Source organism: Spermophilus citellus, assembly GCF_964194105.1.
Source record: "Spermophilus citellus genome assembly, chromosome: 4".
Lineage (NCBI taxonomy): Eukaryota > Metazoa > Chordata > Mammalia > Rodentia > Sciuridae > Spermophilus > Spermophilus citellus.
Genome location: NC_138185.1, coordinates 154,613,755 through 154,685,843, shown reverse-complemented (window position 1 = coordinate 154,685,843; position 72,089 = coordinate 154,613,755).

Sequence of the window (72,089 nt, the reverse complement as noted above, 5' to 3'; positions counted from 1 at the left end):
TAGTCAGATACGCATCTTTTCACCTGTTCCCCATGAGCATGTGAAAGGGACCCATTTTTAAAATTCTTCCACAGGAAATAAAAATAAATTCTTAAATAATCTCAACAACTCAGTGTACTAGCACAAAACAAACAACTTTAATTAAAAAAACTACATTTCTAATTTTAAATAAAAATTGGCACAAGTAAAACGCATGCTAATTTCTCAGTTGAGTACACATGATTCAACTTTATATGGACAAAGCCTTGGTCCAATTTCTTTGGTGTTAATGTCAGTACCACCCGAGGAGCACTCTCTCTGGGAATATTTGGGTGGGCTACCCAGCCTTTGTGCATTTTGTTGTTCATTTTTACTTTTTTGTAAAGCAAAAGTTGACCAAATAACTTCTGGAAATACTTTTGGTTCATAAAGAAATCACTTCTGCTCATGATAAGTTAGATGATGAGGCAAACCACTAAGAGGAAGTTAGTGCTACCTAAACAATGTATTGTCTCACCTCTGTTTTATAACAGAACTTCTATTCCTGCAAATTTCATTCAACATAAATCTAAAGTTGTGAATGTATATAACGTGTGTGTGTGTGTGTGTGTGTGTGTGTGTGTGTGTGGAGAGAGAGAGAGAGAGAGAGAGAGAGAGAGAGAGAGAGAGAGAGAGAGAGAGAGAAACTGACTTACCTCTTTTATGTCTAGGTTGTTTCTGAGTTTTGTTTTTCACAAGGCAGAGAAACCAATTTACCTACATGTTTATATAATACAATAGTTTAGGGTATTGTATTACAGCAAAGTCAACACAGAACATCTGTCCACCAGAAGTTCTGGGAAAAACTGTCCCATAACCTAATAAGAGAAAAAAAGGAAAATGCAATGCCCTTCACTATGGAAACTTGATTTAATATACACAATTGAACTTGGGCTTTGGGAGAAAATTGTCAGTTGTTGGTATTCTAGAATCCCAGAACACACAGCACATATTTAAAACAAAGCAAAACACAACAATAAAAAATCTTTACCACTCCAAGTATTTTTTTTAATAAAAATTATACATATCTCCAAAGGGTACAACACATTTTGATACACATAGTGGAATGATTACTATGGTCTATTTGCTTCCCCTGCTCTTTCTTTTCCTTTCTTCTCCTCCTCCTCCTCCTCCTCCTCCTTCTTCTTCTTCTTTTGATGAGAATGACTAAAATCTTACCTAATTTCCAGTTCTAAGAAAATTGTCAAGAAATGTGAGCTGAGCTTTTTTTGTCCACAGTATTGCTATTTCAAATTTTGGAAAATTGGAATCAGCATAAATATTCTACTTTGGAGACTGACTATGTGCATTATGGTATATTGATGCAATAAACTACTGTGATATTTTTAAGAATTATGTGAAGTATTTGCCAAAGTGCCGCAGTCTGGCTGGGCACAAAATCACAAGCCACTCACAGCCTTGTAGATTCAAACAGCAATTCTTTATTCCCAAACTCACACCGGCACTCTACACACGTTCTGGGGAAATCCAAGTTCTGGGCAAAATCCACGTACTCCACCAGGCTCTGAATCCCAAATACTCTCTGAATCCCACGAGAACTCAATGGGAACTCAAGGAGCGGGCGAGCCTGAGGCAGCAGGATACGCCCTATTCCCAGCACGGTACACCTTAAACCTGGAACCGCCCTAAACCCAAGGAGCACCCTAAACCCTGATCCGACCTAAACCCGGATCCGCCCTGGTCCTTGAGCAAGGTCACCTTACATGCAATGTCACTGCAAATGACCTGGGTCATGCCATGCGTCATACCTACTTGGCAATGGCTCTCAGCACCAAAGGAAAACCATATTTGGACAGTAGTTAAGAAGTAAAAATAGATTTTATTCAGAACTACTGCAATAGGGGTAAAGACCTCACTATAGACATGGGCTTAATTAATTTCAAATAGCATGGGTCAAAGAGCAGGGTGATGGTATGTGGGCACCAAATTACAAAGAGGGAAATCAGGTGTAAAGGAGATTCTGGCTGAACAGGGCTCCTCGAGTTCTTGCTGAAGACAGGCTTGGTGATCAGACATCATCTGAGGGATTGTGGAGGATGAGGACCTGATAGGTACAGTAAGTACCATGGCTGATCAGATGTGGAGAATGAAGGATTCCTGTTAAACTCACTTAGCAGGATTCTTACTAAAATGACTTCTAAAAGGAAGCACACAGATGCATCTAGTAGAAGGTTCAAGTGATTGACTAGTCAAGCAAAGAATCTTTGTCATACATATGACATAAAAAGATTCTAATGACACATCACTCTGATTTAGAACAATGAAATAGTTTCTCAGAACCTCTTCACTATAATTGAAAATCAATAAAAATTTAAGTTGAAATGTCTCAAGAAGTCCCATTGAGAACATTTAAAGAAAAATAGATTATCCTCAAAATGATGAAATGAAATCCTCAGTTTCTCATGAACATATTTTGTTCATGTGGCCAAGACACATGAACATATTTTAGACAGATTCTAAAAGAATATTGCTTATTGGATAAATTTATGAGTGAAAAATTTTTATACTGCTGAGGTACTTTTAAAGATTTAATTTGGAGAATGCCTGATACAAGGAGAAAATTACTTCCCAGACCATGTCCTTTGACATAATTTTAAAGCCAAATAATTTGTACAAGTCATAGAACTACTCTTTAATGAAATGTTTGTCAAAATTAGACACAATCTCTCACTCACATTTTCAAAAATAGTATTTTACAGCTAAAGTTAAGTCCACAGCTTAATGTTTTCTCCAAGATCTGTAAGTATTGTCAGATATAATGCTCTTCGTAAGCTTATGCTATTTAGCCCAGTTTTGCAGATGGAAAAGTGAAGGAATTAAGCTTCTTAAGAACTTCGCTGATGATCACACAGCTTATAAGTAACAATGCAGATTCAAATCATGTAACCTGGCAGTAGTATGCACACTCAATCAATGGCACGCTGAAAGCAGCTCTGATCCATGGCTCTCAAACTAGAAACACATTGTTTTGAATTAATTTGAGACATGCAAATGATTTATCCTTATTTTTACAATATGATATTATCATTTTAGAGCCTTTATGCAAGTTATGGCAGATGGATTCTACAAGATGCTGTGATTCACTTTGTAATTCCCTTTTGCGCTCTGAAAAAACTAGCTGATTTTTTTACTTCTTTCCAAATTTTACCATTACATTAGAAGACTGTTTACTAGTTAAGAAGTAAAAATAGATTTTATTTATTTGGTGCTTTAGAAGCACCAAAGACTCAATATAACTCATTAATTAGAAAAGACATATAAGCAAAAATGTGATGTTTGATATGTAGGAGGTATAAGATATAAGTATGGTATCGGAGGTCGGGTGTGGTGGGGCACACCTATAATCCCAGTAGTTCAGGAGGTCAAGGCAGGAAAATTGTGAGTTCAAAGCCAGCCTCAGCAAAAGTGAGGCGCTAAGCAACTCAATGAGACCCTGTCTCTAAATAAAATACAAAAATAAGGCTGGGAATGTAGCTCAGTGGTTGAATGCCCCTGAGTTCAATCCCTGGTCCCCCTTCCCCCCGCCTCCCCCCACCCCCCCCAAAAAAGAACTATATTAGAACATTGAGTTATAGAGAAAAGCTAAGTTAAAAATAAAAGCAGAACCACTGAACACCTATTAGGAAAGTAAGAATCCACAACACTGATAACACCAAATAACTGGAGAGGAAGTTAAGGAAGAGGAACTCTCATTCATTGCTGATAGGAATGCAAAGTGGTACAGTCATTCTGGAGGTCAATTGGACAGTTTCTTAACAACACCATGCCAAATTCAGTCATTACCCTCTTTGATATTTACCCAAAGAATTTAAATACTTATTTCTACACAAAACCTGCATATAGATGTTTGTAGCAGCTTTGTTCATAATTTCACAATGTGGCAACAACAAGATGTCCTTCAATAAGTGAATGGATAAATAAACTATGGTATATCCTGATAATGCAGTACTATCCAATGCTAAAAAAAAGATCTATTAAGCCATAAGAATTATAAAATTTATGGACAGTATATGCAAAGTACTTCAGGAAAATATTTAGACAATATTTAATGTCCTAAGTGGAAAAAAAGTATAATACTTAACTATTGTGGATAAAATGATTATGGAAGTTGTAAGAGAATTTCTAAAATTTCAAAAGATAACACATGTCTTATTTCCTGTGGGGGATATTCCTAATAATACAAGTCATACATCTACAAATTAAAACAAGATAAATAAAAGCAAAATTTGAGGTTTTATAATTGTATTTATTAGTGTACAACTCTAAGGAAAAATAGTCCCATTCAGTTGTATTAAATCCAAAACCCACATTTAATTGGGTCAAATTTGACATTTTCCTTAGAATCAAATAGAATTGAAATGTTTACAAAGGTGAATGATAATGGAGAGCCTTGTTTGTTTTAGCGATGCTCACCCTTTTATAAAGTGTATGTGGGTTGGATTTGTGATATGTATGGCTGTAATACAACAATCAAAATTTTAACAAAGTTCAAGTGTTTCAAGTTTTTAGTGAAATTGGGCCAAATACAGCTGAATGAAAGCTATATTTGTGAAAACTGAAATTATGAGGGAGATGATGAAAATTTTTGAAATTAAAAAAAGAAACATATTTTATTACAGAGTTACAGTACAAAAACAAAAAGAGAATGACAGGGTGGGGAATTTCTGGAAAGTCTAAAATACATAGAATTCTCTTGGTGGAGAAACCTCAGCCAAATAACAATCTGAAACAGTAAGAGTAATGATCTATTCAAGATGTTGAGGTCTTTATTTCCTAAGCATCCCTGAGAAGCTTCAAAAACATAGAAGGAAAGATGAAAAGAGTTGGCAATGGTTGCTATGATCTAAAAGCTTTATGTTCTCTCAAAATTCATATTTGAAACCTAACCCTCTGTAATTGTTTGGATATTATGTATACCCCCACAGCTACCGTTAATTCAGGAATATTTAAAGGTAAAATGATTGAATTGTGAGAACTGTAACTTTATCAATCCATTCTAGTTTGAATGATTGGATGGTAACTATAGCAGGTGAGCATTGCTGGCAGAGGTGGGCCACAGGGCGCATGCCCTGGAAAGGTTCATCTTTCCTGTGACCTCTTACATTCTCTCACTCTCTGCTCCCCAACACTGCCATGAGATGAACAACTTTTCTTTGCTGGGCCCTTCCTCCCTCCATGATGTGCTGCTTCATCTTGGGCCCAGAGCCATGGACTCCATCGTCTATGGACTGAAATCATGAGCCTCTTTTTCCTCCTTTAAGTTGTTCTTTTTGGGTACTTTGGTCACAGTGACAAAAAAGTTAACCAAAACATATCAAAAAATGGAGTTGTTGCTGTAACTAACCTGACCGTGTGTTTCAGAAGCCCTTGGAACTGGTTTGTGTGAGGAATTTTGAAAAATTTAGAGCTACAAGCTAGAAAATCTTTGGAATGTTGTAGCAGAGCTTAATGGGTAATTCTGGTGGTGGTTCAGAAGATAAGAATGGTGATAGAAATTCAGGCTGTGCTCTTGAGGTTTCAGAGTTAATGAGGACTCTACTGGGAATTGGACTAGAAGTCACTCATGCTGTATTCTGGCAAAGAACTTGTCTACATTTTCCCCATGCCCTGAGACTTTAAATGGGACCGAATCTACAGTGATGGACTAATTAAGCTGGTGGAAGAAATTTTAGCCCAGTTTACTGTGAGAAATAGGAGCAGAAAAAAAAAAAAAGCAGAAGTAAAGAATTTTAAAGACTTGCAGTTTGGCCACAAAAGTACTTGTAAAGCTAGGAACAAGGAAGGTGTTGATGTTGAAGAGAGTATAGCTCCTAAGAGTTTTGCACAGAGAAAATAGGAACGATGCCTTGAGGACATCTTAGGAATCCGAAAGACCTCATCCAGTACAGGCTCCAGGGTGCAGAAGAAAAATTCCTTTGAGAAGAGATCACAGGAGTGTCCTGCTCACATGGAGATGGACTAAAAATTTATTTCACCATGCTGAGCCATGCAAGCACTGAGAGGCCATTGCAGCTGAGACTCCAGGGGCCCAGGTATTGGTGTCATCCATGTGATGTTGGTTCTTCAGAAATACAGGATGTTAAAGTTAAGGGGTCATGGAGGATTCCATTGAGGTTTCAAAGAAGACCTAGAAGGCCAGGCAAAGTGTAGCAGGGTGGAGCCACTGTGGGCTGAAAGGACCATGCATGATGCCGTGCAGGTGAAGCTGAAGCTGAAATGGAAACCCCATGAATTAAGGGGGGCCATTAATGTAGACTCTCTGCTGAGAAAAGATACTGACTATGTAAAGAGCCAGTCCAAAAGAAAGAATATTTGCTCTGCAACTGGCAAAGTCCATGGGGTAGAACTGATCAAGCCCTTTGGAAATAGATTCTCTCCATCTTGTATCCTAGATGCTGTATGCAGATATAGGGGACCTGTTTTCCCAGTTGGGTTTTGGTCTTTCTTTGTCCCCATCCATTCTTCCCATGCCCTTTCCTCCCTGTTTGAATAGAAATGTTTACTCTGTGCCATTGTATATTGGATATACTTGTTTTTTTAATTTTTACAGGGGCTTACAGTCTTGAGTCTCAAAAGAGACTTTGGAATTGGAATGCACTTTTGAGCAATGGTAGAACTGTAAAGACTATGGGATTCCTGGAGATGAACTAATTGTATTTTGCATTTTGAGATGCATATGAGTTTCGGGGGTCCAGAGGCAAGATGTTTGGTTTGGATATGAGTTGTTTCCCCAAAATGCTTGTTTATGCAGGAATATTCAGAGATAAAAATGATTGGATTGTGAGAGTTTTAACCTAACAATAAGGGATCACGGAGGACCCTTGCTACTTTGAATGATGGGGTAACTGTAGGGAGGTGGAGCTTGACTGGAAGAGATAGGTCACTGAAGGCATGCCCTGGAAAGGTGCATCTTTCCAGTGGCCCTGTGCCTTCTCTCACTTTCTGATTGCTGACCCTATCATGAGCTGAGCAACTTTCCTCCTCTGGGTCCTTCCCTCATGATGTGTTGTCTCACCTTGGGTCCAGAACAATGGAGATGCTCATCTATGGACTGAGATCTCTGAAACCATGAGCCCCAAATAAACTTTTTCTCTAAGTTGTTCTTGTTGGGTATTTTGGTCACAACAACAAAAAGCTAACTAAAACATCCCCAGTAAGACAGTATTATGAGGTAGAGGCTTTGGGAAGTGATCAATGCTCTTATAAAACTGGCCTGACCATCCTCAAGTTTCCACCACATAAAAACACAACAAGAAGATGCTGTCTATAAATCTTGGATTATTTTGCCTCTGGATACCATCTCTCCTGCCCTCATCTAACCTGTCATCCAAGAATGCAAATTATAGCAACTAAGATAATCAATTGTTTTCTAAGGCTGGTAATAGTAGTAGGAATTTTAGAAAAAACTGAGAAAGATTTTGGACATAATGTGTATTTTCTAAATCTTGATTTTGATAGTCTTTACCTTGATATTGCACAATTCACCAAACTATATATACAAAACGAGTCCATTCTACTTTATAAAATTATACCTCAGTAAAATTGATTTTAAGAATTCATGAAAACTAAAAATAAAATACAGAGTAGCATAATAATAAATATGTGTTAACTTCACCAAACCTCATTGTTTATGGTAAAAGTCAGAAACAAGATGACTGCATCTTGGCACCACATTGGAGTCAATAAAATAAGAAAAAGAAAAACAAGCTATAATCAGTTTTTTCTTTTTTTTTTTTTTTTTACAAAAAGAAAAGCCATTATTCACAGACAACCTAATTGTTACATAGAAAAATGTAAGAAAATAAATTACTAGAACAGGCAATAAAGTTCACTAAAAACAATACACAAAAATCAATACTGGCCCGGTATAGCGGCCCAAGCCTATAATCCCAGTGGCTCAGGAGGCTCAGGCAGGAGGATCGTGAGTTCAAAGCCAGGCTCAGCAACAGTGAGGCACTAAGAAACTCAGTGAGACCCTGTCTCTAAATAAAATACAAAATAGGGCTGGGGATTGGCTCAGTCGTTGAGTGCCCCTGAGTTCAATCCCTAGTACCAAGAAATAAAAAAATAATAATAATACTGATCCTTTTTGCCTGAAATAATCAACTAAATGATCTGTCAGAATATTTAATAATAATAGTGGTGATGATGATAATGATAGTAATGATGTCATTTATGACAGCAACAAAACCATATAAAAACCATATAAAGGACTTGAAAATAAATGTAATTAAATACGTGCATAGATATTAATGGAAAACTATACATCTTTATTAAAAAATTCAGAGGCCCTGAACAAATGGAGAATTATTTTTAGAACACAACATTATGCAATGATTCTTTCCAAATTCAAAGAAATTTAATCAAAACCTCAGCAAAGTATATCATGAAATTTGATAACTTGATCCTGAAATCTATACAAAAGAGAAGAAAAATTCATTTCAGGATTTATAACAAGGCAACTGTAATTCAAACAGAAGAGAGCAGAATCAAAAGCCCAGAAACAGATTTATGGACATATGAGCACCTAGAAGATGACACAGATAACTTAAAAATTAATGGAAAAATAATGAAATAGTCAATAAATTGTTCTGGAATGATTGGATCCCCATATAAAAAAAATGTGTAAAATTTGATCCTGCTTTACATGGACACACAGTGTATATGCGTACACACACACACAATACACTCTAGATGGACTAATGATTTAAGTGCAAAAAAAGCAAAACTATAAAACTTTTAGAAGAAAGTTTAGGAGATGTCTTAGAACATTAAATTTAGGAGAGACTGGACTAATTTGTATACTGCTAAAGAAAAATAGTAATAATGATTATGGCGGGATTAAATTTTCTCTATTTCAGCAGCTATCACAAGAAAAAGTTTGTCTATAACTGAGCATGACAGTCTCTGAGAAAAGATGAAAGGAAATAAGGCATATTTTCTGCCAAATTTTTGTGAGCTTTCCTATTTTCATATAGAATATTGGTAAAAGATAACTCTTAGAATGATTTCAGTCAAAACATATTTAGTTTCCCAGTCATCTAATGGTTGGGATATAACCTGTCCCTTCTAGGACTTTCCCCTCTCTCACCTCTTATGTGTGACCTTCTTCTTACTTGTCGTTCCACATGATTTCCTCCCCACTTCTTAGTCTTCCCTGTTTGGTCCATAGGTAAAATGAGATGTCCTGCTTTGGTAAACTATATTTAGCTTCAGTAAAAGGAATTATGTCCTGGAATTTTCACACTAAATGGCTTCTCTGAATGGATTGCAGAATTATGACTCCGAATAGTTCTACCCGGGTTTCTTACTTGCAGAAAGAATTCAATGTCTCCTTGGGTCATTTTAGAACAGTTTTTAAGAAAACCAATTTTTGTATTTACTGCCAAATACCACAACTGTGCCTGAAAATCTTTTGGAAAAGTCATTAACAAAGAAATTGCCTAAGAGTTTAACACAAATTAGCCAATCTCACTGGTCTGGGTGTTTTCACACCCAGTAGCAGAATGGTTCTGAGAAAGATGACACTACTCAATCTGTTCTTTAACATATTAGGCCAGCTTGTTTACAAAACAATCGATGTAATAGGTTCTTGTTTCTGCATGTGTAGGTAGTCCACTAACAGTTATGACCATAAATTACAATTACTATTCTGTAACCAAGGAGTTAGGCACAGATTCCAAAAAGGCAAATCCTAAAACTCCAGAAAGTCTCAAAATGCCGCAGTCTGGCTGGGCACAGAATCACGAGCCACTCAAGCAGGAACAAAACTTTATTTTTGAAAAAGCCGCCAATACCCCCCCACACACACACACACACACAACCAGGAAGAAGCCGGTCCACTCACGCGGTGGTGTTCTACCGGAACCCTGGGAACACAAGTTCCTCCCCCGGAATTCCCTCCTACTGTACTTCCCCAACCAATGGGAACTCTCCAGGAGTCCCGTAGCAGGCCAAGGTGAACAGCAGGAGTCCAATATCCATATGAATGCAAATCTTAACATAATCATATCATCTCAATGGCTAGCTGGCCTCACCTTACAACCAAAAGTGCCATGCATCACATTACTTGGCTGTGGCTCTTAGCATCAAAATATCATTCCTTCCTGGTAAAAGATATGTATATAAGCAAGTAATAGTATACCTTCTGCACATTGGTGTTAATCTCCTCTTCATAATTTGGAATGAGTGTCAGAAGAATTCAAATCACCAAAAAAAAAAAAAAAAAGATATTGACATGATAAAACAAAACAAAATTTCCAGATATGGATTGTTAATTTCCTCTTGTTTCTTAACCTACATTCACACAACTATACAAAAGAGATCAATTCCAAAAAGTCAAAAAAGCTAAAATATGACTCCTCTTTACTGCTGACTATAATTATTCCTTATTTATGAGAAATAATGAATTGTGCATTTTGGGGATATGGAAAAATGGAGGGTCTCAATTGGCCACATGACTCAATTATTTATTCAGTCTCCTTAGAAAAAAGTTATTACAGAGTTACAATTGGCATATTCCAGTAAATATTTTTAAAGAGTACATGTTCACATTTTAGCAATAAAATAGATTGCTAGACTATTCACACTCTACCAACTACTAGCTGGACCCATTCTGCATTCAGATTCTTTGTCAGCAAAATGGAGATAATAACAGCTTCTTGATAGGGTTGTTATTAAAATATAATCTAACATATTTTAATGCCCACAATGAAATCTAGCAAATAGGAAATACCAAAAACAATTTTTTTCAGTAATATCCAAAGAGGAGTAGTGTTTGTGGAAGAAGTAACAGCAGTAGTAGGAGCAGGAGGAGGAAGGGTCTCCTCCTAATTCCTGTACCCATTTGCCTTCAAAGCACCTGAGAGAAAGGAATAAAATAGTTGTCAGTAAGATAAAGGAGACTCATTTTGACAAGGCAGATTCTAACATTAAGAAAGGTGAAATGGGGCTGGGGATGTGGCTCAAGTGGTAATGCGCTCACCTGGCATGCATGGGGCACTGGGTTCGATCCTCATCATCACATAAAAATAAAGATGTTGTGTCCACTGAAAACTAAAAATTAATATTAAAAAATTCTCTATCTCTCACTCTCTCAAAAAAAATAAAGGGGTGAAATGCTTGTGTGTTCAGCATGACTCTCAGACAATGTTTTAAGGCAGGGGTTTCTAACTTTAAAGCAGCAGAGCCGTTACTTGAATCTGATTTAGCACATCTCAGGAGCACTTGGGTGAGCTTTCCTTCTGAGTGGTATTTTTAGAATGAAAACATTTTGTATGTGACGTACAAAACTATAAGAAATAGTTGCAAGAAAAAGCACATTTTTAAAACCAATGTGCTTTAAATAACCAAAATGCACCCATAATCAATTGCACAACGGAATATGTTGCAGCCACAGTTGGTGCACATTTCAGTATAAAATAATAAAATTAATCATATACTTGTAAATAATTCAGAATAACGACAAAACAGTATGGTGTTAGTTGAAGGACTCTTTCAATTTCTACCAGAATAGTAGTATGCTTTTATTTTCCATTTCCATGTTTAAATTAGCAATAAATACTGTGACAAAGCAAACAGACACCTGAGTTAAATCTCCATAGTCTTTCTTAGGCCTCTCTGGCTTCAATAAAACACTGGGAAAAAAAGGAACAAAAACTTTCAGGACCCATTAGTAGAACATTCAAAATGAATTTATCTCATATGGCCATGTTTACAAGAGGGTCTTCATTGATGTATTGGGGTAAGATACTACACTGGGAAGGTTTTATTTTTTTTATTTTTTATTTTTTAAAGAGAGAGTGAGAGAGAGGAGAGAGAGAGAAAGAGAGAGAGAGAGAGAGAATTTTTAATATTTATTTTTTAGTTCTCGGTGGACACAACATCTTTGTTGGTATGTGGTGCTGAGGATCGAACCCGGGCCGCACGCATGCCAGGCGAGTGCGCTACCGCTTGAGCCACATCCCCAGCCCCACTGGGAAGGTTTTAAACTCCACATTAACACTTCAACATTTGGCAACTTCAGTATTCATATCACCAAGCCAAGGCTGCTTCCACTATTCCTATCTCCGAAGAATAGCTCTAGTGAAGCTGTTTCAAGGGTGATCTTACCACCAGATTGAAGGTTTTGAGATGATTCAGAACTAGATGACAGCTGCACTTTGTGCCTGTCCAAATAAACTTATCACCACAGTCATGTGGAACCTCAGGCATGGCTAGCTCTAAACACAGACATCTCTGGCTGACACCCCACCCCTTCAGCCCTGAGCCTCAAATCATTCTGTACCCCAAATTTTCCAAGCTGCCTCATTTTTGCTGTGACCTCATCCAGTTTGACCTTCCTGTCCTATCAGTGTGACCTTCCTGTTCTATCAGTTTGACCTTCCTGTTCTATCAGTTCCCCACTGACCCTTCTCCTGGTGGCGAGGTGGCTTCCTCCTATGATCAACGAATCTCTTCATTAGCCCCGACACAACTCACTGACACGGGACATGACTGGGAGTATCTATGCCTTTGTTGTATTCCCCACCACTCTTCTCCACTTGCTGAAATGCTATTCAGTCTCCCTGACACCATCTGTGAACCCTTTTCTGCTCTCCTCTCATTAGACTAAGGCTCTCTGCTCTTGTTGCATGGCCTTTGTTATATATTATAAGCAAGCCCCTAGAGGGGGTGTGGACTTTCTCTTGGTCATGTTTTATAGCTTCTTCAAACCCCTGACATTGCTTTTCACCTTCAATGAATACTTCTTGGATGCAACTAACTAAGTTCCATAGAAGTTGTATTATTGACAAGTTTTATATTTTTCCTCTCTAGATTAAAGGACTCAGAGGCAATATAAAATATCACAAAAGCTATGGGCTTTAGTGTTTTTTAAGCACTGGGTTTGAAGACCTGTCTCAGTCATTAGTTTGTGACCTTTCATTATCTAGTTTCTGACTTGGTTTCTGAACCTCAGTTTATCTGTAATGCAGGTTTCATGCCCCTCCACACACTGTTATCATTTTAGATTTAAGTTCCCGAGGAGAACTATATAGGACGATGAGAAGAAACATGAATGGCGGAAACAAGATGACTCCTCAATAAACAGCTTTCATGATTAGCAACAGTTGTTTGGGGGCAGAAAGGATCTTCTTGGCTTATTTTATGGTGAATTATCCATAGTTTTTACTTAAAAAAGGAAAAGAAAAAAGGGAAACCAGAAATGTTTGTTATGTGAGTGAAAAATATGGTAATGAGCAGAGACTTAGAGCCCAAGTCTTGGCCAGAAATTGTTCCAGGAAGTCAGTGTGTGAGACACACCGCTGGGTCATGTGCTCTGTTCTTGAATGCTCAGAAACCAAATTAGCTTTTCCTCTGCTAATCTGTCCTTTGCTGCAATGAAATCAGAATGAAAAAGCTCTTTGGAAAGTATGGACCAAGAGGGTGGTCCTAGAACACTCAGGGAAACACTCGGGAACCATGTTCCAGGTTCTTATGAGCAGGAACAACAAAGCTTGGACCAACCTCTGAGGCTGTGACACAGTGTTGCAGAAGGAGGCCATGGTGCCTTCCTATTCAAATAACTGCCCTAGTGCCAAATCACCCGGTGGAGTGAGGCTGGCAGGGTTACCCCCAGTGTAAGGCTGAGATACACTCAAGGGTAAAATGAGTCAGCTTTTTGCAAACGGAAGTTCCCAGATATTTGGGGGCTAAGCAAAAAGTTGGAACTCTAAGGAAGAAAAATTTCAAGTTTATGCTTTTTACCAAACAATAGTAGCAAGAAGAAGAAGGAGAAAAGGAAGTTTTGTTGAGTATTTGCTGTGACCTTAAGTTACTTTAAGAAATTTGTCCAAGGTCATGGAGTTATTGTGGCCTTAGTGAAGTTGAGACTCAAACCAGTCTCTAGTTTACCCCCAACTCATGGTGTTATCCATTCATGTATTAAATAAGTATTGGTTGAGACTGTATTCATTATATGTTAATAACTATTCTGAGAGTGAGGACATAACAACAGCTAAAACTGATGAAAATTCCTGCCCTCACGGAGCTTACATTTGAGTAATGAAAAATGAATAAGTAAGAAAAATAGAATGTAAGATGATAAAGAATACCCTGGAAGAGAGTAGAGCCAGGAAGTGAGATGGGAGGTGTGGGGTTGGGGACAACCATTTAAATTGGGGTGATCAGAGCCAAACCGCTATGACTCAGCACTAACGATCCCGCCGAAACAACTGGTCGACCCTTCTGATCCTACGGAAGTAAATGCCAACTGAGCCTGCATAGGCAGTGGCCACAGGATTGAAACGGGGCTTGGGAGAGACAGACAGGACCCACCCATTGCATTGGTCACCTGGCAAAGGGAACGAACTGTCACCATTTGCATGGGATACCACATGGCAGAGAACTGACGTCACCAAAACGCGGCGGAGGAGATAAATTCATTGAAACCAACGGCAGCAGGTGTGTAATCCCCTAGCCATCCCTCTCCACACAGCGGGGAAACCTTAAGGGCCCCTCCCCCCTCCCAGCTCTCCCGTGAGCGCGATAGACAGATCAAGGGAATCAGGAGTGGTGCGGGACTTGCGGCGTGGAACTCCTGGCTAGCGCTCCCGCAAGTGCTGACAACTGAGGTCCCTTGCACCAGCTACCAGGGGCGTGGCTACTGGAGGGCAAGCAAATTCGCTGGGGGTTCTCAGCCCCAAGCTCTACAAACTTAGGGTCCGAGGGAATGGCAAACAGGGAGAGTGTGCCCAGTCATTCATGAAAACAGGGCTCCCAGGAGCAGCAGTCCTGGCATGTAGCCAGTATTGTGGTGAGCGGCACAGGTGAGCGGGGCCTGGCTTGAGGAAAAGAGGGGAATTGTCTAGATACAAGAGAAGGCCTTAGGCACCCAGGATTGGAGACCCACCCAGTCTGGGAGGAAGAGCTGCTGCACAGTGATTGGTTCCTGCCTATTGAGAGGAGAAGCTTGGCCCAGTGGGCACAGCTCCACCTACTGGAAGAGAAGTTAATCAAACTCTAAGACTGCATTTATTAATTTTTTTATTTTCTTTTTTTTAACTGGAACTGGAAGGTGAGCCTCAGGGTTATACACAATTACATATAAGAGGAAAGGAGGGGTAGGAGAAAAATTATATAAGTGGAAGAAACGATTTATAGTAGAGGGGATGGAGAGAGAGAAGGGGAGGGGAGGGGAGGGGAGGGGAGGGGGGATAGTGGAGAATGGGATAGACAGCAGAATACATCAGTCACTAGAAAGGCAATTTGTAAATCAATGGTAATGTAACTGATGTGACACAGCAATCTGTATACGGGGTAAAAAGGGGAGTTCATAACCCACTTGAATCAATCTGTGAAATATGGTATATTAAGAACTATGTAATGTTTTGAACAACCAACAATAAAATAAAAATAAAAAAATAAAATAAAATTAATTTGGGTTTTTTTTTCATTTTCATTTTTTGTTGTTGTTTTGTAAATATTTTTTTAAATTTTTTATTACTTTATTTTATTTTTTATTTTTATTTTTTTAACTTTAATTTTCATTTTTTATTATTATTTGTCTTTTCATTTCTTTTCAATTCTCTTCTTCCCCCTTCCTTGAATTCTATCTGCTTGCTCTCATTCTCTTTAGTGACTTCTTCCCTTCCCTTCTAATACCTTTTCTCCCAAGCTTCAAATAAATTAATAGGAGTAAACAGTAACTCAGCAGTCAAACAGAACAAGAAGTAACATGAGCAGCTTCAAAAAGCAAGGAAGAAAAGGAGTACAAACAATGCAGGACAGCCTAAATATTCAGGAGGATCTAGAGCCATCAGAAAAATGGTCATATAAGGAACTCAAGGAATACCTTAGACAGATGGAATGGAACCTTAAAGAGGATATGAGACAGCAAATTCAAACAGTGAAAGAATACATTGAAAATGATTTACATAAACAGATAAAAGAAGAAGTTAAGCATCTTTATCAGGAGATAGAGATTATAAAAAAAATCAAACAATAACTCTAGAAATGAAAGAAACTATAAACCAAATTAAAAACTCAAATGAGAGTATCACTAATAGAGTGGAGCAAGTAGAAGCCAGAACCTCAGATAATGAAGACAAAATATATCATCTTGAAAAGAATCTAGCCAACACAGAAAGGCTGGTTAAAAATCACGAGAAAAACATCCAAGAGATATGGGATAACATAAAAAAAAAAAAACAAATTTAAGAGTCATTGGGATAGAGGAAGGCACAGAGATTCAAACCAAGGGAATGAGTAACCTGCTGAATGAAATAATTACAGAAAACTTTCCAGAAATAAAAAAAGGAAACAAATATACAAATTGTAGATGCATACAGGACACCGAGCACACAAAATCACACTAGACCAACGCCAAGACACATTGTTATGAAGATATCCAATATACAAAACAAAGAGAAAATATTAAAAGCTACAAGAGAAAGGAGGCAGATTACATTCAGGGGTAAACCAATAAGGTTAACAATGGATTTTTCATAACAGACACTGAAAGCAAGAAGATCCTGGAACAACGTATTTCAAACACTGAAAGACAATGGATGCCAACCAAGAATTCTGTATCCAGCAAAATTAAGCTTCAGGTACAACAACGAAATAAAAATCTTTCATGATAAACAAAAACTAAAAGAATTTGCAGCCAGAAAACCAGCATTGCAAAGCATTTTGAGCAAAACACTACACGAGGAAGAAATGAAAAACAATAACCAAAACCATCAGTGGGAAGTGCCTCGGTAAAGACAGAGGACGAGAGGAAAGCTAATCATGGAGAAACAATCTAAATTAGAAAAAAAAAGATAAATAATCAAACATGGCTGGAAGTACAAACCATATATCAATAGTAACTCTAAACGTTAATAGCTTAAACTCTCCAATAAAGCGACATAGGCTGGTATCATGGATTAAAAAAACAAATCCAACAATATGCTGCCTCCAGGAGACACATCTGATTGGAAAAGACATACACAGGCTGAAGGTGAAAGGATGGGAAAAAAATATACCATGCACACGGTCCTCGTAAGCAAGCAGGGGTGGCCATCCTCATATCGAATAAAATCGACTTCAAGACTAAGTTAATCAAAAGGGATAAGGGAAGGACATTATATACTGTTAAAAGGAACCATCCACCAACAAGACATAACAATTATCAATATTTATGCACCAAATAATGGTGCTGCGACATTCATAAAACAAATTCTCCTCAAGTTCAAGAATCAAATAGCCCACAACACAATAATTATAGGTGACTTCAACACACCTCTCTCACCATTGGACAGATCCTCCAAACAAAAGTTGAATAAAGAAATTATAGAACTCAATATCACAATCAATAACCTAGACTTAACTGACTTATATAGAATATATCAACCATCATCAAATGGATATACTTTTTTCTCAACAGCACATGGATCCTTCTCAAAAATAGACCATATATTATGCCATAGGGCAACCCTCAGTAAATATAAAGGGGTGGAGATAATACCTTGCATTTTATCTGATCATAATGGAATGAAACTGGAAATCAATGATAAAAGAAGAAAGGAAAAATCCTACATCACATGGAAAATGAACAATATGTTACTGAATGATCAATGGGTTACAGAAGACATAAAGGAGGAAATCAAAAAATTCTTAGAGATAAATGAAAATACAGACACAACATATCAGAATCTATGGGACACAATGAAAGCAGTTTTAAGAGGAAAATTCATCGCCTGGTGGTCATTCCTCAAAAAAAGAAAAAAAAAACAAATAAATGAGCTCACACTTCATCTCAAAGTCCTAGAAAAGGAAGAGCAAAACAACAGCAAATGTAGCAGAAGGCAAGAAATAATTAAAATCAGAGCAGAAATCAATGAAATTGAAACAAAAGAAACTATTGAAAAAATTAACAAAACTAAAAGTTGGTTCTTCGAAAAAATAAATAAGATCGACAGACCCTTAGCCATGCTAAGAAAGAGAAGAAGAGAGAGAACTCAAATTACTAACATATGGGATGAAAAAGGCAATATCACAACAGATGCTCCAGAAATACAGAAGACAATTAGAAATTATTTTGAAAACCTATATTCCAATAAAATAGAAGATAGTGAAGACATCGATAAATTTCTTAAGTCATATGATTTGCCCAGACTGAGTCAGGAGGATACACACAATTTGAACAGACCAATATCAATGGATGAAATAGAAGAAGTCATCAAAAGACTACCAACCAAGAAAAGCCCAGGACCGGATGGGTATACAGCGGAGTTTTACAAAACCTTTAAAGAAGAATTAATACCAATACTTTTCAAGTTATTTCAGGAAATAGAAAAAGAGGGAGCCCTTCCAAATTCATTCTATGAGGCCAACATAACCCTGATTCCAAAACCAGACAAAGACACCTCAAAGAAAGAAAACTACAGACCAATATCTCTGATGAACCTAGATGCAAAAATCCTCAATAAAATTCTGGCGAATTGGATACAAAGGCACATCAAAAAAATTGTGCACCATGATCAAGTGGGATTCATCCGTGGGATGCAAGGATGGTTCAATATATGGAAATCAATAAATGTTATTTACCATATCAATAGACTCAAAGATAAGAACCATATGATCATCTCGATAGACGCAGAGAAAGCATTCGACAAAGTACAGCATCCCTTTATGTTCAAAGCATTAGAAAAACTAGGGATAACAGGAACTTACCTCGACATTGTCAAAGCTATCTATGCTAAGCCTCAGGCTAACATCATTCTGAATGGAGAAAAATTGAAGGCATTCCCTCTAAAATCTGGAACAAGACAGGGATGCCCTCTATCACCACTTCTATTCAATATAGTTCTCGCAACACTGGCCAGAGCAATTAGACAGATGAAAGAAATTAAAGGCATAAAAATAGGAAAAGAAGAACTTAAATTATCACTATTTGCGGATTACATGATTCTATACCTAGAAGACCCAAAAGAGTCTACAAAAAAACTACTAGAACTAATAAATGAATTCAGCAAAGTGGCAGGATATAAAATCAACATGTATAAATCAAAGGCATTTCTGTATATCAGCGACAAAACTTCTGGAACGGAAATGAGGAAAAACACTCCATTCACAATATCCTCAAAAAAAATAAAATACTTGGGAATCAACCTAACCAAAGAGGTGAAAGATTTATACATTGAAAACTACAGAACCCTAAAGAGAGAAGTAGAAGAAGATCTTAGAAGATGGAAAAATATACCCTGTTCATGGATAGGCAGAACTAACATTATCAAAATGACAATATTACCAAAAGTTCTCTATAGGTTTAACGCAATGCCAATCAAAATCCCAACGGCATTTCTTGTAGAAATAGATAAAGCAATCATGAAATTCATATGGAAAAATAAAAGACCCAGAATAGCAAAAGCAATTCTAAGCAGGAAGTGTGAATCAGGCGGTATAGTGATACCAGATTTCAAACTATATTACAGAGCAATAGTAACAAAAACAGCATGGTACTGGTACCAAAACAGGCGGGTGGACCAATGGTACAGAATAGAGGACACAGAGACTAATCCACAAAGTTACAACTATCTTATATTTGATAAAGGCGCTAAAAGCATGCAATGGAGGAAGGATAGCATCTTCAACATATGGTGTTGGGAAAACTGGAAATCCACATGCAACAAAATGAAACTGAATCCCCTCCTCTCTCTATGCACAAAAGTTAATTCAAAATGGATCAAGGAGCTTGATATCAAATCAGAGACTCTGCGTCTGATAGAAGAAAAAGTTGGCTCCGATCTACATATTGTGGGGTCGGGCTCCAAATTCCTTAATAGGACACCCATAGCACAAGAGTTAATAACAAGAATCAACAAATGGGACCTACTTAAACTAAAAAGTTTTTTCTCAGCAAGAGAAACAATAAGAGAGGTAAATAGGGAGCCTACATCCTGGGAACAAATTTTTACTCCTCACACTTCAGATAGAGCCCTAATATCCAGAGTATACAAAGAACTCAAAAAAATAGACAATAAGATAACAAATAACCCAATCAACAAATGGGCCAAGGACCTGAACAGACACTTCTCAGAGGAGGATATACAATCAATCAACAAGTACATGAAAAAATGCTCACCATCTCTAGCAGTTAGAGAAATGCAAATCAAAACCACCCTAAGATACCATCTGACTCCAGTGAGATTGGCAGCCATTATGAAGTCAAACAACAACACGTGCTGGCAAGGATGTGGGGAAAAGTGTACTCTTGTACATTGCTGGTGGAACTGTCAATTGGTGAGGCCAATTTGGAAAGCAGTTTGCAGATTCCTGGGAAAGACGGGAATGGAACCACCATTTGACCCAGCTATTACCCTTTCGGACTATTCCCTGAAGACCTTATAAGAGCATGCTACAGGGATACTGCCACATCGATGTTCATAGCAGCAAAATTCACAATAGCTAGACTGTGGAACCAACCCAGATGCCCTTCAATAGATGAATGGATAAAAAAATGTGGCATTTATACACCATGGAATATTACGCAGCACTAAAAAATGACAAAATCATGGAATTTGCAGGGAAATGGATGGCACTAGAGCAGATTATGCTTAGTGAAGCTAGCCAATCCCTAAAGAACAAATACCAAATGTCTTCTTTGATATAATGAGAGCAACTATGAACAGAGCAGGGAGAAAGAGTAGGAAGAAAAGATTAACATTAAACAGAGAAATGAGATGGGAGGGAAAGGGAGAGAAAAGGGAAATTGCATGGAAATGAAGGGAGACCCTCATTGCTATACAAAATTACATATAAGAGGTTGTGAGGGGAATGGGAAAATAAACATTGAGAGTAATAAATTTCAGTAGATGGGGTAGAGAGAGAAGATGGGAGGGGAGGGGAGGGGGTATATTAGAGGATAGAAAAGGTAGCAGAATACAACAGTTACTAATAGGGCATCATGTAAAATTGTGGATGTGTAACCGACGTGATTCTACAATCTGCATTTGGGGTAAAAATTTGGAGTTCATAACCCACTTGAATCTAATGTATGAAATATGATATGTCAAGAGCTTTTTAATGTTGTGAACAACCAATAAAAAAAAAGAAAAAAATTTGAACTAGAAAAAAAATAAAAATAAATAAATTGGGGTGATCAGAAAATACCACACCCTTAAGATAAAAGTTAAACAAAGGACAAGGATAAAGGAGGGAGCTATGGGAATCTGGTGGTGAGTTTTCCAAGCAGTGGAAACAGAAGATGTAAAGGCCTTGAGGCTGAAATGCTCTTTCATTTGTTTTATACTGTGTAAGGGACAGGAGAGAAACTATAGTAACCAGAGAAGATTTAGCCAGGGAAGAGAGCATACTCCCCCAAATCAGAGTGCAATTGCAAAAGAGAGAACACAGATGCTGTGTGTCAAAAACATTGTAAGGCTAGTAAGGCCAGGAGCAGTAGTGTATGCCTGTAATCTCAGCAGTTGGCAGGGAGTGGGGTGGAGGCTGAGGCAGGAGGATCACGAGTTCAAAGCCAGCCTCAGTAAAAGTGAGTCTTGCTAAGAAACTCAGTGAGATCCTATCTAAACAAAATACAAAATAGGGCTGGGGATGTGACTCTGTCGCTCCGTGCTCCTGAGTTCAATCCCTGGTACCAAAAAAAAAAAAAAAAAAAAAAAAAAAAGCATTGTAAGGTGCACACGGGATCTGGAAAGAAAATTCATAAGGGAAATACACGCACAGAGGACATCTGTGGTTTACCTCCAAGGAGCTGAATTGGAAAAGTGCTTTAAAACAATGGCATATCCACACAAAGAAATGTAAAGGTAATGATAAAGTAGATCTGCATATTGACTGGGGAAGAGGTCTGTGATCCAGGACTGAAACACTGTATTGTGAAGTTCATCTTATGGATGTAGTTAAATAAATGTGCTGATTTATTTATGCTCCTGTGTACAAAGTTCCTCAGAAGGGGTGCTCATAAATAATATTAAAATCAATGGAAACCTTTTTATAATTATGGAATTGAATAAAAATATGGAGCGTTCAAACATGATTCCACTGTCAATTAAGATCATTGCATAGATAAATATTTAGCATGAAAATACATGCCATGTATATTACAAATTGATAAAACTGATTTAAATACTTATATTAGAATTATTCCTTTTTTTTTTTAAGATTCTAGAAGGTAAGCTCCATGAAAAGAACTTATCCCCTCTATCTATAGGTATTGAGGACTTGGCACATATTCCATAAATACCTATTAAGCCTTGAAATATGAATAAAAGCATTCATCCACACACAAAAGCGCCAAACCAGAAGTATTTTCCCCACTATATTAATGGGATGTTTTTTTAATTTTTTCTTCATATTTATCTGTATTTCCTAGCCTGGAAAACTAACATGTTGGATAATAAACATATAGCACAGTATTTATTTAAAGGATAAGTTTTTGGAAAATATCCACTCTCAGGACTACCTATAATTCATCATTACCCAACTCAGGACTCAAACTGAGCTAAGGGTGCATTCATTCAGCAGGACCATCAACTTTCGTGCAGTAGAAAGGGCAGCTTTTGCAAGTGTCTGATAAGGAGAGATGGAACAAATTAAAGTACAAAATACAGCAGAGTTTCTAAGCCACAAGAGTTTTCAAGGGGGCTCTTGGATCCTAGCAGGAGCATAGGGAGAAAATGACCATCATCATTTGGGAATTTGACATGATCTCTTACTCTTGGTTTATTTTTAGATGCTGTGCTTGCAAATTGGATAGCTGTCCTTGGTGGACTAAACAGTTAGAGATTCCCCAGGCACGGGTGTGATCTGCACACGATTTAATCAATTATGCATTTTCTATTGAAAAACGATGCCTTTATTAAAATAGCAAAAACCAATTGTGTACTCATCAGTCTGCCTAAGCAGGAAGAAGGAAAAGATTGCATTTCCTCTGGGGCCGGGAAGAAAGAACGGTTGGAGTCTGGCCAAGGTTAGTTAGCATGCTTTTTCCCAGAAGATTGAAAAAATAAAAGTCTGGAGACATCCGCCTTCAATAAATGATAAGGAAAACATTTCTTAAATTTCAGACTCACATAAGAAACTTAAGATGTTTGTAAGTACCATAACCCAAAGGGCTGTAACTAAATTCATATATGAATTTATATCTATGCTTTCTGGAACGATTTTTTACCATGTTTTTTAAGTATGTGCATTTAATTGAAATTGTCATATCAGTATATTTGATCATTCTTATTCTTCTAATATTCTTTTAGCTAAATTAATTCTTATTCTTTTTGATTTTATGTGATACATATATGTCATATTTTTAAAATTTTTATGCATACATTTTCTGGTAATATTATTATTCCCAGAAGATTGAAAAAATAAAAGCCTGGAGACATCCACCTTCAATAAATGATAGGGAAACCATTTTCCATAAATAAAATACTATTTATTTTCTTTATTTTTTTAATTTTTATGGCCTTACCCATTAAATTATATTTTTTCTCTATTTTCTATTATCTTATTTTAAAAAAATATTGTCTCTTACCACACCGATTTGCAAAATGTTTTCTTAGATAATTTCATCCTCTAAAAATGTAATCACAGCATCCCACTTTACCAGCATGACGTACAGTTACATCTTCTTTAAATGTGCTGTGATACTGAGAAGTCTCCGGAAAACATGATGTGCTAGGAAGTTGGTCCCCAATCCTTATCCCACTTCATCTAAGGTGAAGCTGCTTTACCTGAAGGACTAGATTGAGTATTATCTGCCACATCACTCAGAACAACTTGCACACCCAATGCTTATTATTCACCAAAGAGCTATTCCCCTATCCCTACCTTCTTGTTGGTAATTCTGTTTATTAGGGACAAATCAGAAGCATATTGGGACTTCAGAATCAGGTTTTCCTCTGTGGTTTCCCAAGGGATGGGGAAACTACAATTCCATGTAAGTCCAAGGTGATCAGGTCCACATGGGGTGCCTGAAACTGTTGTAGTCATCATGTGACAAAAAGCAGAGATACTGTCGACACGCTGAAGGTAGTCAGAGGAAAGACTGCAACGTGCTTGGGGTCATCACCACCTATATTGTGGAAAACAAATCTGAAAGCACCTGCTTCTGGACTTTTTATGGGACGTAATAAATATCCTTATTACTGAAGCTGATTTTTAGCTTGATAATTTGCCACTCATTGCCAAAGACATTCTAATTGGAACACACTGTCACTATGGGAAGGTCCATAATCGTAGGGGTCATCCCACTGACCCCACACTTTTCCACACTTACAGTTACTTAGTTTTACAGAACTTAATTGCATTTCATGGCTACTTATTTAAGCCATTATAATTCTCCCCAACGAGTTTTAAAAACTATGAATCACTGATAAGAATCACATTTTCGTTCCTCACCTCTCAGCGAATGTGTGGGCTCCTTATGCAAATTTGCCGACAAATTCCTAAGCAATTGTCAAGTTCATCATATCAAATTTTCTTATACAGCAAAATATGAAGATTTTCCTCACTATACAGCAGCTACACAATAATTTTCTTTTTTTTCACATACAAGAAAACTCATCCTTTTATTTATTCTTTTTTAAATTTTTTTTTATTGGTTGTTCACAACATTACAAAGCTCTTGACATATCATATTTCATACATTAGATTGAAGTGGGTTATGAACCCCCAATTTTACCCCAAATGCAGATTGCAGAATCACCTCGGTTACACATCCACAATTTTACATAATGCCCTATTAGTACTTGTTGTATTCTGCTACCTTTCCTATCCCCTACTATCCCCCTCCCCTCCCCTCCCATCTTCTCTCTGTACCCCATCACTGTAATTCATTTCTCTCCTTGTTTATTTTCCCATTCCCCTCACAACCTCTTATATGTAATTTTGTATAGCCATGAGGGTCTCCCTTCATTTCCATGCAATTTCCCTTTTCTCTCCCTTTCCCTCCCATCTCATGTCTCTGTTTAATGTTAATCTTTTCTTCCTACTCTTCCTCCCTGCTCTGTTCATAGTTGCTCTCATTATATCAAAGAAGACATTTGGTATTTTTTTTTTTAGGGATTGGCTAGCTTCACTAAGCATAATCTGCTCTAGTGCCATCCATTTCCCTGCAAATTCTATGATTTTGTCATTTTTATTACTGCATAGTACTCCATTGTGTATAGATGCCACATTTTTTTATCCATTCATCTATTGAAGGGCATCTGGGTTGGTTCCACAGTCTAGCTATTGTGAATTTTGCTGCTATGAACATCGATGTGGCAGTATCCCTGTAGCATGCTCTTTTAAGGTCTTCAGGGAATAGTCCGAGAAGGGCAATAGCAGGGTCAAATGGTGGTTCCATTCCCATCTTTCCCAGGAATCTCCAAACTGCTTTCCAAATTGGCCGCACCAATTTGCAGTCCCACCAGCAATGTACAAGTGTACCCTTTTCCCCACATCCTCGCCAGCACTTGTTGTTGTTTGACTTCCTAATGACTGCCAATCTTACTGGAGTGAGATGGTATCTTAGGGTGGTTTTGATTTGCATTTCTCTGACTGCTAGAGATGGTGAGCATTTTTTCATGTACTTGTTGATTGATTGTATATCCTCCTCTGAGAAGTGTCTGTTCAGGTCCTTGGCCCATTTGTTGATTGGGTTATTTGTTATCTTATTGTCTAATTTTTTGAGTTCTTTGTATACTCTGGATATTAGGGCTCTATCTGAAGTGTGAGGAGTAAAAAGTTGTTCCCAGGATGTAGGCTTCCTATTTACCTCTCTTATTGTTTCTCTTGCTGAGAAAAAACTTTTTAGTTTAAGTAAGTCCCATTTGTTGATTCTTGTTATTAACTCTTGTGCTATGGGTGTCCTATTAAGGAATTTGGAGCCCGACCCCACAATATGTAGATCGGAGCCAACTTTTTCTTCTATCAGACGCAGAGTCTCTGATTTGATATCAAGCTCCTTGATCCATTTTGAGTTAACTTTTGTGCATGGCGAGAGAAAGGGATTCAGTTTCATTTTGTTGCATATGGATTTCCAGTTTTCCCAACACCATATTTTGAAGAAGCTATCCTTCCTCCATTGCATGCTTTCAGCCCCTTTATCAAATATAAGATAGTTGTAATTTTGTGGATTGGTTTCTCTGTCCTCTATTCTATACCATTGGTCCACCCGCCTGTTTTGGTACCAGTACCATGCTGTTTTTGTCACTATTGCTCTGTAATATAGTTTGAAATCTGGTATCGCTATACCGCCTGATTCACACTTCCTGCTTAGAATTGCTTTTGCTATTCTGGGTCTTTTATTTTTCCATATGAATTTCATGATTGCTTTATCTATTTCTACAAGAAATGCCGTTGGGATTTTGATTGGCATTGCGTTAAACCTATAGAGAACTTTTGGTAATATTGTCATTTTGATAATGTTAGTTCTGCCTATCCATGAACAGGGTATATTTTTCCATCTTCTAAGATCTTCTTCTACTTCTCTCTTTAGGGTTCTTTCATTGTATAAATCTTTCACCTCTTTTGTTAGGTTGATTCCCAAGTATTTTATTTTTTTTTGAGGATATTGTGAATGGAGTGTTTTTCCTCATTTCTGTTCCAGAAGTTTTGTCGCTGATATACAGAAATGCCTTTGATTTATGCGTGTTGATTTTATATCCTGCCACTTTGCTGAATTCATTTATCAACTCTAATAGTTTCTTTGTAGACCCTTTTGGGTCTTCTAGGTAGAGAATCATGTCATCTGCAAATAGTGATAATTTAAGTTCTTCTTTTCCTATTTTTATGCCTTTAATTTCTTTCATCTGTCTAATTGCTCTGGCCAGTGTTTCGAGAACTATATTGAATAGAAGTGGTGATAGAGGGCATCCCTGTCTTGTTCCAGATTTTAGAGGGAATGCCTTTAACTTTTGTCCATTCAGAATGATGGTAGCCTGAGGCTTAGCATAGATAGCTTTTACAATGTCGAGGTAAGTTCCTGTTATCCCTAGTTTTTCTAATGTTTTGAACATAAAGGGATGCTGTACTTTGTCGAATGCTTTCTCTGCGTCTATCGAGATGATCATATGGTTCTTATCTTTAAGTCTATTGATGTGGTGAATAACATTTATTGATTTCCGTATGTTGAACCATCCTTGCATCCCAGGGATGAATCCTACTTGATCATGGTGCACATTTTTTTTGATGTGTTTTTGTATTCGATTTGCCAGAATTTTATTGAGGATTTTTGCATCTAGGTTCATTAGAGATATTGGTCTGTAGTTTTCTTTCTTTGAGGTGTCTTTGTCTGGTTTTGGAATCAGGGTTATGTTGGCCTCATAGAATGAATTTGGAAGAGCTCCCTCTTTTTCTATTTCCTGAAATAACTTGAAAAGTATTGGTATTAATTCTTCTTTAAAGGTTTTGTAAAACTCCGCTGTATACCCATCCGGTCCTGGGCTTTTCTTGGTTGGTAGTCTTTTGATGGCTTCTTCAATTTCATCCATTGATATTAGTCTGTTCAAATTGTGTGTATCCTCCTGACTCAGTCTGGGCAAATCATATGACTTAAGAAATTTATCGATGTCTTCACTATCTTCTATTTTATTGGAATATAGGTTTTCAAAATAATTTCTAATTGTCTTCTGTATTTCTGGAGCATCTGTTGTGATATTGCCTTTTTCATCCTGTATGTTAGTAATTTGAGTTCTCTCTCTTCTTCTCTTCGCTAGCATGGCTAAAGGTCTGTCGATCTTATTTATTTTTTCGAAGAACCAACTTTTAGTTTTGTTAATTTTTTCAATAGTTTCTTTTGTTTCAATTTCATTGATTTCCGCTCTGATTTTAATTATTTCTTGCCTTCTGCTACATTTGCTGTTGTTTTGCTCTTCCTTTTCTAGGACTTTGAGATGAAGTGTGAGCTCATTTATTTGTTGGTTTTTTCTTTTTTTGAGGAATGACCACCAGGCGATGAATTTTCCTCTTAAAACTGCTTTCATTGTGTCCCATAGATTCTGCAATGTTGTGTCTGTATTTTCATTTATCTCTAAGAATTTTTCGATTTCCTCCTTTATGTCTTCTGTAACCCATTGATCATTCAGTAACATATTGTTCATTTTCCATGTGATGTAGGATTTTTCCTTCCTTCTTTTATCATTGATTTCCAGTTTCATTCCATTATGATCAGATAAAATGCATGGTATTATCTCCACCCCTTTATATTTACTGAGGGTTGCCTATAATATATGGTTGCATAATATATGGTCTATTTTTGAGAAGGATCCATGTGCTGTTGAGAAAAAAGTATATCCATTTGATGATGGTTGATATATTCTATATATGTCAGTTAAGTCTAGGTTATTGATTGTGATATTGAGTTCTATAGTTTCTTTATTCAACTTTTGTTTGGAGGATCTGTCCAGTGGTGAGAGAGGTGTGTTGAAGTCACCCATAATTATTGTGTTGTGGTCTATTGGATTCTTGAACTTGAGGAGAATTTGTTTTATGAATGTCGCAGCACCATTATTTGGTGCATAAATATTGATAATTGTTATGTCTTGTTGGTGGATGGTTCCTTTTAACAGTATATAATGTCCTTCCTTATCCCTTTTGATTAACTTAGTCTTGAAGTCGATTTTATTCGATATGAGGATGGCCACCCCTGCTTGCTTATGAGGACCGTGTGCATGGTATATTTTTTCCCATCCTTTCACCTTCAGCCTGTATATGTCTTTTCCAATCAGATGTGTCTCCTGGAGGCAGCATATTGTTGGATTTGCTTTTTAATCCATGATACCAGCCTATGTCGCTTTATTGAAGAGTTTAAGCCATTAACATTCAGAGTTACTATTGATATATGGTTTGTACTTCCATCCATGTTTGATTATTTATCCTTTTTTAAAAAAATTTAGTTTGTTTCTCCATGATTATCTTTCCCCTCGCCCTCTGTCTTTACCGAGGCACTTCCTACTGATGGTTTTGGTTATTGTTTTTCATTTCTTCCTCGTGTAGTGTTTTGCTCAAAATGCTTTGCAATGCTGGTTTTCTGGCTGCAAATTCTTTTAACTTTTGTTTATCATGAAAGATTTTTATTTCGTTGTCATACCTGAAGCTTAATTTTGCTGGATACAGAATTCTTGGTTGGCATCCATTGTCTTTCAGTGTTTGAAATACATTGTTCCATGACCTTCTTGCTTTCAGTGTCTGTGATGAAAAATCCGTTGTTATCCTTATTGGTTTATCCCTGAATGTAATCTGTCTGCTTTCTCTTGTAGCTTTCAATATTTTCTCTTTGTTCTGTATATTGGATATCTTCATAACAATGTGTCTTGGCGTTGGTCTACTGTGATTTTGTGTGCTCGGTGTCCTGTATGCATCTTCAATTTGTATATCTGTTTCCTTTTTTATTTCTGGAAAGTTTTCTATAATTATTTCATTCAGCAGGTTACTCATTCCCTTGGTTTGAATCTCTGTACCTTCTTCTATCCCGATGACTCGTAAGTTTGGTTTTTTATGTTATCCCATAACTCTTGGATGTTTTTCTCGTGATTTTTTACCAGCCTTTCTGAGTTGGCTAGACTCTTTTCAAGATGATATATTTTGTCTTCATTATCTGACGTTCTGGCTTCTACTTGCTCCACTCTGTTAGTGATACTCTCAATTGAGTTTTTAATTTGGTTTATCGTTTCCTTCATTTCTAGAATTATTGTTTGATTATTTTTTATAATCTCTATCTCCTGATAAAGATGCTTAACTTCTTCTTTCATCTGTTTATGTAATTCATTCTCAATGTGTTCTTTCACTGCTTGAATTTGCTGTCTTGTATCCTCTTTAAGGTTCCATTCCATCTGTCTAAGGTGTTCCTTGAGTTCTTTATATGACCATTTTTCTGATGGCTCTAGATCCTCCTGAATATTTAGGCTGTCCTGCATTGTTTGTACTCCTTTTCTTCCTTGCTTTTTGAAGCTGCTCATGTTACTTCTTGTTCTGTTTGACTGCTGAGTTACTGTTTACTCCTATAAATTTATTTGATGCTTGGGAGGAAAGGTATTAGAATGGAAGGGAAGAAGTCACTAAAGAGAATGAGAGTAAGCAGGTAGAATTCAAGGAAGGGGGGATAAGATAATTGAAAAGAAATGAAAGGACAAAAGAAGAAAAAAATAGGAAATAAAAAAAGAAAAAAAAGGAAAAAAAATAATAAAAAAATTAAAATTAAAATTAGAAGAAAAAAAATTTTAAAAAACTTGTAAAAAAAATTAAAAAAACAACAAGAAAGAAAAATGAAAATGAAAGAAAAACCCAAATCAAAAAAAAAGGGAAAAGAAAAAAAACTAATAAATGCAGTCTTAGAGTTTGATTAACTTCTCTTCCAGTAGGTGGTGCTGTGCCCACCAGGCCAAGTTTCTTCTGTCAGTACGCGGGAACCAATCACTGTGCAGCAGCTCCTCCCAGACTGGGCGAGTCTCCAATCCTGAGTGCCTAGGGCCTCCTCTTATGTCTAGTCACTTCCCACTTTTCCTCTAGCCAGGCCCCTCTCACGGGTGCCGCTCACCACAATACTGGCTACACGCCAGGTCTGCTGCTCCCGGGAGCCCTGTTTTCATGAACGACTGGGCACACTCTTCCAGTTTGCCGTTCCCTGAGACCCTAAGTTTGTAGAGCTTGGGCCTGAGAATCCTCAGCGAATTTTACTTGCACTCCGGTAGCCACGCCCCCGGTAGCTGGTGCAAGAGACCTCAGCTGTCAGCACTGGTGGGAGCGGTAGTTCCGTGCCGCGGGTCCCGCACCACCTCTGATTCCCTCGGTCTGGCTATCGTGCTCACGAGAGAGCTGGGAGGGGCCCTTAAGGTTTCCCCGATGTGTGGTGAGGGAAGGCTAGGGAATTACACACCTATAGCCGCAGGTTTCAATGAAGTTATCTCCTCTGCCGCAGTCTGATGACGTCAGTTCTCTGTCATGGTGGTATCTCTTGCAAATGGCGACAGTTCATTTCCCTTTGCCGGGCGACCAATGCAATGGGTGGGTCCTTACTGTCTTTCCCAAGACCCGTTTCAAACCTGTGGCCACTACCTATGAAGGCTTGGTAGGCATTTACAATAATTTTCTTAATAATCATAAAAGCAAAGCAGGTTCATTTAAAGAACTAGAAAATATCAAAAGATAAAAATTTTATTGTACCATCTAGAAATGTTAACATTTTAATATGTTTCCTTTGAATCTTATGCAATCAAGATCATACTGCATGTACTATGTTATATCCTGATTTACTTATTCAACATTAGAGTGCTTTTCATCTCTTATCACTATTCTTTAAAATTGTTACATTTAGTTCAGTGAAAAATCTTATCATGAGGGTTTACAAAAATATATATAATCATTCCATTACATAGAAGGGAGTTATATAACATAGAAGTTCTATAATCAAAATCCCAGTTTTACTTTTTATTATATGTATGTCCCTGGATAAGTTGCTTAATCTTTTGGAGTTTTGTTGTTTAATCTCTAAAATGGGTACAATAATGACACCTATTTCCTAGGATTGTTGTAAAAAATGAAAGTGTGAAAAAGGCTTAAAAATAGGATATTGCACAAGGTAATAATACTCAGTAAAAGTTAATTGCTATTATTGTTATGAAATTTTGGGTCATTTTCCATCTTCTCAGATATGAATAAAACATCCATGTCTGAAAACATCCTTGAACATAAATCACTTTTTGCATCTCTGATTAACTTTGGACTCATTTCCCAGAGAGGGAATTGCTGGTTGATGTCTATTTGTTTTTAATAATTTATCAGACTTTGATAAAAATAGATGAGCAGGAAGTTCAAGCTTCATGAAACTGGACTGAAAATACATTTTCTGAGCAAACTAAGTGCTTTCCATCTTAGTTATCTGGTTCCAACATTACGGGGTAGATTTGCCCATTTCCTCCAAAATTGAGCATCCTGCCTTTAAATTGAAGTAATGAAGTTCCTCCCTATGTCAAAATTAACTCATAATGTACCAGCAGGTCTACTCAGATGAATGGTGTCTGCTTTTCAGTTCTGGATTTTCACTTTCTCTTTTAAAGAGAAATGTGATTAAGCAAAACTCTGTGCTCTTTCCTCCAAACAATTATTGAAAGCTCATGGGAGCACACGAAGTGGTTAAGAGGGTCCTATATGGAGAAACCCTCTTTGAAACTCCCCCTGTATAATTTTAATGATCATTTGGGAAATCTCTTCAATCAATCATCAGTTTCCTCAGATATACTTTCATTCATCCCAGGTTCTTATAGATGTTGTAAGTATGTCTTTAGCTGCATGCTTGCCACTTAAAGAAAGGCCACAACCTCTGTCCTGAACTCTCAGCTACTACTAGTCCTTGAATTTTGCACCTATCCTGACAGACAATAAGAAAATAATGAGGGCTGGGGATGTGGCTCAAGCGGTAGCGCGCTCGCCTGGCATGCGTGCGTCCCGGGTTCGATCCTCAGCACCACATACCAACAAAGATGTTGTGTCCGCCGAAAACTAAAATAAATAAATAAATAAATTCTCTCTCTCTCTCTCTCTCTCTCTCTCTCTCTCTCTCCCCCCCCTTTCCTCTCTCTAAAAAAAAATAAATATTAAAAATTCTCTCTCTCTCTCTCTCTCTCTCTCTCTTCTCTCTTTAAAAAAAAAAAAGAAAATAATGAAAGGAAGACCACATCTGCCTCTTCCCCTACTCAGAAAATCCTTTCACCAGACCCACTTTTCTGACATCATTCTTTGAATCTTTAAATTGAATATGAACAGTATTTTGGATTCAATTGCATGAGTTGTTAAGAAATATTACACTGACTCACAGCAGTTTGAAGTCTGGATGACAGATTGATCTCTTCAAAAAAAATGAAAAAAAGAAAGAAACAATCCTTCTTTGAAGGGCCCTCTGTAATTTACCTCTGGGCTGCTTGATTTTGCTGCCCCCCTGTAGTTTCCCTGGATAACCACTTTTGCAGCCTTTTTTCCAGCTGCCAGGGCTCACCTTTTGTCCTCTGCTTCTCTGTCATTCAGTCTCCTCTGTAATCTCAGCTGTGATATCTGGAAGAATTCAGTCCCTCAGTGACTCACTCAGATTCATGGCTCCAATGTGACCTGAGGACTGCAGTGTCATCATCTGCTGGCCTCTATCTCCCTTCCAGCATTAGTGCTCTTTGCTTGTGAATAGGTGCTTCTTCCTCTGGGCTGGGAGGTGTACATTCTTAGTAATGGTGCATTTGGATAAGTGAATACTCAAAAAAACGCTCTCTTGGTCCTCCCTTAAAATCTGCCCCTTCATCAGCTAAATAAGCAGTCCAGGCACCTCTACTAGGAGAGCTTGGCCTGTCCACTGTGTGTTTTCCAGGTATTTCTAGGGAGCATTTTCCCAGCAGCTTTGTTGTATACTTCTCATTCTTCTTGCCACCCAACTATGCTTTTTCTTGGTTCAGAGAACCTCATGAGGATTTTATCTCCAACATAAGAAAGATTTCAAACTCAGAGTCATTTGTTGCCAAAATGAAATGTCGGATCCATTCTATGGGAAATTTACCACTTCACTTTTCCTGGCACTCGCTCAAGATTTGGAAATGATCTTGTCCCCTTTTTCCATGGAAGCATTCTTTTGAAACTAAAATTTTAAAATATTTATGAGAGATGATGCCAAATTTCATTGAAATATATATATAAAACCTTCTTTAATAATGGACTAGTAAATGGGTGATACTGAAATCTAGGGTTAAGAACAGTTACCTTCTCGTTGTGTCTTATCCATACACATCAGTACTTCTTCAAAATGCAGGTAAGCAATGCTGGGAACAGGATAAAGGACATTCTACTAGTGATATGTCTATGAGAAGGGTACTGAGAAGGTGCTAGGAGAAGGTAGTACTTTCTACCTCTAAGACCAAGTCTCAGTCTCATTTATTCACCTTTAAAATAGAGATAATGATATATGCTTTGCATGGTTGTTATGAAAAAAACAGATGTACTATTTTAAAATACTATAAATCTGGAGACAAATATAAAGTGCTATTATTTATGCTCTTTTGGGGGGATAAAAACTGAAAGAAAAACAGCACCAAATCCGACAACCAACAAAAAGACATTTCTCTAATGAGTCTTTTATAAAATTTAAACAACTAGGAGCAATAACTCAAAAAAATCAAATTTTATCCAAATATAGTTGCCTCTATTTATCTATCTTAAATATGAAAATTCTTGTAAGACATATAATTTATGGTTTATTCTATTAAAGCAAAGACTTGAAGCACAGAAAAACCTTAGGTTATAATTCGCAAAGGAATCAACTTGCATGTTGGGAGAAAACAGGAAAACTCCAACCCTAGTTAGATATTGTGAAAACTGACTAGGCAGTCTCTTTCTGTGTCCAGTTGATTTGAAAGTGCAAGATTGACCTGGAAAAATTAAATGGTCGCCTTCCTAGCAAAAACATGGCAGAAAATCATAAGCATCACTTAGGAATTAATGGACATTAATGGACTCTTCCATATAACGTCAGAAGTCACTCACTCGTGAGAGACCATCTTACTGAGGACCCACTTTCTGGGGTGCAATTGCCATGAGTTTCAATATGGGACCCCCCTTGTTTCCTTAGCCTTTATTCTGCACAACTGCTAACTTGTACTGACTCCCTTGGATGTTCAGAAGACTACATTGTCATTTTAAGAGTCAAATTCTTTAATGGTTTAAATTTAAATACTGCAGTTATTTTTGACACAATAGTCTATGCCAGACAACTTTTTAAAAGAAGCAGAGTCCCTTTTAAAAACCAAACCCCACATGGGATTCTAGCTTATAAAAAATTCAGAACGGGGAGCTGATCCAGTTGACATGGGGGTTGAGGAAGTGTCGAAATCTCTTTTTGATCCTCCTTCATTCCATCCTTAATTGTCTGGCAGTAAAACCTCCACATCACTGTCAGGGTTCCTTAAGACTCCGGAAGCACAAATTGACAAAGTTGGTCTTGCCACGCTGACCAGTGATTCTCTGAATACAAAACTAGCACAAAACTCTAAAATAACTGGAGCATTAGTCAGCAATAAGAAAAGCCAGATCAGTCTCTATCCAGCAGAATACCTGACAAGGGAACAAAAGAACTTTCTGGTAGTGCTCTATATAGGGCACGCATAATCTACGTATAAGCATTTGTCAAGACCAACCTGTTGTACATTTGGTATTCATGATCTCACTGTAAATGCCGCAATAAAATAACTGAAGGCTAAAACCAGTCTGAATCTGGTTAGTTTCCAGATAAATACTGACTCATATCCATTTAACTAAAAAGATGCCTTATGTCTTTAGTGTGTTTTGTCTAAAAAGATGAATTGCAAAGATCAACTGCATGTTTATAGAGTACCACTTATTTTGGACTGTAATTCCCAATTAACTAATGTGGTCCAATAGCATCAGTTCCATGTTTGCAGGATGTACCACTGTTTAATATCTAGACCTAATTTGCCTCTGATAGAAATAGAGAGAGATGTACCTTTCAAAGTAAAGTATTCATTCTCAAGTGGTACTAAGAGTTAAGAATCTCACTCCAAAACAGTGGCTCGTATAATTTTTTGTTCTTACAAACTGTTACGGTTTGGATATGAGGTATCCCCCAAGAGCTCCTGTGTTAATGCAAGAATATTAGATGTGAAAGTATTGGATTGTGAAAGATATAACCTAATCAGTCCATCCTAATTTGAATGAACTAACTGGGTGGTAACTGTAGGCAGGTGGGTTATGGTTAGAGGAGGTGGGTCATGGGGGACCTGTCTGCAAGAGCTCATCTCCGGGTGCTCTCTCCCCTTCCTCTCCTTCTTTCTACTTCCTGGCTGCCATGCCCTGAGCAGCTTCCCTCCACCACACCCTTCCGCCATGAAGCGCTGCTTCACCTTGGGCACAGAGCAATGATGTTGGCCACCATAGACTAAATCTCTAAAACCTGTAGCCAAAATAAACTTTCCTTCCTCTAAGTTGTTCTTGTCAGGTATTTTTTTTTTCAGAGTGCCACAAAGCTAACACAGAAATCTTTATGAATCTGATGAAACCTAAACCTTTTCTCTTACACCCATCTACACACACACATACCAAATGTTGCATGTATTTTCAGAGACTAACATTCCCTGAGGCCTATCCATGAATTCCAAGTTAAAAATCTGCATTTGAAATTATTCTTCAGCTGCAGAAAAAATCTCATTTGAGAATAATCACAATGCTGTTGTAGAATACCAACAAAATTGTCCAGGAGCAATGATTTAATGCTTTATTCTTTTTTTTTTAATTGTAGAGAAATTTATTTTCTCCAAATTGGTTCATGTTTATTAAAAGATGTGTGCAGCACTGTTTGGTGTTTCAGAGTGTTGGAACATAATGCCATATGACTTACCTCAGGGTTTTTACATAATAGATATCTATTGAATGAAATTTTAAACTTCTTTGACCCTCCCAGCAATTTTAGGTTTTAATCTCATTTGTGGATAGGAACACTCAAGCCAGGGGTATCCAAGAAGAGTTGTCTATTCAGCAGCAGAGTGAAAAGACTCTGAGTACTTACTGTGGTCTTTTGTCAGACAAATGTTTTTTGATGAATAAACAGCAACAGCAACAATAGTAGTTATCATCTGTTCAGCAGTTCCAAGCTCAAAATATCCACTCTGAAGCATGAATTTGTAACCAGGATTTTAAATATGGGTTTACACTGAAGGATAATCTTAAAAAATTAACGTGAGCACATTCTTTATCAACTGGTGATTGTCTTAATTGAGATTGCTACTTCATTTTTCAGTGTTTAAGTTTGCATTTATTCCAGCAATTATGTTCACTCTGCGTGAAAACCAAATAATTTCATGGTGTCCCACAAAAAAAAAATGGTTTCAACAGTTCAAGGAGAAAAATGTAATGAGAGATCTGTGTTCACAGAACACATGGTGGTTGGAGAACTATGCTCAGAAAATGCTGGTGTTGATTGAATACTTAGTTTTGAAAATAATATTTAACTTTTTCTTTTAGAATACCAGTTTGGCGGGAAATATTATAATAAATATAAAGAAATTCTCTTTCCACTTTCAGAAATACATGGATTAAATTCCATTGAATCGAGGTTTCAATTCCCTAAAAATACTAACATTAATGCTAAACATAATTAATCAAAATTGGCATGTAAAAATTTCCTACTGGAAGAATTTTGATAAATACTAAGTCCTAACTAACTTGAACTATTAACTTCTTGAAGTTTTATATTTTCCTCCCTTTTTATCAGTTTATAATTATACATAATGGTGGGATTCTTTGTCACATAATCATGCATTTGCACAATATAACAATAAAATTTGCCCAATAGCATTCTCCACTATTTCCCCATTCCCTCCTCTTCTCCAGCCCTCTAGTCCCTTTTCTCTACTGATGTCCGTTGGATTTTCATGTGATTACCCCCCACCTTTCCTTTCCATTTTCCTCTTTAGCTTCCACATATGAAAGAAAACATGCAAGACCTTAACTTTCTGAGTCTGACTTATTTTATTTAACATGATGCTTTCAAATTTCACCCATTTTCCTGCAAATGACATAATTTCATTCTTCTCTATTACTGAGTAAAATTCCATTATTTATATATATATATATATATATATATATATATATATATATATATATATATAATATATTCACTATTTGCTTTATTTATTCATGCATTAATCTCTCTATATATAGCTGAATAAAATGCCCCTATATAAACATATAATATACAATTATATAATATTTATAATTAGAGGTATAATCATTTATATTTATATTATACTATATATGATTCATAACTATAATTATTATAATACTAACATATTAATAAATAATATTTTATATATATCATGTTTAATATATATAATAAACACTATATTATTATAATTATATATTATAATGTATGATTATATAATAGTTATTATATGATAATTAGAATTATATATTTATAATTATTTTCATAATTATAATTATATTTGTAAGTATATATTATATAAATTATCATTTTATAATATGTTATATATATAATTTTCTTTATCCATTCACCCATTGATGGACACCTAGGATGGCTACATAGTTTGGCTATTGTGAATTGTGTTACTATAAAACATGGCATGCATATATTGTTATAGTACACTGACTTTAATTCTTTAGGATAAATATTCTCAAAATTTTAAATTGCATTTAGTACGTATTTCTGGGTTTTTTTCCTAAATAGAAACAGAAGCCAAAATACTTAAAGATATAAAACCTGACATGAAGCCTTGCCATTTTAGAATTAAATGCAGCATCAATAATTTAGTATCAGTGAACAATATTGTGTATTTTGTTAAATTAATACTATTAACTTAAACTGTTTTTATTCAATGCACACATTTGTTTGGGTTTAAAATATGTTAACATGGATTAAGACTTGCATTTTAAGAGCTTATTTATAGTCTTAGGTTCATATGTTTTATAATATTAAAATAAAATTTAAAATTTATAGTAAAACATGAGAATACTTTCCCTTTGGAAAGGATCCACATACTACCAAAATTTAAGAAAAACTTGTACAGATGAGCATTGATTAATTTACCACTATTCTTGATGTACATTTATACTATCTAATTATCCAATTTCTCAAGCTTATCCACAAAGAGATCATGACAACTTTTGCAGTGACCTCAATAAAATGAGCATTTCTGGCCAGGCATGGTGGCGTACACCTGTAATCCCAGCACCTTGGGAGGCTGAGACTGGAAGATCATGAATACAAAGCTAGCCTCAGCAAAAATGAGGTGCTAAGCAACTCAGTGAGACCCTGTCTCTAAATAAAATATAAAATAGGGCTTGGGATGTGGCTCAGTGGTTGAGTGCCCCTGAGTTCAATCCCTGGTACCAAAAACAAAAACAAAAAAACAACAAATCAATGTTTCTGATGTCTGTGGTATTCCCTTGGTCTATTTCTTTAGCGATGCTATAAAAATAGTAAATTCTGCAAGAAAATTTGGGGGATTACTCCATCTATCTAGAGATCCAGTGAAATTTCCATTTGTTCCATCTGATCAGTTGGAAGTTCACTCTTACTACAGAGAACACAGAAGCCCAAATGAGACAAATAGCTTAGATATCATATGGGACCATGATAGTTCTAAGGGTTTAGGGTGGCATGGCTCGGATTGGAGCTGAGCAGAATTAAGATCAATCTGTGTCACTCTGTGGCTGCTGTGTAAACCCTAGAACTAACAGAAGTCCCCTACGATTTTTATGTATAGTGTCCATAAAGTCTGTGATGGTAAGGGACCTTGTTTCTTTTGTTCACTTTTCTTTTTTGAGTATCCAGAATGGAACCCAACGTTTAGTCAGCTTTCCATAAATACTTGTTCAACAAACCAAAGAGTAACTGAATCAAAGGCCTGAAATATATCCTAACCTACCAATTAAATACACACCTGAAGCATTTTCTTTCTTGCCTTGTCAAACAAATGACTTTTTTAAAAAAAGCAAATCCTAGTTTATTTCATTTATATGTTCTCTAGGAACTGCACTTCTTTCTTTTTAAGTGAATTAAACACAAGGTTCTCCTCACACTTTTTCAATTAAGGAGTGGGAGGAAATGCATATTCCCAGGGACTAGAAGTGGAGACCCAGAAGATTAAGAAGAGAGGTTCTAACTGTTCACATAGTGGGGGAATAGCTCTCTGCTTTACCTCAAGAACTGGAGAGGATCTTTTTCCTTATCCTGCTCAGAAGTCCAGAAGTCCAATGTGAACACAAAATAAGATTTAAAACTTGGTTTTGGGGAAAGCTTCTCTGTTTACAGTATCCATGCTGTTTGCTCACACTCTGCTTCAACAGAAAGACAGCCAGGTCACACCTGAACAAAATGTATTCATTGATTGAAGCAATCTTGTTTTTATCTTTGTCTAAAAATGTATCAGTAATATTTCTCATTTTAATTCTCACTTAAATTTCCCAGGAGGAGAGGCTGTGATAATGATCTCACTTTCGAATTTCAACCACAAATTCAGATTATCCTGTAGGAAACTAGGATCTTCTCATCAGAAAGAGCTTTTTTATTGCTACAAAAGGCCACATCATCATTGAATAACAGAATATTCAAAGAGAGATGGCTTAACTGTAAATACAATGATTAATAATACATAAAATGTTGCATTTTAAAATAAAAATAATGTCAAACATTCAATATCCCATTATGTGTCATTATGGCAGATTGTATTTTTGAATGAGACCTCACCAATATTCCTGGTTGCACATGCCATTTCTCACTAGTAGTGGAGTCTACTTTCCCTCTTCTTGAAATTGGGCTGATCTTTGTGACTCTCAGCCTCAATAAACACAATGTGATAGAAGCAACGGTACAAATTCAAAGTCAAGGTGGTAAGAGTTCCAAGTATTTCTCTCTCTTGAGATGCTCACACTTTGGTCCCAGGGACAATGTTGTAAATACAAGTCACACTGAAAGGCCTCCTGTAGGTGCGTGACAGAAGGCCCAGCTGAAGTCTCAATTGACTGCCAGCAACAATACTTGACAGGTAAATGAGTTCCATCTCAGATGGTTCCCACTCTGACTTGCACCACCTGTTTAGCTGATGGCATGTAGAACAGAAAGGAGCTATCCTTACCATTCTGCCTAAACTGAAGCTTTGTGAGCAAAATAAATATTTTAGGACATTAGGTTTAGGGAAGTTTGTTATGTAGCAAAAGAAAAATCATGGCGGGGGGATAGCAAGGTACTGGAGATTGAACACAGGGATGCTTTACCACTGAGCCACATCCCCAGCTCTTTTTATTTTTTATTTTGGAACAGGGTCTCACTAAGTTACTTAGGTTTGCTAAGTTACTGAGGTTGGCCTTGAACTTGCCATCCTTCTGCTTCAGCCTCCTGAGTCTCTGGGATTACAGGTGTGCCCAGAAACAAAAGAAATTGGAAATAATCAAATGCTACCCTCTCATTCAATGTTCGTTATCACTGAGAGTTAAGAATTTTAACTCCTATTTCCAATGAATAAACAGGCACTGTGCAAAGCCATGGAAATATGTTAGTAAACATGACAGACCTGGTTCCTGTCTTTGCCCAGCTTAAAAGGCAGAGTAACCTTGTTCATTTTTTTAGAACCATAAGCCATAAGTCAGAGAGGGCATTGCTGAGCTTTCCTATACACATGAGGACAAAAGCTCATGCTTTTGTCTTAATCTTAACATTCTCCAGCAGGAATAAATCAATTCATAGGTTTCTCTTGACTTCAGGCACTGTGCATGTATGTATATAACAATTAGTCATATTCTTGTATTAAAAATTTAAGGATCGAGTCTGGTTTTTAAGGTCTTTTATTTTTTTCACTTTATTGAAATATAATTGACAAATAGTTTCTCCCATTTCACATTTCACAAAATTGTCTATGCTAATTTGATGTTTTTACATACATACATGTTGTGAAATAATCACCATGATCAAACTAGTTAATATATCTATCCACCTTATATACTGTGTGTGTGTGTGTGTGTGTGTGTTGAGAACACTTAAGATCCTCTTAGCCAGTCTCCAACTTTTGATGGTTCTACTTATGATTTTACAATTTTACAATCGATACACATTCAGTGGAAATAATATTTTAAATTTTGACCTTTTTCTGGGCTAGTGGTATGAGGTATAATATTTCCGGCAATGTAGGGCAGCAGCAATGAGTGCAGTTCCCAGTCAGCCACACAATCACAAGGGTAAACCACTGAGACTTTACAGTGTACTGTGTTGCCAACATTTTTTTGGATACAGGGGTATTCAATAAATTGCATGAGATATTCAAGATTTTATTACAAAATACATTTGTGATGATTTTGTCAAACTGCAAGCTAATGTAAGTGTTCTGTGTTTGTTTAAGGTATGCTAGGCTAGGTTTAGTAGGTTAGGGGTATTACAAGCATTTTCACCGTGTGATAGGTTTATTGGGATGTAACCTTATTGGAAGCTGAAGACCATCTCTATACAATACAGCATTGGGAACCGTAGTCACAATACCATTTAGAATTCCAGAACTTTCCCCCCTAAATACAACTTTGCACTTTTTGACCACCATTTCCCTATCTCCCTCCCAAAACCTTTTAGAAGATCAATTTTTTTTTTTTTTTAGATTCTACATATGAGTGAGATCATGCAGTATTTGTACCAATTTATATTCTCACCAACGGTATATAAGGGTTCCCCTTTCTCTATACCTTTGCCAATAATTTTTACCATTTATCTTTTTTATAATAACCACTCTAACAAGTGTGTGGTGATAGCACATTATGGTTTCAATTTGCATTTCTCTGATAATGAGTGATTTCCATATGCTTGTCAGCTGTTGGTATGTCTCCTTTGGAGAAATGTCTGTTTTGAGTCCTTAGTCCATTTCTAACATCAGATTTTGCTACTGAGCTGTTTTGAGTCCCTTGTATGTTCTCATCAGATACATAGTTTGCAGATAGTTTCTCCCATTTCACAGGTATCCTCTCATTCTGTTGGTTGTATTCTTTGCCACACAGAAGCTGTTTTTAGCCTGATGCAATTCCATTCATCTCTTTACATTTGTCACCTGTGCTCTCTGTGTCACACCAAGATATCATTGCAAAGACTGATGTCAAGAAGCTTTTCCTGTAGGTTTTCTTCTAATAGTTTTATGGTTTCAGGTCTTATATTTAAGCTAAGTCCAGTCTATTTTGAATAAATTGTTATATATGATGTGAAACAAGGATCCAATTTCATTCTTCCACATCCGGTTTTCCAATATCATTTATGGAAGAGAGGGGATTTCTCCATTTTGTGTGCTTAGTGCCTTTCTTGAAGACCAGTTTACCTAAAATGTGTAGACATATTTCTGGGCTTTCTGTTCTCTTGCATTGGTCTGTATGTTTGCTTTTATGCCAGTACCCTGCTGTTTTGATTGTTGAAGATTTATAATATATTTTGAAATCAAGAAGACTCCAGTTTGCTTTGTTCTTCATCCTCAAGGTTGTTTTTACTTCTTAGGGCCTTTTGTGGTTCATATGAATTTATTTATATTTTTTTGGAAAAGCATAAGATTGGTATTAATTCTTTGAATATTTGGAACAATTCGCTTGTGAAGTCTTCTGGTGCTGGGTCTTTCTTTGTTGGGAACTTTTGATTTACTAATTTCATATCCTTATTTTTTATTGGTTTGTTCATGCTTTCTATTTCTTCTTGATTATGTTCTGGCAGATTGTAAGTTTCTAGGAATTTGTCCATTTCTTCTGGATCATCCAATGTGTTGGCATATGATCATTCATAGCTGTCCCTTATAACCCCTTTTATCTGAGTCCCCTATTGTATTGTCTCCTCTTTCATTTCTGATTTTATTTATTAGCAGCTTTTAATTCTTAGTTAATCTAGCTAGGGGTTTGTTGTTCATTCCCACCCCACTGCCCCCCCAAAAAAACCCAACACCTCAAGTCTTAGTTTTGTTTATGTATCATTTTTTTTTGTTCTCACTTCCCTTCATTTCTGTTCTATTCTTCATTATTTTCTTTCTTCAACTCACTTAAGGCTTAATTTTCTTCTTTCTCTGGATCCTTGAGATATAAATTAGCATTTATCGAGATCTTCCCTTTTTTTTCTAAAAAAAAAATAGACATTTATTGTTGTGAACTTTACTCTTAGTACTGCTTTTGCTGTATCTCCTGTTTTTGAAAGTTGTGTGTGTGTTTTTTTTTTTTGTTTTCATTTGTCTGTGGATATTTTGAAAACTTTCTTTCTGATGTCCTCTTCAAAAGGAGTAAAATCTTTCAAATCTTACCCCCTAATTTTTTCAAGAATATTTTGGTTTTCATATGTTTGCAAAATTTCTTGTTTTCTGAGTGTTATTGATTTTTAATTTCATTCCATTTTGGTCAGAAAAGACAATAATTTTGATCAGTTAAGACTGGTTTTGTGACCTAGTATATCTTGCATCCTGGAGGAGATTTCATGTGCATTTGGAAAGAATTCATTTTGCATATTTAGGTGATTTGTTGTTGTATTCATATATATTTATAATTATTATGGCTCACTGTTGAATTCACCTTTTTAATCATTGTGTAATGACCTCTTAGGTCTCTTGTGACAGTTTTTGACTTAATGTCTATTTTGACCCATCTGAGTATAGTCACCCCTCCTCTCTCTTGTTTACCACATCTAGAGAATCTCTCTCTCTACCCCTTCATATTCATATGAGCAAGTCCCTTCTAGAGAACATGGGGTTAGGCCTTATTTTTTAAATACAATTCAGTTAATGTCTTTTGATTGTGGAGTTTAGTACATACTCCTCTTATTTTATTAATTGTTTTCTATTATGTAATTCTCTTGTTCTTTTTTTTTTCATTCTTTTCTTATTGTCTTTCCTTGTAGCTTGATTATTTTCTTGTGTTCTTTGGCTTTTTAAAAATCTTTTACATATCTACTGTACATTTTCTTTTGTGGGTTATCATAAAGCTCATATTAAATATTTTATAGTCATAGTCGTCCGTTTTAAATTTTAGTTGCATACAGATACTCTGCAGCTGACTCCTTGTCCCACCATAATATACTTTATGGAATTCATGTTAAATTTCTTTCTGTATTGTATTTCCATCAATTTGTGTAACTTTATTTATTCTGATTTCTTTTGTCTTTTAATTTATATACAAGTGTTAAAAGTGATTTGTATATCACCATTACAATAATCCATGCTTATCTTTATAGATATCATTAATATGAAATTTATACTTTCATGTGTTTTTGTGTTGCACTTAGCATCTTTTCGTTTTAACTTGAATGACTCCCTTTGAACCTTCTTATAAGTGAGTATAGTGATGATCAACTCTCTCAGTTTTTTTTTTGTTTTTGTCTAGGGAAATTGTTATTACTCGTGTGTGTGTGGGGGGGCGTCACTAGGGATAACCTAGGGCCTCATACAAGGTAGGTAAGTGTCCTACTGCTGAGTCATAAATATCTCAAGCCCTTTTTAAGTTTTAGTTTGAGACAGAGTCTCACATAGTTTCTCAGGTTAACCTTGAACTTGCAATTTTCATGCCTCTGCCTCTCAAGTATCTATGATTATAGGTATGAATCACTGTACCTGGCTTTCCTTAATTCATAAAGGACTGTTTTGCCAGGTAAAGTATTATTGCTTGGCAATTTGTTTTTCTTTCAGTGTTGTAAATATATTATTCCATTCTCTCCTGGTCTACAAAGTTTCTTTTGAGAAACTCACTCATGATATTATGGAGGCTCCCTCATATAAGACAAATCTCTTTTTCTTTCTGCTTTCAAAATTCTCTTCATCTTTGTCATTTGACAGTTTAATTATAATATTTTTCAACATAAGCTGCTTTGGATTCAATCTATGTGGAGGATACTTAGGCTTTATAAGTCAAGATATTCATTTCCATCTCTGGGTTTTGGAAGCGTTCAGTCACTATTTCCTTAAAGGGCCTTCTGTCTCTTTATCTCTTTTCTCCTTCTGATACTATCATAATGCATAATTTGGTTTGCTTCTTGGTGTCCCATATATTTTCTTCATTCTTTACATTCTTTTTTCCTTTGTTCTTCTAACTAGCCTGTTCCAAATAACTTGTTTTCAAATTTATAGGTTCTTTCTTCTGCATGATTGAGTCTGTTGAAGTTCTCTATTAAATTTTTTCAGATCACTTATTGAATTCTTCAACTCTAACATTTGAACTTGATTCTCTTTATTTTTCTATTTCTTTATTAAATTTCTCATTTTCTCCATTCATCATTTTTCTGATTTTAGTCTTCTCTCTGTTTTCTTGTGTCTCATTGAGTTTCTTTAAGATCATTATTTTGATTTCATTGTTAAGCAATTCATGAATCATTATTTCTTTAAGGTTAGTTAGTACAGTTTTTTTAAGTTTCCTTTAGTGGTGACATGCTTGCCTGATTCTTTGTAAGATGTTTAGCTTTGTTTTGGTGTTTGTGCATTTGAAGAAGCAAACACTTCTTCCAATCTTTACAAACAGATCCTGTAGGCAAAGATCTTCTCTTTCTTTGTCCCTGGGCATAATGGATTGCTTCTAGGATTCTAGTCAAGTGGAGATAGAACTGGGTCATGTGAATTTTGGTTCTAAAGTTGGGTCCCCAGGTAGCAGGCATATTTCTAGGGATGTGGTTACTCCAAGGGCACCGGGATAATGTGATTGCCTCTATAACCATAGTAGAAAAGACCTGCACCAGGTCCACCAGGCCATTTGTAGGTCTGCAGTTGGGTATGCAGACAGCAGGTTTATTACCAGAGAAATAGATAGGTTAAACTCCTGCATATTCCTGGGAAGGTCCTTGGATAGTTAAGGCTTCCTCCAGGACCATGGTAGAACTGGGCTGAATTGGGTGATGGGAAAATGTTAGTGTTTGCTATTGGGGGTGTTCCAAGATTGGTGGGACCATTACTGGAAAATGGAAAGACTTAAGTCCCTCTAGATCTCTGGGAATAAAGCACTACCCCTGATGGCAGTAGAGAGGGGAAAGAGTCATATCACAGGGCTGCTGTAGTGTTTGAAGTTCGCTTTGAGGTTAGCAGAGGTGTTATCAGTCGCAAAGAAGAGGTATTACTCCTTCTGTGTCCTTGGTAGATTCTCAAAATGGTCCTCCTTGTCCTAGGCTGCACTGGACTTTTGCAATCCCGTACTTATTTCCCAAACCTCCCAAGGGAAGACTTTTGTTTGTTGATGGATGGTTGAAAACATTGTTTTATCTATGTGGACATGATCTTAGACTTTCTTATTTTGAAGTTTTGCTGATATCACTCACAGACTGTCTCAAATTGTTGGTATGCTTTCTTTTTTCTTTTCATTTTTTAAAAGTATTTTTGTAAACTTTCTTATCATACAAGTCCCATTTGCTTATCAAAGTGAAATTTTGAAATAATTGAAATAAAATTAAAAAGTAAAAGTATAAAAAATGCCCATATACAGAGATAATTTCTATTAAATATTTTAGCAAATAAGCTTCCAAGAATTTTCTGTCTATATATGTATTCACCCTTTTTAAAGAAAAGAATGATATTGGACTGTGTATACTGGACTATGGACTGCTCTATATTTATTGTATTCTTTATAAAACATTTAGAATAATTTAGACTGCTACAGCTTCTTAAAGTATGGTTTAAAATGAGATAAAATACTTAAAGAAATACAAAGTTTTGTTTCCAAGAAAGGGATTAGTTCCTTCTCATGTTACTTGAACTTCAGGGGCATTTATATTGAATTTGGATGCACTCATCCCCTAGCCACAGGCTTCCAAGGCAATGACTGTGAGTCAGTGTGAAGCTTAAAGTAAAAGATTCTTAGATCATAAATTCAATTAACACATTTTCCCCCTTCAAAGGAACCATGAGAGCCCAAGTTCCAAGGATGAATCTTCATTAGCACCAAAGCATCTTTCTGTTCATATCTGTTCCAAGAGCCTGAGGATAGAATGAGAATTTCTTTATCAGTATTTGAACCAAATTTACCATTTGAATTTTAAAAATTTTAGTTAGCTTTCATTTAAACATGTATCTTTGATGTTGCCTCAAACCCCAGTAATTTTGCATGTTGGAAAATGGATGTGTCCACTTAGCAGACCTGAGCAATTAGCCTTTACTACTGATCTAACTCAGGGTCTTTAGATTCAGTGTCAGTGGATAGAGGGTTCTGCAGGGCCGCTTGATGGAGAAGTCAATCCCAAGGATCTCCCTCAGGTATCAGAAATCCTTTTCAAGATTCCACTGCTTATTCCAGCTGCCCTCCAGCTATTGGCATCAAACAGTATTTATCTGTTACATATGCAACAAATCCAAGGCAAGCCTGCATATACAACTCTGGAGCCTCTCTACACTTGTCTGAAATCTGTAATCATAATTTAAAGGAAATTTTTCATACTCCCTATTAACAAATTATCAACAATCCATCTCTCTTCATTTCTCTCTCCCTGGTTCTGGTGGACAAGTACTTGACTCAGTGGGCATCTCTACTTCTTGCAGATACCCACAAACATAGAGGTTTTTCTACCTCCCATTTCAGTGTGCTTCAATTTCAGGATGAAGCATCAATTAAGCATTCTCCTCCTGCATTTATGTATCATACCTGGAGGTAGACCAGAAGTCTAAAGTCAAGGACCAGCCTACAGTTTAACATGGCCTTGGAAAATTCAGTGAACTCTGTCTTTACTGAAATGCCTACACTATTCACAATCTTCAGGAGCAGAAAAACAAATCTCAATACCTAGTATGAGGTATAAATAAGCATAAACACTGGATACCTTTATACTATAATCAATTATACATAAGATCAAGAGGCCAGGTAATGGATCACATCTCACTGCCAAACTCATGATCACTTTTCCTTGGGCTTGAGTTGCATAATCTCATAATTACAAGAAACTTAGACATTGGTCTTCATGTCACCTCACTTCTATCAGCATTCCTTGTGAACCTCCAAAGCCACCTCAAATAACTGGTTTCAATACCAGAAACAGTAAGTAAGGACAACATTCCTCTGCTTTGCTCCAATCAACTACTGACTCACTTGCCCTCTATATAGCAATCAATTGACCCCCATCTGAAACCAACAACCACCTATGGAGAAAACCAGTCCTTAGAGTAAAATTTTCCTTTGATTCAGTACCACCCAAATCTTTCTTTGATTCTTTGAACTAAGTACTGCAGCCCAGGGTAGCTATATGTCTCTCAGATGCTCAGCCAGAAGAAGAGCAACAGGCCCTACACTTTATTTCAATTATAAGTCACTTCAAGTTCAAGTAGCCAAAACACCTAGTCCATACCCTCTTTATCAAGTAAAAGCAGTAATAATGCCAGGCAGGCACTCTATCCCAGGCTCTTCAGTTCCATCGACAATTAGGGGTGCATATAGGGTTGTCATTCAGTCTCCAAACCCTTCTACCTATAATACCCTGCCAAAATTCACAATCATTTCATTCAAAAATGGAAAAGCTAGATGCAGAGGCAGTCTCAATATTTGTAAATACTGGATTTCTGCCTTTCTTAGTGTCAGCTAAACTCAAATCTAAGAAAAGTATAAGGCTGACTTCAGCAGGCACTAAAGTTTTTCCAAGATACTTAAACTAACAAGGCTGGATTTGTAGTGTCCCATTTCCAGCTTTTTAAAAATATGTTTGTAGAGAAAGTCAAAGCAGAGGTTGTCCCAGTATAACAAATAAGTCAGGATATCCTAAAAGGCTGAAAGGCTGATTCATAATCTTCTTAGCAGCATCCCTGGGGACAGAGAACATGAACAACCACTGAGGTCAGATGCTTCAGAAAAAGATCCAATAAGAGTCAAGATTCAAGGAAGCAAATTTAAACCTCTAAGTGACCACCTGAAGCCTATTCCACAAGCTTATCAAATTTTTTTCCTATAATTTATGCCCTACACCCAAATTTGAGTTACAGTTTATATCTAATTAGTGTGCTCCCTTCAAACAGGCATGCAGCATGCCAGGCTTCACATCAAAGCAGTCCTAGCTTTTAAACCAGGTAACTGAACTAACATCACACAACCTGTTATGTTTTTCTGGAATGAATGTTTTCTGGATAATCATGCTGTTGATTTTTCTATCTCACTTCTCAGGTTTAATTTATACTCTCCAATTTTCTTGTTATGGTCTTGGTTTCTACCTACCACCTCTATCCTTGCAATGTGTAAATAACCAACACTGTTAATGGCCTTACTAGATTGACCTGAGCCTGACACCCATTTCATTCAGATGGTGCTCCGACCTAACACATCCCTGTCCTGCAAAGATGATTCAAGTTTCAAAGCACACTGGAACAAACTTTATAATTTCTTGCATTTCAATTTCATTCATCCCGATTTCTTCATGTAAAATGATGGATGCTTAAAATCAATGCAAGGAACCTCACTCTAGCATGACAAATCTAGAGATGACTCCCTGCAAATATTTTTAAATATTCTTTCTGTTTTAGTCAGCTTTTTCACTGATGTAACCAAAAATACTTGGAAATAACAATTAAAGGAGGGAAAGTTTATCTGGGGACTCATAGTTTCAGAGGTCTTAGTCCATAGACGGCCAACTATGTGGCCCAAGGTGGGTCAGAACATCATGGTGGAAGAGTGTGGTGGAGGAAAGCAGCTCAGGGCATGGCACGAAGAAGAAGATGGATGAGAAGGAGAAGGAGACAGGTGGAGAAGGGGATGGGGAGAAGGAGAAGGAGGAGGAGGAGGAGGAGGAGGAGGAGGAGGAGAAGAAGAAGAAGAAGAAGAAGAAGAAGAAGAAGAAGAAGAAGAAGAAGAAGAAGAAGAAGAAGAGAGAGAGAGAGAGAGAGAGAGAGAGAGAGAGAGAGAGAGAGAGAGAATGTGCATGAGCACACTAACTTTGTTCAACAAGAACAAAATATATATCCCAAATGCATACCCCCAGGAACCCATCTCCCCCAGCTACACCCTACCCATCTACAGTTACCACTCAGTGAATCCCTATCAGGGAATTACGAATTAATGCACTGATTAGGTTAAGGCTTTCTTAACCCAATCATTTCACCTCTAAACTTTCTTGCATTGTCTCACACGTTAGCTTTTGGGGGACACCTCAAATCTAAACACTTTCACTTAGATAAGATCATGCAACAAGATATGCTTAATATTTAAGAACTCCTCAAATTTTTGGTTCACATATGTTCCTGTGTATCTCAGATATCCATGGTCATTAACACATTGGCTGTGACTTTGAGGCTCAGGCCATGGAGGTTGTACTTCTCCTGTAGCAACATCACACAATCTCAAAGGGCTACCTCTAAATCCTAGTTTTAGTTGATTGTGGCAATCTGTGTTTCATTATTAAAGAAAGATAAGATGACAGATTAGGCTGGTTCCTACTATCTTGGAATAGCAGCCTTAAACATTTGGAAAATGTAAGCACAAAAATATTTAGGGATTTGAAGAGCATAGGTTTTATTTTCTGTCAAGAAGAGAAAAAGCAGAAGACTATCACACAAACAATTATAACTTTGGGTTTTATCTTTTTGCAACCAGGAGACTGATCAATTGAGTCTGCTACCATTTACTATGTATTGTGGAATTACTCAGATCTCAAGCATCTCTCATTAATTTTTAGCTTCGTGTTTAGCTGGGTAATAGTGAAATCTATATGCCAACATGTTTTTAGCAAACACTACCCAGATCTGCTAGCAAAATCACTGCTCATGGCCATGTTGAGATATAAAGCAGAAAAACTGAGGAAAAGAGAAGGAGTTTTCAAAGAATGTTTATAAAGATTTTATAGGCTAGAGTTCAGTTTCAGCTATGAATTTCAATTTGTTGTAATTTTTTATCTCTTATAGTATTCATGTCTCAAGAAATTATCCTGGAAGAAAATTATTTTGAAATATCTTTTTCATTGCATGGAGGAATGTTTTATTTTATTTTTCTTAACAAAAATTGCAAATATTTATTGTGTACAACATGTTTTTAACTATATGTACATTGTAGAATGGCTCAATTAAATCTTGCATGTTTATCATTTTTCTGTTGGCATTTTTTCTGTGTGTGTGTGTGTGGTGCTGGGAATTTAACCCAGGGCCTTGTGCACGTGAGGCAAGCATTCTACCAACTGAACTATCTCCCCAGCCCCACATGTTTATCATTTTTCTAAAGTGAACACTTAAAATCTACTAAGTGATTTTCAAAATATAATACATCGTTATTAACTATAATCACAATACTGTATAATAGAGCTCTTGAAATTATTCCTTTGTATCCTTCAACCAAGATCTCCCATTACCCTTGCCAGTTCCTCCAGGTCTTGGTAACCACCATTTCACATTTAAGTGAGATCATGTGCTCTATTTGAGTAATAAGAATTGTAATGCATTCCACTGTTGTCGTGTATTTTAAAAAGTAATGATAAAAAAAGACAAGAAAAATAAAATTAATCACCAAAAAAAAGTACAGGATTCCTTCTTTTCTAAGGCTGAATAGTAATTCACTGTGTGTGTGTGTGTGTGTGTGTGTGTGTGTGTATTACACTTTATCTGTTCATCTGTTGATGAATACTTAAGTTGATTCTATATCTTGGCTCTGTGGATAATGCTGCAATGAGCATGAGAGTGCAGATATCTCTGATATACTGATTTATTTTTCTTCGGTAGTGAAATTGCTGGTAGTCATATAGTACTTCTAATTTTAATTTTAAAATAACTTTACACTGTTTTTATAATGACATACTAATTTGCATTTCAGTCAATAGGGTACAGAGTTTTTCCTTCTCCACAATCTTGCCAACATTTATCTTCCATCTTTTTTGTAATAATCATTCTAACAGAAGAAAAATGACATTTCATTGTGGTTTTGATTTGTATTTTTCTGATCATTACTGATGTTGTGCATCTTTGCATATATGTTTGTTGACTTGTTTGTCTTCTTTTTTTTTTAATTTTTTTTTATTGATTATTTATCACATTACATAGTTCATGATATATCATCTAAAAAAGGGAGAGAATTGTTTGTCTTCTTTAGAGATATGTATTTTTTAGGTTCTTTGCTCTTTTCAAAATCAGGTTATATTTTTATGCTATTGAACTCTGTGAGTTTCTTATATAGCTTGACTATTAACCACTTATAAGATTTTTGAGTTGCAAATATTTTCAATCATTCCAGAGTTTGCTTTTTTATCCTGTTGATTGTTCCCTTGGCTCTTCAGCTTATTAGTTTCATGCAATCCCATTTGGCTATTTTTGGTTTTGTTGTCTCTGCTTTTGGGGCCATGTTTAAAAAAAATCAGGAGATTCAAGATGGTGGATTAAAGGAAGGTTGTATTTCCAATTGCTCAGGATTCAAGCAGTGGGAGTGGTACTTCTCAGTGAGATGCTGAGAATCTACAGGAACACTGCAGGTTCACCGAGAAGAGACTCTGCTGCTGAACTAAACCAGACAAAAGACTACATACTCTGCTCCACACACAAATTAATCACACTCCAACTTCAGCTATACTTGAATACAGAGAATAGAAGAGACAAAACCTGAAACTGAGAAAGTAGAAATGCCTGAGAATGGGATGGGGACCCAGGCCCCACTTGCAGACTTCACTCCTACAGCAAAAACAAAGACCACATCTATGAAGAGTTTCAATCTAGTCACTCTAGGAGACTTTGGCAAGAGTAAAAAACAAGTTAACACAATGCTTCCCAAAATTCATAATTCACCAATGGAAAAAAACAAGTTAACACAATTCCTCCCAAAATTCATAATTCACCAACAAGTGATTCCAAAGATATTGAAGTAAATGAAATATCAGATAAAGAACTCAAAAGAATGATTACAAAAATGACCAATGCATTACAGGAGAACACAGAAAAAAAAACCCTTGAATTAATTAAGGAAGCTAGTAAAGGAAATGAATAAGAAATTCAATAAGGAGATAGAAATATTGAAAAAGAATCATACAAATCTTCAAAATAAAAGACACAATAAATCAAAATGTCCAGTAGAAAGTATCTAATAGAGTAAATGAGGAATGGAATATAAGGTGGCTAAATGTTAGAATATTGAGATGGTATTAAAGGAAATAAGTAATCATAGCCAGAATATATGAGAACTCTGGGACAGCATTAAAAGATCAAATTTAGGAATCCACTGGAAGTGAAAACTGTTGTGAAATGCAGGCTGATAGTATGGATAATCTCTTCAGAGAAATAATAACAGAAAACATCTCTCTGTAATAAAATTGAATCTAAATGGTCTCAACTCTCCGATTATATATATATATATAAAAATAAAAAATATATATATATATATATATATATAAAATAATTTCTTGATCTTATCAGATCATAATGGAATGAAATTAGAAACCAATGCAAAAAAAAAAAAAAAAAAACCTTACAGAAACTGTATGAACACATGGAGATTGAACAATAGCTTCAGAATGATGAACAAGTTATAGAAATCAGGGGAGAAATTACAAATCATTACAATCAAAGGAGAATAGTGATACAACCTCTGGGACACTATAAGGCAGTTGTAAAAGGACAGTTAATAGTTACAAGTGCCTATGTAAGAAAATCAGAAAGATCCCAAATAAAAAGCCTCATGATGTATCTCAAGGCCCTTGAAAAAGAAGAGCAAACCAATTCCAAAAGCAGTAGAAGGAAGGAAATAATTAAGATCAGAACCAAAATAAATTAAACTGAGAATAAACAAAATAAAAATAATTTTTTTATTGAAACAAAGTGTTGGTTCTTTGAAAAGTAAACAAGATTGATAAGTTCTTAGATAAACTAACAAAATGAGAGAGAGAGGACCAAAATTAATAAAATTAGAGATAAAAAGGGAGAAATTACCACAGATATCATAGAAATACATTATGGATGATTTTGGAAACTTTTACTCCAATAAAATTGGTACATTTATAGACATATAAAACCTGCCAAAATTAAATCAAGAGGACATAGAAAACCTAGACAGACCAATAACAAGCACAGGGATAAAAGCAATAATAAATGCCTTTCAACAAAGAGAAGTTGGAACCAGATTTATTCTCAGCTGAATTCTACCAAAACTTTAAATAATGGCTAATGTCAATGTTTTTTAAATTATTCCATGAAATAGAAAAAGATGAAACACTTCCAAATTCATTTTACAAACCCAATATCACACTTGGACCAAAACTAGATAAGGACACACCAAGAGAAGAAAACTACAGACCAATATCCCTGATAAACTTAAATGCAAAAGTCTTCTATAAAATGTTAGAAAATCAGAGGACAGCCCCGCTGAGCCAGCGCAGAGCACAGGTAGGCTCAGGACAGCCCCAATGGCACCTGCAGAGCTCAGGCAGGCCCAGGTTAGCCTCACCAATGCTCGAGTAGCCTGCACTGGGTCCGAGCTGCACATTTGAACACATTGCCCAACACTACCACCCAGGCCCACCCCACTCAACCTGACACTACATCTCTGAAAGCAGCCGCCTCCAACTTGGGACACTATCATTGCCATCTTTAGTTGTGGTAACTCCCAGCTTGGAACACTGGCTGGGCAGGAGAGGTATTGGAGCCCTGCAGGAGCACTATGAGGCTAAAGTGTAAAACAGTAAGGCTGCGGATTCTCAGTGCTACAAGGAAAGACACACAAACAGCGTGAAAAAAACAAGAGAAAAAGTGCCCCAAACAAATCAAGATACTACAATCATAGAATCCATGGCTAGCACAACAGAAGAAATGACAGGAGTTCAGGATGTACATAATTAAAATGCTCTATGAATTAAAGGATGATATCAGAGAACAAATACAGGCAGCAAAAGATCATTTTGATAAAGAGCTACATAAGCAAATACAGGAAGCAAAAAATTACTTCAATAAGGAGATGGAAGTTCTGAAAAAAATAAAAACAGAAATCCTTGAAATTAAAGAAACAATAAACTAAATTAAAAGCTCAATAGAAAGCATCACCAACAGATTAGTCCACTTGGAAGACAGGACTTCAGACAATGAAGACAAAACATATAATCTCAAATGTAGATGTTATAGTGAAGATGGTAAGAAACCATAAACAGAACATTCAAGAAATATGGGATAATATAAAAAGACCAAATTAAAGAGTTATTGGGATAGAGGAAGGCATAGAGTTCCAAACCAAAGGAATGAGCAATCTATTCAATGAAATAATATCAGAAAATTTTCCAAACATGAAGAATGAATTAGAAAACCAAATTTAAGAGGCTTACAGGATGCCAAGTGTACAAAATAACAACAGATCCACACCAAGGCACATTATCACTGTGGTCTACATTCTTTTGAGGATTATCTATTTTGTCTTCATTGTTTGATGTCCTGTCTTCCAAGTGGTCTACTCTGTTGGTGATGCTTTCATTTGAGCTTTTAATTTGGTTTATAGTTTCTTTCATTTCAAAGATTTGGGTTTTGTTTTTTTTTAAGAACCTCTATCTCCCTGTTGAGGTGATCTTTTGTTTCCTGTATTTGTTTATGTAGATCCTTGTCAAAGTGATCTTTCACAGCCTGCATTTGCTCTCTTATATCTTCCTTGAGTTCACAGAACATTTTAAACCATGTACATCCTGAACTCCTTCTCTGTAATTTCTTCTGCTGTGGCTGCCAATGATTCTAATGATGTGGTGTCTTGATTCCTTTGGGGCACTTTCTTCCCTTGTCTTTTCGTGTTGCTCATGTCTTCCTTTCCAGCTCTGTGGGTCTGGGGTGTTATTGTTTTTATCCTATAGGTTTGTAGTACTCTTGTAGGGTTCTAAGACCTCTCCTTTGTGGGGAAGGACAATGTTAACAGATCCCAATATCAACAATAAACCACCTATGAACAATTTGTTGTTATTAAGAGTTTACAGTTTGGTCTCAACATACAGAAATGTTGGATTCGATTATTATCTATGATATAATCAGTAGTTTTGTAAAAGGGTTTACAGTTTCTGATGGTGGACAATGAACTGGGCAAGGGGCTTATGACAATATGCTGAGGAGGTAGGATATGAGGATATAGAGTTAATATATCTTAGGAAGTGTGAAAGAGAAATCTAAATAAGAGGGTTAGTGGCAAGAGAATACACAGGAAGTAATTTAGGATAGGCAAGTACATGGGAAGATAGTAGAGTACATAAAACAAACACATATGTACTTAGAAAAATACAGGATGTTAAAATAGTAAAATTTGGAGGGGGAAAGAAGAATGAGAGAAGAAAAAAGGAAAGAAAAAACAGGGCATATACAACACCTCTATATTATGTTATTTAGATGACCAGTCCGCAAAATCCTATTTCATGCAAAGTTCTTGGTTTCACATATGTTGGGAATGTGAGAGTGGGAGGATAGAAAGGTAGAAGAAAAAGAGGGAAAAAACTCTCAAAGGAAGAAACCAGTGTTGTTGGTACTTTTAGAGATCTGTATCTTTCCTGCTTCTATTCTCATCCAATCAGTGGATCTATCTGTTGTAAGCTGGTGTCTCTGCCCTCAGGATGGTGGATATAGCCAGGGTGAGAAGGTTGGACCTGGTGCAGGGCCCCTGGACACAGGGATTGGCACCTGCCAATCCCTGCAGGGAGACTGCACCTCACGGGTCTCTTTTTGGGACTGCTCATATGACTTTGAGCACCTGGTACTATCTCCCTATCTTGTCTACAGATTTCCCAATTCCTGGTCTCTCTGTTAGGCTCCAAACTTTAGCCCCATCTCCCTCTCCCTTAGCAGTTCCCAGTTTTGGGAACTCTCACACCAAGGGTCCTGTGGGCAGCACCCTGGTCGCACTGCAAACCTGTCCAACTGAGAGTTGATTTGTGTTGGGCAGCTACTGTGTTGGGTTATCACTGCTGGGGAGAGGGGGGAGTTGGAAACCTGGTACCTGACCAGCTAGAGATCCGATCTGGGAGCTGTCCCCACCAAATTTGGAAAGGAAGGTGAGCCAAGATGGAAGGATCTGTTTCGAGCACTGGGATGTCTGGTGAGGTGTGGGGAGCCAGGAGATAGTGTTGTGCTGTGGGTAGGTAGCAGCTGAGTGACCAGCATGGGAGTGGAGCGAAGTCTGGGAGTTCTGCAGAGGTGCTGATAGGTGATTCTGCTAAGGCACTTGCAAGCCCTCTGTTGGCTAGAACTTGGGGTGGGGTTGGTGTCAGGAGCCAGGGGTCCTGCTCCAGTATTGAGGCCCTGAGCCCTGCATGGGGTCACAGTACTGGTGATCTGCACGAGAGCAGATGTATAAGGGTCCTCTAACACTCTCAGAGATGCAGTATTCTGACTAGGTGAGATCTGGATCACAGAGCAACACAGAATACTGCCTCCCTCTGGCCCGCCATCTTTCTTCCTCCAGGTCTTTAATCAATTTTGAGTTGATTTTGAGTCATAAAAGGGGCTGATTTAATTGTTCTGCATGTAGATATCCCATTTTCCCAATACAAATTAATGAAGAGACGACTTTCTTTTCTCCATTGCCTGTTTTTGATTTCTTTATTCAAAATTAATTGACCATAAATACCTGAGCTTATTTCTGGTCTGTCTATTCTTTTCCATTTGTTTTTATAACTGTTGTGTGTGTGTGTGTGTGCCAGGACCATGCTTGTTTTGATTATTGTAGCTTTGTAATGTATTTTAAAATCAGGTGGTGTTATGTCAATAGATTTGTTCTTTTTGCTGAAAAAAATGCTTTGGCCATAGGAACCTTTTATGGTACTATATGAATTTTAGGACTTTTTTCCTATTTCTGGGGAAAATGTCATTGGCATTTTGATGGAGGTGGCCCAGAATCTATAGTTCACTTTTGGTAATACGGCCATTTTAACAGTATTAATTCTTTCAATCCATGAATGTATGTTTCCTTTTGTGTCTTCTTCCATTGCTTTTACATTATTGACACATATTAAGATTGTACAAATTATTGGGTTTCAGTATGACATTCACATGTCTGCATGTATTGTGCCTGATCATGTCCCCTTTCCCTTCTGCCCTCACTTCCCCTTCCTCTTCCAATTCCCTCTCTGATTCTGTTCCCTTAAAATGTCTCTTCTACTTTCAGGTCACCCTTTTTCCCCTCTTTTACATCTCCTCCCCCCCCCAAAATTTTTTTCATTGTTGTTAAATTTTTTCTTAAGATTTTTTCTTAAGTATTTTATTACTTTTTGTTATTGTAGCCAGTGTGAATAGGATTGTTTGTTTTATTTCTTCTTCGAATGGCTCGCTGTTAGAGTATAGAAATGTTACTTGTTTTTTATGTTGATTTCATATTCTGCAACATTACTGAATTCATTTATTCACTCTAACTTTTTTTTTTAATGTTACCAAACCTTTCTCAGCTGCTAATGAAATCTTTATGAAGGCTTTCTGTATATAAGATCATGTCTTCTGAAAACAGGGACAATTTAGCTTCTTTCTTTCCAGGTTTTAGATTAGGATATTCCAGTGACTGTTGAGATAATTCTATAGGGTGGGCCTGGAGCCTGGGCTCACAAATGAGGATCTGAGACTGAATCCTGAAGGGGGCTGATCTGAAGCCTGTGTGCACAGGGGCTGACCTTGCATTGGGATGACCCTTAAACCTGAGTCTGCAAGGACTAGCCAGGTGCTGGGATTAGCCTAGTGTCTGGATTTACTGGGATTAGCTTGGAACTCAAGACTGTGGGCTCCAGCCTGTCATGGGGCAGGCCCCAGGTGTGAATCTGTAGGCATAGGTCTGGGTCTCTCATGTGTAGAAGTGGACGCATGGTCTCAGTCTGTGGGGTCTGGCCTGGCACTATGGTCCACTGACAGGCTAGCACCTTGGGTCTGCTGGAACATGGAGTTGTAGCTACCAGCCTAACACTAGGCAGGCCAAGAGCCTGGTGCTGGCCTGGTGTCTGAGGTCAGGGGTATAGATATGGTGCTTCGGTAGTTGAAAGCCTGGGGCCTTGTGGTCTGGCCTGGATTTGGGCTGGTCTGAAACCTGGGGCCTGCCTGTAGCCTAGGGCCACAGAGGCTGATCTGCATGGAAAAATATTTTTAATAGCTAGTGGACTTATACCTTGTAAACCTAATTTCTAAAAGCACAAAATCTTGTTTTCAGTTACTAAATCTTGCTCTGCTCCTAAGAGAGTCTTCCCTTGGTAGTGAATGGGGGCCACACACCAGACCTTGGCAGATGCTATAACAATGATCAGTCCTCAGGAAGTCTGGATAAGCTGAGTTTCCCAGGCTAGAGTTTCCTGAGTAATTAAATCTGTATTACTGAATATAGAAGCTTTCACTTGAGGTACCCATTCTGGCCATCCCTTGTGTGATATTCTTCAGTTAAATCAGACCACCTAAATGGAATAGAAATGTTCCCAGCAATCATCAGCATAGTTAAAAAATATAAAGCCAAAATTGAATGGCCCAAAAGATAGTCACTGTTTATATTATCTGCTTCTTCATGGTGTTATATGTGCATAAATAAGAGTTCCAAGGAAAGGACCAGAAGGCCAGAATGAACATCTGGAAAATGTATGACAAATGTGCAATCCATTCGTCTTCCAATTTCATTCCAATTCTTTGCACCACCCAATTCCAGTTCCACAGCACTACACAGCTTGTAGAAGACAGTCATTATCTTGCTATGCAGCATTAACTCATGTTGTAAGATTTCATGAGACTATGAAGGTTGAACAAAGAGAAGACAGTTTTATATATATATATATATATATATATATATATATATATATATATATATATATATCTGAAAGATTATTTTAATGTCACGGAGAATAAAGGCCTTCTCTCTCTCTCCCTTCCTTACCCCTGACCATTAGGAACTACTTAGAAATGCTATCATAATTATACTTACATTCCATCATTTCTTGATACTCCAGAGTATATATAAAATGAAAAGATAATGTTTTACCTTGAAAGTTTGAAATGGAAAAACCTTCTGTTCATGGATCTCTCTGGAATGTAGTGATTTGTGTGATTGCAATCACAGAGTCAGCTAAAATAGCATAAGAATTCTCCAATGTCTTCCTTCTGTCAAAAGGAACATTTCCATGAAACTACCTTTATAGTTAGAATGGCTGTCTGCTATCCAAAGAGCTCTAAATGGCTATTAAGCAACCGGTAACTTTACCTAAATTTAGAGCAATTAGAATCATTTTCAAGGTTTTGAACGGTCGTTCTGACTTCCCTTTTCCTTTGTCAAGATTCAATGGAATCAAGAAAATAAGCAGCCTAGATATGAATAAGACTGAAGTGTTTGGTGGGACTTTCCTTAGAAACATAAAGGAGTCGGACTGTTTTCAAAAGTGAAATGCATCCGTACATTCAGAGTAATTTTTGAATTTTAATTATTATAATTAAGTAGGGTAATGAGATGCCATTATCAGAACATTTCCTTCTTAAAAAAAATCAAATCATCAGGTGTGGCGTTGAATTAACCCCATTCGTCTGTGGAGCATAACATTACACACTCATGAAAGGCTCATCATTTTTTATTATGTTTTCCTACTTCATTTCTGTTCCCCACTCTCATTCTATATCATAGTTACCTTCTCTGATGCGCTTGATATGTTCCCTTACATACATATGTTAGATACTTGTACACTTTTTATGCATGTGTGTGTGTGTGTTTGCATTTACTTACATAAGGGCATTGTGGTATGAATATTGTTTTTTTGTTTCTTACTTTGGAGAAATCATTTGTTTTTGAGATATAACCATGTTACTCTATGTGCACCAAATTCTTTGCTTCTGGTTTCTGCATAGTAATCCACAGTGTGCTTCTGCCATTTTTCTATCATTCTCCAGTTTAGACACTTAGGTGACTTCCAACCCTTCACTTTACAACAAGCAACACTGTGATGATTATCCATGCTCAGCCTTTCATGAATCTTTAAAAGAGTGTCCTCAGGATATGGAGTGGAACTTCATAGTAATATATGCATTGTTAATTCTACTGAGCAGTTCAGTATCTGCTCTCTAAGACAGCCAGGCCTGTTTAATCTTCCATCAATGGTACATGAGACTTTCTCCTCACATTCTCATTAATATTTGATAGCATGTCTGTAATTTTTGATAATTTAATAAGCATAGGATGGCATCTAATTTAACAACATTGAGATGTTGGTCTGTACTTTTGCAGGAAGGTTGTATATGTTTTTGTTTGCACGAGAGTAGTTACATTACATTAGGTGGGAGCATGCTGTTGCAAAGTTTGAGAATGGGGGAGACCGTGTATATATAAGGGAGATGTTGGACCAGATGCTGTTGGATACTCAGAATCCATCAGCCCTCCCAATGATTCACATGAGCCATTCATACCTTTTAGGAAACTGGTTTCCACTCAAAATAGAGAGGATTTTGTTGTTGGCAACTGAGACTGGCTTACACTATAATTGGTACAAGTGGTTACAAGCCCTCATGGAGTAAAGTGGGAATCTAGAATTGGCTGTTCAGTAGGTTAAGTCTGAATGCAGTGAGCATCTGGCTTCCATTATAAGACAGGTCACTGCAGGATTTTATCAGTGGAATTTTATTTTCCCATATGAATTTTTAAATGGATTTGATGAAAACCTTTAAAATATTCTTGGATTTATTTTTAAAATCCCATCAAATATATAGAATTCTTTGAGATAATTTACATTGTTATAATATTAAGTTGCCCCAACAAATATGGCATGACTCTATTTGTTTGGGTTTTTTTATGTCCTATAAAAATGTTTTAAAATTTTCTCCAGAAGAGTTTGTAGGTTTTTGTTGAATTCTTTCCATTTCTGAGTGATGTCCATTCCTCCTCTAGTCCGTTAATGAACGTACTTATGAACTATATTTGTTGTTAATCATTATAACCACATTCTATAATCTATAAAATAGAAAAGGAAAAGTTGCCCGTTACCTATGAACATGTACTTCACAGGTTTTTAAAAGTACTCTGGTGGAGGATATCTTGATGCTACTACATTTTCTAGTCTTTTATTGCTGGTGTTATTGGTTCTAATAGTTTCTCCATTGACTGATTTCTTTTTAACATAAATGATCTCATTTTCAAATAATGATTATTCACTTTCTTTCCTTCCAATTTTTAACTCTAATTTATTGGCCTATTCATTGGCTATAATTCCTACATTGTGCTACAGGATCAGAAGTAGGGAAAAATCTATTTTTGTCCCTAGTTTTAAAGGGAATGGATAAAGGGACTGCACAATAATCCTAAGAAATACTAGAGACTGCTGTACACCCCGATGTTTGAGGGATGTGGAGTTGGGGAGAGGGAGAGGAGAGGGGGAATCCAGGGACTGCTTGGTGTTCTGTACTTATTTTGTACCTCCCCACCTGCCTGGGTTGTTCAAAGACTGTCATTTTGTTACTTGCTCTGATCTGGGCTTCTTTTTTGCCTCAGGTTGTGTTGATGTAAAATCTAGTGTCAGGGTCCTGAAAGGCACATTCTAATCATTTGCTTAGAATAAAAGTAGGATGGTGAATATCCTACACTGATATTCTACTTCCATTTGTCTAAGATCTAAGCTTCTGTGCATGAAGGTTAGAGGTTCTGAGAAGGGATAAGAGAAAGAGGGAAGATGGGAAGTTGGCAATGGACACATTACAACAAATATCTGTGACCAGAGATCTTTTTCCTTGAACATCAAAAAAATACTGATACTCCCAGGGTAAAAGGAATCAATTGATAAAAAGGCATTTGATAAAAAGCTAAATCAAAGCTTTGGACTACCTTCTTGCTTCTTCCCCTTGCTATTCTCTAATATGAAATCGAACTTCTTCGAGAAAAGGACTGACACTGACCTGAGAATATATTTTGGATATAGGTGAGGAAAAGAACATAAAAGACAGAATTATTTGCTTATCTCAAAGCAGTTGCAAAAAAAAAAAAAGTCAATTTCTTACTGCAGTATAATAAAAAACTTGGTCTTTGTTCCTAGATCCTAGCAGACAGTTCCTAAAGCCCTTAGAATCTCTGAAGTGTATTTTGTGTGCTAAGAGATGGCTGCTGTTTGGGGTTCCCTTGATAGCTTCAGCATGGGGCTTAGTCTCCAGATCAAACTTTGAGCAGAAACGTGGAACTATTAACTCCATTGCCTAAATCCAGGGAAGGGAGAAAGGCTAGATATTGAGTTAAGCAATAATAGCCAAGGAGGGCCTGGGTTGTGGCTCAGTGGTAGAGCACTTGCCTGGCATGTATGAGGTACTGGGTTCGATCCTCAGCACCCCATAAAAATAATAGTAGCAGCCAAGGATAGAGTCAATCAAGCCTATGCAGTGAAACCTCCACAAGAACTCTTTAAACAGTGTGGTTCTGAGAGCTTCTGGATTGGAGAACAATGACATGCTGCAAGAATGGCTCCCCTGGAGAGGGCATAGGAGCCCTGAGCCCCATCCTTCCCCATACCTTGCCCTGTGCATCCGTCTCTTCCAGATGGTTGTTTTCGAGTTGTGTCCTTTACAATTCACCAGTGAACATAAATAAAGTGACATCTGAGCTCTTCGAGCCATGATTATTGAACCTAAGGAAAGGGTCATAGCTGACTGGTCTAGTGGAAATCTGGCACTTGTGCCTGGCATCTTCAGTGAGGGCAGTCTTGTGGGTCTGAGCCCTTAAACATGTGGAATCTCACACTAACACATAGTGGTTAGTTTTAAAATTGAATTGAATCACACGGGCCTCCAGTTGATGTCCAGAGAGTTGGAAAATTGGTTGTTCCTATGGGAGGGAAAAAACAGCCACACACATTTGGAAGTGAGTTTTGTGAGTCAAAATCAGTTCATTCTCACAGATTTGGCATTAGAGTCCCTCACTTATGTGACTCCAGGCCAGCTCTCTATTGCTTGTCCACATCTGTTCCATAGGAAATGACTTCCCACCTCTCTCCTTCTCAGGATGCTTCGTCTTTCCCAAGCATGCACCAGTCATGAGGAGTATAGGTCCCCCAAGTGCCAGACAAGTGTCAGACTCTTGAAGTCCCCACAAAATTCACCTCTCACCTCTCCCATCAAACTGTCTTTTGGAAATGGAAAAAAAAAAAGCTTACCAAAGAAATATTACATGCATGATTTGATTTTGTGTAAGCAAAATGTAACCATAATTGTATAGATTCAGAAAATGTAAGGATATTTGTATATCCTTACTGGCAAATTGTTGATTTTCAATCGCATTTAGCATCCTTTAAAAATTGTGGTAAAATATGCATAACATAAAAATTACCATTTTGCCCATTTTTGAATGTATAGTTCAGTGGCATTAGGTACACTAAGAATGTAACTTTGCTGGGTATGGTGGCACATGCCTGTAATCCCAGTGCCTCAGGAGGCTGAGGCAGGAAGATCATGAGTTCAAAACCAGCCTCAACAACAGGAGGCACTAAGCAACTCAGTGAGACCCTGTCTCTAAATAAAATACAAAATAGGGCTGGGGATGTGGCTCAGTGGTCAAGTGCCCCTGAGTTCAATCCCTGGTATCCGCCACCCAACGCACGCACACAAAAAGGAATGTACCTAATTATCACCATCATCCATCTCTAGAACATGTTCATTTTCCCAAAGAAAAACTTTGTGTCTATTAAATAATAACACCTCCTGTCTCCTTTCCTTCAGTTCCTGAAACACATCTTTCCACAATTTGTCACTATAAACGGGACTAGATACCTCATATAAATAAGTCATATTTTATAGAAGTCTATTAACTCTACACACTGAGCATTCTTATTCTCAAAGCTGATTAGAGATGGATGTATTTTAAATCATAACTATTTGGATGTAACTATGTTACATTGTTCCACCACCAGCCAGTACTAATACACAAGTCTCTTTCAGCTGTAAATGTGTGAGTGCTAATATAAAATTTATTCTGGGTGGAGAAATAGAAACTGAAGGAGAAAGTGGGAAAGCAGGATTACACACGGAGAAAAGAATCACAGAAAAGATCCAGCTGACAGAATTCCGTAACCCTTCCAGAGGGTTGTGTAGGTCTTAATTCAATCAAGAAGTAAGTGTACCAGCTAACTGGAAACCACAGGGCCAAATGTACCTTCCTGGACTGGAAGAGAAGGCAGAGCATCTGGCTCTGGTTCACCACATTAAGCACATCCATAATTCAGAAAAAGAATATAATCAGGTGTTTGTTCTGATTCTTGGCTTGGAAACTTTGAAACAGTACAATGATATTTTTTACATTAAAAGTTGACTTGCTGCCCTTTCATAATAAACAAAACTTCACACTTAAGTATTGCTCCAGAATGGCTTTTTGTAACTGAACTTTGTTTAGATAAAAATTCTGAAAGATGTTATTCAGTAATCATCAATTATTTAACCAACCCGTGTCATATTTCAGGCACTGTTCTATGCATGGGGGTAAAAAGATACTCCATTCAAATGGGTCATGAAGGAACAGATGATAGAGAATGAAAAAGTCATATAGCAAGATGTCAATAACTGATAAACCCAGGTAAAGGGTAAACAGGTTTTTGTACTATATTTGCAAAGTTTAAGTTCTAAGTTTTTCAGGATGCTACAAAAAGAATAAGAAAACCGAATACAGTTCATTTCAAATGTAATGAAATGATCTTCCAATCTTTTTTTTTTTAAGGAATAATTCCTCATCTTGTTAGAGGTAAACATTTTGAGGTCAAATAAGTTTGTATAATTGACTTATAAACTTAAAAGCACCTTTTTTTTAATGCAACCTAGTGTACATTTCAGCATATTTAAGGATCTAAGACGTCTCACTGAGAAGCAGTTGGAAAGAAAGTAATGGAATATGAGAGTTGGAAAGAAAGCCAACTACTTTATTCTGTTTAATTTAGATGTCTCAGTGTATTTGAACATAGCACTTTTTTGAGGCACAGCTATCTAAAAATAGAGATTTCAGAAATGCCACTATAAGATAAGAAAAAATATCTCAATTTCTGTGGCATTCAAAATCTCTTAAAAGAAGCAATCCTCTTGTAATGCTGTGTATAGCAACAAGTTTACACAGATGCAATTCCAATTGGTTCTCAGATACCTTTTGTACAAGTATAGTCATGTGACCATCCACTTTTAAATTCGAAATTTCTGGTTCCTTACTGTGGTATTTATTGAATCTCATGCTGAGATAAATATATTTTGCTTATGCAATTGCCCAACCCTACTTGCTGAGTTTTTAGGACAGTCTTTCACTGAGTTTTAATGAGTACAATTAAATGTACCACTAAGATAAAAACAAATGATCAATTCAGCTGCCTATTGTAAATCGGTTGATCTTGAAGTCCCTGATATAAATCCAAGATCATTAGCCTTTCCCCAAGATCCCTAGAGGCAGACCATCCAGGTAATCTCTCCTTTTCTTACATTTCTCCAAATTGACATGTAACATCAGATTTTTCTTGACATGAATTATGACATCCCTTTTACATTTTATTTATTTATTTATTTATTTATCTATTTATTTATTTATTTATTTATTTATTTTTATTGGTTGTTCAAAACATTACAAAGCTCTTGACATATCATATTTCATACATTAGATTGAAGTGGGTTATGAACCCCCAATTTTACCCCAAATGCAGATTGCAGAATCACGTCGGTTACACATCCACAATTTTACATAATGCCCTATTAGTAATTGTTGTATTCTGCTACCTTTCCTATCCCCTACTATCCCCCCTTCCCTCCCCTCCCTTCTTCTCTCTCTACCCCATCTACTGTAATTCATTTCTCTCCTTGTTTATTTTCCCATTCCCCTCACAACCTCTTATATGTAATTTTGTATAGCAATGAGGGTCTCCCTTCATTTCCATGCAATTTCCCTTTTCTCTTTCATCTCATGTCTCTGTTTAAAGTTAATCTTTTCTTCCTACTCTTCCTCCCTGCTCTGTTCATAGTTGCTCTCATTATATCAAAGAAGACATTTGGTATTTGTTTTTTAGGGATTGGCTAGCTTCAATAAGCATAATCTGCTCTAGTGCCATCCATTTCCCTGCAAATTCTATGATTTTGTCATTTTTTATTGCTGCATAGTACTCCATTGTGTATAGATGCCACATTTTTTTATCCATTCATCTATTGAAGGGCATCTGGGTTGGTTCCACAGTCTAGCTATTGTGAATTGTGCTGCTATGAACATTGATGTGGCAGTATCCCTGTAGCATGCTCTTTTAAGGTCTTTAGGGAATAGTCCGAGAAGGGCAATAGCAGGGTCAAATGGTGGTTCCATTCCCAGCTTTCCCAGGAATCTCCAAACTGCTTTCCAAATTGGCCGCACCAATTTGCAGTCCCACCAGCAATGTACAAGTGTACCCTTTTCTCCAGATCCTCGCCAGCACTTGTTGTTGTTTGACTTCATAGTGGCTGCCAATCTTACTGGAGTGAGATGGTATCTTAGGGTGGTTTTGATTTGCATTTCTCTGACTGCTAGAGATGGACAGCATTTTTTCATGTACTTGTTGATTGATTGTATATCCTTCTCTGAGAAGTGTCTGTTCAGGTCCTTGGCCCATTTGTTGATTGGGTTGTTATCTTATTGTCTAATTTTTTGAGTTCTTTGTATACTCTGGATATTAGGGCTCTATCTGAAGTGTGAGGAGTAAAAATTTGTTCCCAGGATGTAGGCTCCCTATTTACCTCTCTTATTGTTTCTCTTGCTGAGAAAAAACTTTTTAGTTTAAGTAAGTCCCATTTGTTGATTCTTGTTATTAACTCTTGTGCTATGGGTGTCCTATTAAGGAATTTGGAGCCCGACCCCACAATATGTAGATCGGAGCCAACTTTTTCTTCCATCAGACACAGAGTCTCTGATTTGATATCAAGCTCCTTGATCCATTTTGAGTTAACTTTTGTGCATGGCGAGAGAAAGGGATTCAGTTTCATTTTGTTGCATATGGATTTCCAGTTTTCCCAACACCATTTGTTGAAGATGCTATCCTTCCTCCATTGCATGCTTTTAGCCCCTTTATCAAATATAAGATAGTTGTAATTTTGTGGATTGGTCTCTGTGTCCTCTATTCTATACCATTGGTCCACCCGCCTGTTTTGGTACCAGTACCATGCTGTTTTTGTCACTATTGCCCTGTAATATAGTTTGAAGTCTGGTATCGCTATACCGCCTGATTCACACTTCCTGCTTAGAATTGCTTTTGCTATTCTGGGTCTTTTATTTTTCCATATGAATTTCATGATTGCTTTATCTATTTCTACAAGAAATGCTGTTGGGATTTTGATTGGCATTGCATTAAACCTATAGAGAACTTTTGGTAATGTCGCCATTTTGATGATGTTAGTTCTGCCTATCCATGAACAGGGTATATTTTTCCATCTTCTAAGATCTTCTTCTACTTCTCTCTTTAGGGTTCTGTAGTTTTCATTGTATAAATCTTTCACCTCTTTTGTTAGGTTGATTCCCAAGTATTTTATTTTTTTTGAGGATATTGTGAATGGAGTGTTTTTCCTCATTTCCGTTTCAGAAGTTTTGTCGCTGATATACAGAAATGCCTTTGATTTATGCGTGTTGATTTTATATCCTGCCACTTTTCTGAATTCATTTATTAGTTCTAGTAGTTTCTTTGTAGACCCTTTTGGGTCTTCTAGGTATAGAATCATGTCATCTGCAAATAGTGATAATTTAAGTTCTTCTTTTCCTATTTTTATGCCTTTAATTTCTTTCGTCTGTCTAATTGCTCTGGCCAGTGTTTCGAGAACTATATTGAATAGAAGTGGTGATAGAGGGCATCCCTGTCTTGTTCCGGATTTTAGAGGGAATGCCTTTAACTTTTATCCATTCAGAATGATGCTAGCCTGAGGCTTAGCATAGATAGCTTTTACAATGTCAAGGTAAGTTCCTGTTATCCCTAGTTTTTCTAATGTTTTGAACATAAAGGGATGCTGTACTTTGTCAAATGCTTTCTCTGCATCTATTGAGATGATCATATGGTTCTTATCTTTAAGTCTATTGATGTGGTGAATAACATTTATTGATTTCCGTATATTGAACCATCCTTGCATCCCAGGGATGAATCCTACTTGATCATGGTGCACATTTTTTTTTATGTGTTTTTGTATTCGATTCACCAGAATTTTATTGAGGATTTTTGCGTCTAGGTTCATCAGAGATATTGGTCTGTAGTTTTCTTTCTTTGAGGTGTCTTTGTCTGGTTTTGGAATCAGGGTGATGTTGGCCTCATAGAATGAATTTGGAAGAGCTCCCTCTTTTTCTATTTCCTGAAATAACTTGAAAAGTATTGGTATTAATTCTTCTTTAAAGGTTTTGTAAAACTCCGCTGTATACCCATCCGGTCCTAGGCTTTAATTGGTTGGTAGTCTTTTGATGGCTTCTTCAATTTCATCCATTGATATTAGTCTGTTCAAATTGTGTGTATCCTCCTGACTCAGTCTGGGCAAATCATATGACTTAAGAAATTTATCGATGTCTTCACTATCTTCTATTTTATTGGAATATAGGTTTTCAAAATAATTTCTAATTGTCTTCTGTATTTCTGTAGCATCTGTTGTGATATTGCCTTTTTCATCCCGTATGTTAGTAATTTGAGTTCTCTCTCTTCTTCTCTTTCTTAGCATGGCTAAAGGTCTGTCGATCTTATTTATTTTTTCGAAGAACCAACTTTTAGTTTTGTTAATTTTTTTCAATAGTTTCTTTTGTTTCAATTTCATTGATTTCCGCTCTGATTTTAATTATTTCTTGCCTTCTGCTACATTTGCTATTGTTTTGCTCTTCCTTTTCTAGGGCTTTGAGATGAAGTGTGAGCTCATTTATTTGTTGGTTTTTTCTTTTTTTGAGGAATGACCACCAGGCGATGAATTTTCCTCTTAAAACTGCTTTCATTGTGTCCCATAGATTCCGATATGTTGTGTCTGTATTTTCATTTATCTCTAAGAATTTTTTGATTTCCTCCTTTATGTCTTCTGTAACCCATTGATCATTCAGTAACATATTGTTCATTTTCCATGTGATGTAGGATTTTTCCCTCCTTCTTTTATCATTGATTTCCAGTTTCATTCCATTATGATCAGATAAAATGCATGGTATTATCTCCACCCCTTTATATTTACTGAGGGTTGCCCTATGGCATAATATATGGTCTATTTTTTAGAAGGATCCATGTGCTGCTGAGAAAAAAGTATATCCACTTGATGATGGTTGATATATTCTATATATGTCAGTTAAGTCTAGGTTATTGATTGTGATATTGAGTTCTATAGTTTCTTTATTCAACTTTTGTTTGGAGGATCTGTCCAATGGTGAGAGAGGTGTGTTGAAGTCACCCATAATTATTGTGTTGTGGTCTATTTGATTCTTGAACTTGAGGAGAATTTGTTTTATGAATGTCGCAGCACCATTATTTGGTGCATAAATATTGATAATTGTTATGTCTTGTTGGTAAATGGTTCCTTTTAACAGTATATAATGACCTTCTTTATCCCTTTTGATTAACTTAGTCTTGAAGTCGATTTTATTCGATATGAGGATGGCCACCCCTGTTTGCTTACTAGGACCGTGTGCGTGGTATATTTTTTCCCATCCTTTCACCTTCAGCCTGTGTATGTCTTTTCCAATCAGATGTGTCTCCTGGAGGCAGCATATTGTTGGATTTGTTTTTTTAATCCATGATACCAGCCTATGTCGCTTTATTGGAGAGTTTAAGCCATTAACATTCAGAGTTACTATTGATATATGGTTTGTACTTCCATCCATGTTTGATTGTTTATCCTTTTTTAAAAAAATTTAGTTTGTTTCTCCATGATTATCTTTCCCCTCGCCCTCTGTCTTTACCGAGGCAGTTCCTACTGATGGTTTTGGTTATTGTTTTTCATTTCTTCCTCGTGTATTGTTTTGCTCAAAATGCTTTGCAATGCTGGTTTTCTGGCTGCAAATTCTTTTAGCTTTTGTTTATCATGAAAGATTTTTATTTCGTTGTCATACCTGAAGCTTAATTTTGCTGGATACAGAAATCTTGGTTGGCATCCATTGTTTTTCAGTGTTTGAAATACATTGTTCCATGACCTTCTTGCTTTCAGTGTCTGTGATGAAAAATCCGTTGTTAACCTTATTGGTTTACCCCTGAATGTAATCTGTCTCCTTTCTCTTGTAGCTTTTAATATTTTCTCTTTGTTCTGTATATTGGATATCTTCATAACAATGTGTCTTGGCGTTGGTCTACTGTGATTTTGTGTGCTCGGTGTCCTGTATGCATCTTCAATTTGTATATCTGTTTCCTTTTTTATTTCTGGAAAGTTTTCTGTAATTATTTCATTCAGCAGGTTACTCATTCCCTTGGTTTGAATCTCTGTACCTTCTTCTATCCCGATGACTCGTAAGTTTGGTTTTTTATGTTATCCCATAACTCTTGGATGTTTTTCTCGTGATTTTTTACCAGCCTTTCTGAGTTGGCTAGACTCTTTTCAAGATGATATATTTTGTCTTCATTATCTGACGTTCTGGCTTCTACTTGCTCCACTCTGTTAGTGATACTCTCAATTGAGTTTTTAATTTGGTTTATCGTTTCCTTCATTTCTAGAATTATTGTTTGATTATTTTTTATAATCTCTATCTCCTGATAGAGATGCTTAACTTCTTCTTGTATCTGTTTATGTAATTCATTCTCAATGTGTTCTTTCGCTGCTTGAATT